Below are 60,948 nucleotides of genomic sequence, written 5' to 3' on the forward strand. Positions count from 1 at the left end.
GTGGAACAGACGTATGTGTGGGGAAGAGGTGGGTTGGCAGGTGAATTGGCTAATGGAGCCTCCTCCTTCATGGTTCCCGCCTGGAGGATTAAGCATCATGCCCATGTCTGTGGGCCTGGCTGAGCCAGTGTCAAAACAGGAAAAGGGAGAGGCCTCAGCAGAGCCAAAGGCTGGGACACAAGGGGCAGGAAGCTCACCCTGTAAGACTCCAGTCTCTAGAAGTCCCACCTGAGGACCATAAGACCTCAGCTTTGTCCTGGTGTCCCCAGCATCAGAGCGAGAGAGGAGGTTGACTCCCACTGGGTCTTGGAGGCGGTTGCAAGTCACAGTGACTTCCACACTCAGCCCCTTCAGCCACTGGGAAGTGACTCTGCCCTTCATCTATGAAAGGAGACCAATCAAAGTCCCTCCCACATGGGGTTCTGAGGACAGTCAGTGTTCAACATGGTACCTGGCGCTGAGGAGCCTGGGAGAGCTTTGGGGGCAAAGGGAAGTCAAATAGCTTTTGCATGTCTGAAGAGGTGTTCGACCTCAGTGAGACTGAGTTCAAACTCAAGTGAGACTTGGCACCCAAGACTGGTAAAAATCCAAGATTTGCTTCCACGTGGCTGGGGTGCATGTGTGACACAGGCACACCCCCATGCACTGGGTGGGGTGTAAGTTGGTAGCAGTTGGGCATTTGCTACTCAAACTGCACATCCTATCCCTTAAAAAAAACCAAAATTGCTTCAGGAACTTGTCCTCCACAGGTGAGCAAAGACACAAGCGCAGGGCTATTCACTGCTGGTTGCTTGCATCAGCAAAAGACCAGAAGTGACTGGAAGTCCACATACAGGGATTGCTTCAATAATTCGGTGTGGTGGTTCTAACTGTAGTCCTTGAGACTACATTCAGAAGGAAAAGAAGTCACTTGTCCAAGGCCACCAAGAATTAAACACAGGCAGGATTTGAACCTAGGTCCCAATGAACCAAAGGCCCTGCTTCTAAGCACTGAGGCACATGTCCTGGCCTAATGAGGAGGCCCCAGACCAGTCTACATGGCCGCAAATGCAGGGGCGAAATTGCCAGGTCAAGGGGTGAAGGCTTCCTTCCTGTTGCCCAAAAAAAGCCTGGTGGAAGTAAGGGAGTGGGAGGTCAGACAGACCTGGGACATTCCTAGGAATTAGCCTTACATCTCAGGCATTCCTGTTTGACAGCCAAAGTCCTGTGGAACTGGGTGGGGAAGAGTTTTCCACCTGCAGTTTCCAGCCAAGGGCAAGATGGAAACCCAGACGCTCAGGATGGGTGTTCAAAAGTAGCACCTGCTGCCAATTTCACTTCCAGCAGCATTCTTGTCCGTGCACAATCCTCCCACTACATAACACCCACCAAAGCTGGAAAAAATAAACGCATAACCACCGTGTAACTGAAGACCCAGAAACATCACTGGAGAGAGAGCCCAAAACCCGGCCCAGATGCCAACGTCAACAATAAAAGGGGTTTCGGTTTTCGCTGCCCTGGAGGGATAGAGCCCGTGGGCTGAGAGTCCTAAGTGGGCGCAAGCTGGGACTCCTGGGACACCTGGTATGAGCAAAGGCAAAAACCATCTAGAAGGGCTAGACTGCAAAGTAGACCACCCAGGAGTCCCACAGACCGAGCCCCCAGCTGGCCTCCAGTTCCCGCATCTGAGATTGCAAAAACAATTGATTAAAGAGTCGCCAGAAGATAGAACAGGATGCCAGTGAGCTTCAGGTGCTAGTGTGTATAATGGAAACTGTAAGACAAGATGCTGAAAATGAAAATGTGAAAGAAAGGATGAAAAACATTAAGGGCAAAACACTCAACACAAACCAGCTGATCTAAAAAAGAAACCAAGTACTTAGTGTGTTGGTGGCGGATAAACTGCACCCCACAAAGTGCAAGGCAGAACTGAAGGACTCACCTCAGAAAGTAAGTTCTACCAGACACCTAAAGATTCCAGAGGGGGGAGGGGAGAATGAGAGAAGTAAATTGAGGAGAACGCTATTTCGGGTTTCCCATACTTTTTAATGCTGCTCCTGGGAGTCAGGGAGCAGGAAGACAGACGGGCAGTTGGACCCATGGCAGTGAGTGTGAATTCAAGGATCCAGGAACTTCTGGTGACTAGAGCTCATGTACTGTGCAGACGGGTGGAGCCAGCCCCTCACTCCTTGAGGGAGAAGTGCATCTTGTCGTTGATCATCTTGCGCTCAGGGTTGAGGCGCTTGAGGATCTGGGCGAGCACATTCACTGTCTGCTCGCTGCTCAGCCCTGTCTTCTTGGTCTGGAATTTCTTCAGCAGGTCCTTGGTAGTCATGGGCTTCCGTGTCAGGTAGCGGCGCACGGCGTCCTCAGTCACCTGCACATCCCTGAGGAGCCCAGTGGGGATCGGGGAGGTGAGTGGGAGGCCCTCCCTGCTGGAAACCCACATCCTGCCCCTGCTGTCTGTGCCAACTTACCCGCTGCTGGGGGTGGATTTCCCAGACTGGGGCTGAGGGGTGGACTTCCCAGACAGGCTCTGGGGCCCGGTGTCCAGCCGCAACCGCTTGGCTGCCGTTATCTCATTTGTCCGCTTTCCTATGGGAGCAGAAGCAGGGCTCAGTATTAGCACTGGGAGGCTGAACCTGTCGGGAGGACCCCAGGCTGGGTGGTGCCTGGATTATGGGTACGAGGGGCTCAGATCCCGACAGAGCAACAGAACAAGGAGTTAAGAGGTCATGCTGGGGCAGGAAGGCCGCTCACCCTGCTCCAGCTTGCTGGCAGCAGCCCGAAGGGTGGAGGAGGTGTTGCCACTCTCTGTGCTGGGTGTGCCGGGCCGGCTGTTGCCCCTCGAACTGCTCCCTGACGGCTTCCGCTCCCTCTTGGGGGGCGTCTTCTTTTTCTGCAAATTTTAAAGGATTGGGGATGTTGGTCTGGAAACAGACACCAAGGCCGACACCACTTCCCCCGACCCTGCGGGCAGAGCCTTACAGCCATGAAGAGGGCTGAGGAGGCCTCACTGTCGATGTCACTCTCTTCTGAGCTGTCAGACTCGTCACTGCTGTCTGTGTGGGACCAAAGAAGGGATGTCAGGATCGGACACCTGTGCTCTAGCTCAGCTCTAGCTCAGATGAGGGGGTCTGGGAGGGAGCAGAGGGGGCCGAAGCCTCAAAAGCCAAGCCCACCTCTCCTCCGCTTCTTCTCTTGTGGCGTGGGTGCCTTCTTCTCCTCTTCCTCCTCCTTGTCCTCCTCAGGTGGCTTCTCTTCCTCGCTCTCCTCGCTGCTTTCACTCTGCTCATCGACACCCTTGGGGCCCTCCTCCTGCTGGGTGACCTTGGGTTTGCCCTCCAGCTCTTCCTCAGAGCTGCTGTAAGATAGAGGGCAAGTGAGCGCTTCCTCTGGGCTGGCCCAGGGCCTCACACCAGTCTCCTGCCTGCCTCACCTGGAGCCGTCAGACATGTAGTCCACCTCCTGGCCCTCGAAGTCCCCATCGTCGCTGTCTTCAAAGGCCTCATCATCCGACCCCTTCTTCTTCTTCTTCTTCCGGCCTACCTTAGTTGTTGGCGCCTTCTTCTTGGCCTTGGGGGCTTTGCCACCTAGGGAAGTGGAGCACTCATCATGCTTTGTATATTCGATGACACTGGGACATCTCAGGGGTCCTTGACAACGGGGGGGGGGGGGGGGCGGAGAGGGAGATGTCTAGGGCTAGACAATCTTCAGAGAAGGCAAAGGGCTTACCTAGGAGTGCACTTCCCCCCGTGCAAACCAACCAATCCGGGATCTATACCCCTGGCCACACCCTTTCTCTGATCTCACACTCAGGGCCACTGTCCCCTGCCCTAATCACCCTTGGACCCCAGAGCCCACTAGGATTGCTCAAACTGGCAAACCCTAAGTGATCTCCCTGCCTTGCCTTGTCTTTCCCTTGGAAACTCCAATAAACAGTGAGGCCAGGTCTTCCCATCACTCATTTCTGCCTCTTCCCCACTCAGGTGCTGCCCCAAGTGGCCCTGCATGACATACTGTGCCTGCCTCTCATCTCCCAGTAAAAACTGCACCGAAATTCTTTTTTCAATGGCATTAACCATTCTGTGTTGCCTCTCAGCCAGCTTTATAAAGACCAAGGCACAACTCAGGCAGTAGTGCCGACCACCCCAGCCACCAGGGCGGGGTGTTGCCCAAGCTCACCCTCCTCGCCACTGGCCTCGCTGTCATCAGACGACATCTCCAGGTCATCCTCTAGGTCATGGATACGCAGCTCGCTGGCCTTCTTGCGGCCACGCTTGTCCTTCTCCTCATCTTCCTCATCATGGTCCTGGTCCTTGAGCCGCCGCTGCTGCATGATGCTGAAGTGGTTCAGGACTTTGTTCCTCCTGTGGGCAGGGTGGGGGCGCAGTGGGGTCTGACAACGGGCCTGGCTCCAGGCCCCTCCCCAGGAGCCTGGCGTCCTTCCTGCACCTCCCTGGGTGTTCACCAGAGAGGAACCCCAGACATGACTGGGGTGAGAGGAGGGACAATTAGACCCCAGGGGACGCACACACAGCATGAAACACCATGAAACTGCACAGGGAGAGCTGACCCCGAGGCCTTCAAGAAGGTGTTAGTATGGGGTTGGCATCCCAGCACCTCTCTCAGCTCAAGAACAATCTCAGACCCACACCAAGACACATTGTAATTAAAATGGCAAAGGTTAAAGACAAAGAGAGAATCTTAAAAGCATCTAGAGAGAGTTAGTTACCTACAAGGGAGCTCCCATAGACTGTCAGCTGATTTCCCAACAGAAACATTTCAGGCTAGAAGGGACTGGCAAGAAATGTTCAGCGATGAAAAGCAAGGACCTACAACCAAAACTTCTTTACCCAGCAAAGGCTATCATTTAAAATGAAAGGTGAAATAAAGAGCTTCCCAGACAAGAAAAATCTAAAGGAGTTTATTACCACTAAACCACTATTAAAAGAAATGTTAAAGGGTCCTGAAAAAGAAAGGAGGAGGAAGGAAGGGAGGGAAGAAACAACAGAGGAACAGTTATAAAGAATAAAAATAAATGTGTACCTATCAATAATCACTTTAGAAGTAAATGTTGTAAATGCTCTAGTCAAAAGGCAGAGGGTAGCAGAAGGGTGAGAAAACAAGGCCCATGTATGTATATGTTGTCTACAACAGACTCACCTCAAAACAAAAGATACACACAAACTAAAAGCAAATGGAAATGAAAAAAAAAGCTGGAGTAGTAATACTTATATCAGACAAAACAGCCTTCAAAGCGAAGGCCATAACAAGACCAGTATCAGGCAACAGACACCCGCAGTTGATCCAGCCCTGGGCCTCCTGCCTGGGGGAACCCAAGGCATCCAGGGACACTGTGCCTGCTCTGCCAGTTTGTGCTTGGTCACCGCCTCCTGAACTCTCACAGGACCCTGTGCATTCCTGATGGCTCTGGCTTGGTCACCATGAGTCCCCAGCACCCAGTCAGGCACAAAGTTATGGTGACCTACTTCACTTCCAATTACCCTGGCTCCCTGCTGGGGAAGCCGGGAGACGACAGGTCTGCATCCACCCTCCCTCCCGGCCCTGCCCAGGCTCACTCACCTTTCCCATTCCTCCTCAGCTTCCTCAGCAGTGAGGGTACGGTGCCGAGCCAGCGGCGTGAAGTTGTACCAGTTGTGCACCGGGAAAGCCTCGAAGGCCCCATCAGGGCACTGGGTGAAGATGTAGTAGGACGTGTTCTCTGTCACACCTCCCTTCTTTATACCTCTGAACCTGCAAAGAGCCATGGTGTCAGCCTGCCCTGAGGGACCAGCCCTGGCCCACCTATGCCCCCAGCTTGGACCCTATACAGAGCTACCTGGTTTCTCCGAGCAAAATCAGTCTGGGAGACCCTGGGCTAGCCCTTGACCTGTTTGAGCCTTGATTTGAAAACCTGGAAAGCAGGGCCAGTGCTCCCCACCCTGCAGAGCAGGCTCAGGGCTGCCGACATTATACACATCATGATCCTTTCTGGAAGGAATATGTTAGATTAGCCGTGAAGAGCTCAGGCTCTGCAGTCAGACCCCTCTGATGTGCCCCCAGACTACTCCTTGGGCATGAACCACTGCCAGCCTCCTCCTGGCTTCCGCCCTCACATTCTTTCCCCACAAAAGTCCAGGCAATCTTACAGAGTGCCTGCTCCCTGCCTATCACCTTCAAGATGGCCCCTTGCTGTACATGAACCAGGCAGGTGCCTAGGCTTTCTGCATGCTGGCCCTTAGATCTCCTATGCAAGCACCAGCTCAGTTCATCTTTAAACATAAAACCGCATGCCCTGGCCGGTGTGGCTCAGTTGGGTGAAGTGTTGTCCCGTAAACCAAAAGCTCTGGGGTTTGGTTCCCGGTCAGGGCATGTACCAGAGGCAACTGATCAAAGTTTCTCTCTCTCTAAAATCAGTAAGTATGCCCTTGGGTGAGAATTAAAAAATAATAATATAGCTCTGACCAGTGTGGCTCAGTGGGTAGGACATTGTCCTGCAAACTGAAAAGTCCCTGGTTGATTCCAGGTCAGGGTACATGCCTGGTCTCCAGCTGGGGGCAACTGAGAGGCAACTGATCAATGTTTCTCTCCCTTCCCCTCTCTCTAAAAATAAATAATTCTTTAAAAATAATAAAAATAAAAAACCCTACGAGGGAGGACATGGTGTCACCCACACTGTGGGCATATGGGGCATACAAATTCAAAGAGAGTACCTTGCAGAATAAGGGCATGCGGGAAGATGAGGGTAGGCACCTGCTGCCATCACTACCTACCTCCTGCCCGATTTGCCATTGACTCGGAGCAGCCAGGGCTGGTCCTCAGGACGGAACTCCTTGAGGACAATGCCGTATTTCTTCCTCCGAGCCTCCTCCCGAAGCTTTCGGTTGAACTCGCTGCCTGCACCTGACTCGGGCATCTCTTCTTCTTGGTAAATCTTCTTGTTGCTCAGGTCTCTCTCTAGTCGAGCCTGGGGGGACAGAGTGAGGGACACAGGAAACAAAATCCCTCATCAGGATGCCTGTCTTTTGCTCAGGCTGTGCCCCTACACCAAGACCACCCTGCACTCTCCCCAAGCTGAGTTACAGACACTCCAAGCCAACGTCCTACGTTGCAAAAAAAAGCTAGAAAGTTGACACTCGGCGAATGAAGGGATGTGAAAAGCTTTGTACTATGTCTATTTGTGCAGCTTTTTGAAAGTTTGAAATTGTTTCCAAATGAAAATTTTAAAACAAAAACCGTAAAAAACAAACACACAAACAGCCCTGGCTGGTGTGGCTCAGTGGACTGAGTGCCTGCCTGCAAATCAAAGGGTCACTGGTTGGATTCCCAGTCAGGACACATGCCTGAGTTGCAAGCCAGGTCACCAGTACAGGGCGTTTGATAGACAACCACACAGCGATGTTTCCCTCTCTTTTCCCCTTTCCCTCTCTCTAAAAATAAATAAATAAAACCTTAAAAAAAACACCAAAAATATAAGATCATAGTGGTGGTGACACAAAAACAACACTGAAAACAACCTGCTTGGAACTGGCCTTCTTCTCTCTCTCTGCACTCAACTCTGGACTGCCCATAGTCCAATCGTTTCTTATCAGCTGTCTGCTCCAAGCCCATCTTCGCTCACTGGGACCAGAGCTGTTGCCTCCCCACTCCCTGCTTCACCTGCCCTTGGCACCCCACAGCAGTGAGATCACTTTACAACATCCCTGTTTAACACCCGTAATGGCTTCTACTATAGACTGAATCTTTGTGTCTCCATCTCAAAATGCCTATGTTGAAACCTAACCCCCAGCAAGATAGTATCTGGGGGCGGGGCCTTTGGGAAATGATTAGGTCATGAGGGTGGAGCCCTTACAAAAAAGGACCCCAGAAAAATTCCCTTGCCTGTAGGACACATCAAGAAGACTGCTGTCTATGAACCAGACTGCTGTTTTGAACCAGAAAGTGGGTCTCACCAGACACCGGATCTGCTGGTGATCTTGGACGTCTAGCCTCCTGAACTAAGTGCAGTAAATGTCTGTGGTTTATCTGGTGTTCTCTTACAGCAGCCCTGCTGGCCTGAGACAGCCTCCAAAGCCCTTTCCAGAGCCTCTAATGATGGGGACTCTGAAACCATTTGTAGGGTGCAGCCTCGTCCCTTGCCTAGATAAATCTAGGCCAACAATGCCTGTCAATGGGCACAATTTCTAAATATTCTCCTTTCAAGAGAAGGCCTCCTGCAGGGCCTGACAAATTTTACTCAGAGACCAGCAGCACAGCCTGGACCTTAGTCACCATTTACCTCTTAACTCTAAGGAAACCAAGTCTTAGTGATCACTATTACAGCCACAAGGTCCACAGCCAGGTTCTCATCCTCCTCAGAAACGGGGCTTACCTGATTCCAAGTTGCAAAGTTGACTTTATCAGCCGCATTGAAGGCCATGATGTTATATTTTTTTGTTGTATTTCTGGAATGGTCAGGAAAAGGCAGTGCTTAATCTATCATTCAACAACCCCTACCCTGGGTTCAGCCCTTTGTAGCAGGCAATGCTGAGCTGAAGACGCTTGAAACACCCCAGAAGCTCCCACTCTGTCAGGAAAGCCAGATGCATATTCCGAACCCCCCCCCCCCCCCCGCAGAAACAAGGACCAAGACTGAGGGGAATCGGGAACTCAGCCCTAGGCAGGAGGCGGGGCAAGCAGGGAATGCTTCTCAGAGGAGGGAAATAATGGAACTAGATTTGGGGATTAACAAGAATCCACCCGCAGAGTGACAGCTGGGGAAAAGGCATTCCTGGCAGGGGGAATGCTAGGCCACGGGCTGCATCGAACTGCGTATAAGGTACTCAGTCATTCATTCCGTTCGAAAAACAGTGACGCCCCACAGAGGCCTCGGCTCAGCTCCAGACCTGCCTTCAGGTCGCTGCCCATCTGGAGGGCGAATCGCGGGCACGATGGGCTCGTCTAAAGGCCCTTAAAGGTTTTAGTCCCTTTTGGGTGGAGGGGGCAGTGGGAGGTGGGGTTAGAGACTTACTTGGGAACTCGAACGACATACTCAGTGACATTCTGGCTGCCGGGGCCCTGCGGGAAGAGAAAGCAGTATAGTAAGGGCTGCAGAAGCCGTCGTGGGCCCCTGAACAGCGCCTCATACTTACGAAGGCCGCCATAGGCAAGGGTCGGTGGTTCGGGTCTGGTTCAATCCGAGTCCTTTTTAGTCTCTCCTGAGGTCCGCAACCCTCAGACCGGGTAAGCTGCCCTCGCGTTGAAGGGTCTTTGGCCCTGATCCAGAGGTCGAAAGTCCGAAATGCCACTGATCCTGACTAGAGCTACTCGGAAGCGCCTCTGAGTTCTCCTGCTTTCTAATGGGCCCCTCTTTACACGTCTGCGCCTGCGCCTAACCTGGAAGCGAAGCTCTCCGGCGGGCCGGGTCACGATGGCGGCCTCCTTCTCCTCCTCCGGCCCCTCACTGAACCTTTCACGAGACTGAGCCAGTCCGAGTCTCAGCTAAATTCTAGCGCTCGTGCGTCCGACAACTGCTTTAGGCAGCGCGGCTAAACTAAACTGATGCGCGGACACGCCCTCGGTGACGGCAACGTGCAAAGGCCGCAGAGCACCCTGGGAGGGGAGGGAGGAAACCTTTACTTACGCCGGAGCTCTGGGCGTGTACCGCCCCACTCCGGAAGTGAGTTCCTGGAGGCTGTGTCACCATAGCAACCGAGGCCTCACTGGCGCTGCTACACTGCGGCTCCACCGGATTCTCTTCGGAGTTCATTTCGTCTACCTGCCGCGGGCGTTCTCCATCCTCTTGCTAAAGGCTTGGGCCAGGGACCCACGTGACACTGAGCCGAGCCGGGAGGGATCGGAACCTGAGCGGACGTGGCGCGACAGCCCCATAGGCCGTGGCTGGATGTGCCTGTGCAAGTCCAAGCTGCTGCACATGGGCAGGCCCCTGAGGCCTCAGGAGAAGGGTAACAGCTCAGGGGTGGCAGGTTTACTGAGGGGAAGGAAAGGAGGCTGTGAAGGGCAGGAGGGAGACACAGATATCCCACCTCACTTGACCAGGTGTGCACACGCTCCTTGCCCACACCTTAGTAATGAGCGTGCTCCCAGGGTAGCCATTCAGTTTTCCAGTTGAGCGCCTGCTGTGCTGATCAGGGTGCTCCACGATGACTGTGTCAAACCAGCTTCCTGTTCTCTTGGAGATTACAGTGTAGTGGAGGAGACAGTCTCAGGAAATGGTGCCTACAGCTCTGGACATGTCACAGGAAAAGCACAGTGGCTCTGAGGGCTCAGGGAAGAGAGGTTTAAACTGGACCGTGCATAGGAGTTGGCTAAGCAAAGGCAGAGGAAAGCAAGACACTAAAGTTGCACCATAAACTACAATACCCCATAGATGTGTCCAGTAGCTGTAGATACTAACTTGCTCTTCACTCACTACTGTATGTTAGGAACTCTAAACTGGAAATGCAAGGACAAGTGAGACAGAAATAGTCCTTGCCCTCCATGTAGTACAGTGGCTGGGAGGCAAAAAAAAAAAAAAAAGGTAAACAGGCAAAGTCATCACTGAACATGGCCATTGCTATAGAGGGATCAGGTTCCCACACAGGGAATGATGGGTGAACTTTGGCCAAACGGCAGTGAGGCAGGGGTTTCCCAGACAGAGGGAACAGCAGCAGAGGGAGTGAGCTGGCAAGCTCAAGGGGTAGAAAGGAGGCCAGGAGGCTGTTGGGGCTGCACCAGAGTGAGGGAAGGGGAAGGTGGTATGGATGAGTCTGCGGGATGGGCAAGTCCCTGCCCCTATCTGAGCTTCAGTTCCCTCAACTGTAAAATGGGATGACAATTATTGTGACACTTGAAGGAGATGCCACATGCAAGGGACCTAGTCTAATCAGGTGCACATTCGCTTTCATGGAACCCACAGCAACACTAATGTTTGCCATGCCTGGATACACCCCTGGGCCTCAGTACACACCCTCAGGTACCATCCTAGGCCAAGTGGGTATGCCAGCAGACCTGTGCCCAGTGTTCCCAAAGACGTGCACTGCAGACACAATCACATCAGTGCCATTGACCTACAGGCACCAACCTGTCCTTCCCTGGACACCCAAGACATCTTTTCCCCCATATCATCTTTGGGATGGGCAGCCCAGGCTGCGGCAAAGGGAAGCGTGCCAGAATATGGTGACTAAGTGTGGGTTCTGCCTTGTGGGGCTGGCCAGCTGCTGCTGCAGGATGCCCAGCGCAGTACCCAGCAGGACCTGAAAATCCATGACAGCATGCTCCAGGGGTGCCCACAGTAGAATTCATTGGGTGCAGGGGCAAAGGGAAGAAGGGGGCACAGTAGGACAAACTTCCTGGATAGGCCCTGTGGAAGCTGAGGAGCCTAGAAGGCTGTAGCTCCCCACCTGGCCACTGTTTTTGTTTCCCTGTGCCTCTGTGTCCTCATCTGTGAAATGGGAGAGCAACTGGACCCACAGCAGGAGTCTGTGGTGAAGGTCAGATGACATTCTTCAGGGCTTGGTGGATTGCCTGGCTCTTAAGAAGGGCTCAATAAAATTAGCTAGTACTTCTTATTCCCTTTGTGACCCTAGGCACATATATCATTGTCCTCTTGTCTGTACCTGTTTCCTCCCTGGTAAAATGAAGGCCACCCCAGTATGAACCTATAATGTGCTAGTGATGAGTAAATGAGACCCAGCCAACCTGGCACATGGCAGACACGCACCCCGCATGCAGTCGCTGTGCCCACTCCTCAGAAGTGCTTCTGGAGGCCTCTGGGCATCACAGCAGACTCAGACTCTTAGGTATTGGGTGGGGCAGCTGCTCCCTAAATTCACCTGAGGTCCAGACTGAGAAAGAGAACTTGCCAAGGTGGCTGAGTAGGTGAGGGCCCCTGGGCACTGATCTACCCACCCCTTTTCTTCCCAGGATATCATCCTAGCTCTGGTCAAAGAACGTGCTGTCCTGCCCGGAGAGCCAGGCTGTCCTCATCAAGGGCTTCCCCCCGGGGAGCTGAAGCAAGCCAAGGAGTGTGAGTTCACTGTGAGTGACCCAAATGTGTAGGAGGGTTCGAGGCATGACACCATTCTTCCCTCCCCACTGTGGATGGAGATCTGCGTGGGTGAGATTCAGGGAAGAGGAGATGACCAGAGGGAAATGGAGTTTTATATTATCACAGGACAGTCTGGTTGTTGGAAGCATCTAGAACCTGGGTGAATAGCTAAAGAGCTCTATGAGGTCAGGGACAATGTCTTTAATATGTCCCTGCACAGTTCCTGCCCACTGAGTAGCAGGGGGTTCAGCAGCATCTCTGGGCCATAAAGATGAAATACAGCTCTTCATCTGTTTATTCTACCACTTCTGTTTGCCCACCTCTATTCGTTCATCTGTTTATTCCCCAGATAGTCTTTGAGAACAGGCCCTGTCCAGGGGAGTCCATGAGATAGGATCTGCTCTGTGCCTGCTCTCAAGATGGCAGCAGCCAGAGCAGTAAGTGATGAAACAAAAAATTACTGGTCACGGTCATTGCAGTGAGGAACATAAGGAACATTGCAGTGAGGAATGATGTCCTGGGGGGATGCTATTTCAGTTTGGGTGGTCCAGGTGGCCCCCATGAAGCAGGGACATTGGAGAGCTGAACGATGAAGGAGGAGCTAACCAGTGCTGGGCAAGTTGGAGTGAATTTCTTCAGGTTATTTTTACACTTTATAGAAAGGCCCACCTGGGCACCTGAACATCGAGGACTGGAGCATTTGGAAACGGCAGAGCAGAAAAAGAGAACCTGAGGCAGGCTGTAGGCCCCAGCCTTTTGCTGGATTCCAGTTGAAATGAAGTCCACGCTGAAATCAAACAAAGGTTGTTGGGCCTGGACAGCTGCCCCCAGGACGAGTGGGGCCCTGTCCTTGGTTCGCGCCTCCACTGGAGCAGTTCCGGGCTTCTCCGCCCTCGCCAGCCCCAGCCAGCGGCTGCCCCAAAGTCGACTCTCAGCCACAAATGCCAGATGAATAGGCTCCACAAGTGGCCGCAAAGTCTTGGAACGAAGGCTAGAAATTCCCAGCCTTTGGGCCTCGCTTGAACCAATGATGTGTTCAGTTTGGACTCTAGAGCTTTGGGCCATTTTTAAAATTTAAATTAGCAGCCCACTTTCAGAAACTAGATGCCACATCAAAACTCCCAGCTTCCCCTGAAAATCTCCTGACTTGGCAACGTGGGGCCTGCGCGTCCCAATGGTGACAGCAGTGTGAACCGGTTCCGAGCATTTTTACCGAGCCCAGCACAACGAGTCTCTCACTGCTGGCATCCCGCTCCCTCGTGGAGATCAGCGTTCTTTTGCCCAGGGTCGCACACTTTAGGCAGTGGACGCAGTGGGACCTGGCCCTTGGTGGGCATGGTATGTTGAACGAATACAGAGGACGCTCCCCAGGAAACTCTGCTCAGAGGCAGCGACGAGGGCCAGCCGGGCCAGCGGGAGCTCTGTGCGCAGGTTGGACCGAGGTGCCCAGCGCTGGGAGGCTCATTTGTCTGGGTGGATATTTCTCTCAAATTGTCACCTGCACTGGGGGACAAAAGATGATTTTAGAGGGTTCACACAAGAACATTTAAAAATAATCATGTATTTGAAAAAACTTTTGCCCTGGCCAGGTAGCTCAGTTGGTTAGAGCGACATCCTGATACAGCAAGGTTGTGGGTTCGATCCCCGGTCAGGGCACATACGAGAAGCAATATATGAATATGTAAATAAATAGGTGGAACAACACGTCGATGTTTCTTTTTCTCCCTTTCTTTCTCTAAAATCAATAAGTAAAAAATTCTAAAAGAGAGAGGATGGCTCCCTAGTTTCTGGGCCAACTTTAAAGTAAAATAAAATGAAATAAAATAATAAAGTAAAATAAAAATAATTTGATCAATTATAGCCTCACAGGACATTGACAAGACATTAGAAAGTTTTTGTTGTACCTGATCCCCAAGAGCAACGTCTGACTCGACCTCCATTTAGTATCAAAAGCAGGGTATTAGCATCCCTGGCTGGTGTAGCTTAGTGGATTGAGTGCGGGCCTGTGAACCAAAGGATCGCAGTTCAATTCCCAGTCAGGGCACACGCCTGGGTTGCAGGCCAGTTCCCAGCAGAGGATGCAGAAGAGGCAACCATACGTTGATATTTCTCTCCTTCTCTCCTTCCCTTCCCCTCTAAAGATAAATAAAATAAATAAAGTCGTTTTAAAAAAGCAGGGTATTAGCATTGTTACGTATTTGCTTTAACGTTACCTCCAAGGCAATGACATTCACTTTCCACTTACCTACATGATATCATTGCTTTAAAAAAAATTAAATAGAAAGCGGACGTTCATGGACTTAAAAGTCTAAAGTAACAGTGCTGGTAGTGAAATGCCAGTGAACATTTACCTGCAAGCCTGGGGCAGCTCAGAAGCACAAGAGACCTTGAGATCCTTGAAGGCGCTCACTGCCGGGAGAGAGAAGAGCTCTTTGTGGCAAGTGTGTGTGCTGTGCTCCCTCAAACAGAAAAGCCAGCGAGGACATCTTTGGTATTTTTGTGATGCCATATTTTTAAACAGAACTTACCAGTCTAAGGGCTCCACGTACCCAGATCAAACCATTATGGAGGTTTGGCCACACTTGCTTTCTCTGTGCCAGAATGTCTTGTTGTGCCTGCTGATTATGTTCTGAAGCACATCCCAGATCCCGTTACGGGCGCTCCCTCACCCAGTCGCTGCCAAGATAATTGACATTAATTCCTTGAGACCATTAGATACCCAGTCTTTACTTGCATTTTCCCAGAGTCTGAAAAATGTCGCTTTGATTCCTAGCTGGTTAGATTTGGGAGTAAAACCAGGTCCATGAGTTGCTGGGTCTTTCCTAATCCAAGGCAGGCTATTCTCCCTGTTTGCTGCCCTTGCTCTGCTGAAAATCTGGGGCACTTACCTGTACCATGCGTCACGTCTGGGATTTGTTCCTGTACGTCCTTCCTTTGAGTGTTGTTCTGTCTCCTTCCAGCCCTTGTCTGACCTGTATGCTGAGAGTTAACTACAAGTGCACTTAGATTTAGGTTCAATACATTTTGCACTTTTTAGATCCACAGATATTTCGGTATACATTTCCTTTTTAAAAAAGATTTTATGTGCCCTGGCTGGTGTAGCTCAGTGGATTGAGCACGGGCCTGCAAACCAGACGATCGTGGTTTGATTCCCAGTCAGGGCACGTACCGGGGTTGCAGGCTGGTTCCCTGCAGGCCAGTTCCCAGCAGGGGAGGCACGAAAGGCAACCATACATTGATGTTTCTCTCCTCTCTCCTTCCCTTCCCCTCAAAGATAAATAAATAAAATCTTAAAAAAAAGATTTTATGTAATTAATTTCAGAGAGCGGGGCAGGGAGGGAGAAAGGGAGAGAAACATCAGTTGGTTGCCTCTCACACGCTCCCAACCTGGGACCTGGCCTGCGACCCAGGCATGTGTCCAGACTGGGAATGGAAAGGGCAATCTTTCGGTTCCCAGGCCGGCGTTCAACCCACTGAGTCACACCAGCCGGGCCAGTATATATTTTCTACAAGATGACTTTTATAAAACTGAAGCACTTACATTACCACACCTTAATGTCATCAGATAGCCAATCGACATTCAAATTTCCTGAACATCTCAAAACCTTTTTCTTTTCACATCTCGTTTTAATCGGGAATTAAGTAATGTCGACCCACTGCAATTCGTTGCTGTCTCCGACCTTCCTTTTCACCTGGAGGCATTCTTTCCACCTCTGTTGCTTCTGTTTCCTCGCAATTTCATTTATTGAAGAAGCCAACTCTCTGATTCTCCTTATTTTGCATAGTGTGGATTTTGTTGATGGCCAAGCTAGTTTTTTCTACCATGTTCTTCTCTCCTCTGTCTTTCCTGTAAGTTGGTAGTGTGCCTGGCATTCGGTCCAGGACTCAGATTGGTTTTTTTTCCAGCACACTTCACAGGTGTTGATGCGAACTTCCAGCAGGTGGCACACATGCTTAATTGTCTCCTTGCCATAGCTGTTTTGGTGTTTGGATGTGTTCGGATGTGTTAAGAGGAGTCAGGTCCCCGAATGTTTACCGGGACCCAGGAGGACTTGAGAAAGTGAGGGAAATGATGTTGCATTTGCAGTTTCCTTCCTTCCTTCCTTCCTTCCTTTTTTCTTCCTCTCTCTCTCTTTCTTTCTAGCAATGAACACCTTAGTTACATGAGCTGGAATGGGAAGGAGAAGAGTTCGTTTGCCTTTCCAGGCCTCGCTTTTCCTCAGCGAGGGCACCAGCTCCCTGCCCTCCGGCACGTGGCCGTCTGCATGGCCACACTGGCCTGCTCTTGGACCCGTGCCTGCCGGGACTGCTCCTCTAGAAGACGGCTGAGTGTGGCATTCTTTTTTCCTTCCCTCATATTTCTTCTGAATCTTCTTTGATCGTTTTTGTTTAAAAATCTCTTCCACCTCAGGAACCAGCTTGGCCCTCTCCTTGTGGCCCAGGGGCAGTGCATGGCGGGATTCAAACCGCTGTGGTTTCGGTGTGCTGGCAGTGAGCACCATGCAATTCTCTCTCAGGGTCTTGGTGTGGACCACTTGGTCGTTGGATGCATTGCAGACAACATCAACGATCCTTGTTTTGCACGTATGACACTTGGCGCCCCAAGAGCAGCTGCCCGTGTGCAGCCTCGAAGCATGTTGGCTCTCTGCACGCAGACAGTGTGCATGTGGTGGGAGGCGACTTTAGTGCTGGCAGCAGGGCGTCCCAGGTCACATGTTTCCCCTTCCCGTGGCGGGGCCTTTATCTCCCTCCCGGCCTTGCGGCGCTCGTGCCAGTTATGCTGAGAGAAGCCTGTGGCTCAGTGCTGTGAAGGGCCAGAGTCGTTCTTCTGTCTGGTTCTGGCGCTGCAGGGCTATGGTGCTCTCTGCTCCTCAGTGGTCTGCTTCCCCCTCTGCCTGCCAGTGCCTGGGTCCGTGTGAGTTTGGTGCGGAGCACTACGATTATTTTCAGGAGGCTCCTTCATGCCTGTTGTAACTTGGATTTCACACCCCCCAAATTGTATGTGGAGGTCCTAGCCCCCAAAACCTCAGAATGTGACTCTGTTTTAAGACAGGGTTTTTAAGGAGAAGTCATTTAAGTGGTCACTGATCCTATCTGACTGGTGTCCTTAAAAGAAGAGATTGGGACACAGACCTGCATGGAGGGAAAACCACTGTGGACCCAGGGAGGAGACGGCCATCGACAGCCAAGGACAGAGTCTGCCAATTGACCCTGTGGACAGCTTGACTTTGGACAGCTTGACTTCCAGCCTCCAGAACTTTGAGAAAATAGAATTTCTGTGTTTGAGTCACCCCGCCTGTGATACTCAGCTGTGGCAGCCCAAAGTGATGTACAGGGTCAGATAGTGACCACTGTGAAAGGCCCACCAGCCTCTTATCTTCTGGTTTTATACCTTTTTTTTCTAGTTGCTATTTCTATAATTGACTAGCTGGAATTCTTCCCTAAAGAAGAAATTTCCATCCACAACAAGGACTATTTGGTTAGCTTGAAATACGGGTCCTACCAAACGGGTGGCGTAAAGGTTTCTTTTCCCTTTAATGGCTGATTTTCAGACCCAGGTATTGGGGTCCCAGTTCCCTCCGGTGGTGACAACGCATTTCGTTATTCCATTTTCCTTTGCTTTGTCTTCTCTCATCATCGTGAGCTCCTGGGTCTTTGTGTATTTAATGTGTGTCAATCAACCGCAGTCCTTTCTTGGTGGTGGTGCTCAAGCTGTCACATCTTCGACCAAGAGGAGCCCCTTCACACTGTCACTGTGTCCTTTTCAACAAAAAAGACAAAAGCTGTTTTAAAATCGCTTTCGGACGCAGACCTCCCACCCCCTCCTTTCCCGTCTCCCTCCCGGTCCTGGAACGGGCCTTTTCTCCAAGGAGCACTTTCTCACTGGTGTCCCATCTGGGTGCAGAAGTGGTCACTGCTGCCAGGCTGACATTGTTTTCAGGCTTTTCCAGGGGACAGAGCCAGGAAACACACACTTTTGAAAGGGGGGAAAAAAACAACCCACAAGTTCATGCTGTTATTTCCAGCTCACACTTAACATCACAGTCTTTTTACTTCTTTTCTCTTTCCCTAAAAATTGTTTCCTAATACCACGAACATACTCATTTGTATAATCCCAGTAGATGCAAAGTAGTTTCCAAATAATATGTCAATATTAACAACTAAGAATAAAACTGTGGTGTGGAGCGCTGTGATTATTTTCAGGAGGCTCCTTTAAGTGGAACAACAAATTGATGTTTCTCTTTCCCCTTCACTCTCTCCGTCTCTGTCTCCCTTCCTCTCTTTGTCTACAATCAATAAATTAAAAAATTAAATAAAAAAAGAAAAACTACAGAAGGAAGATCTTTTTATGTGCAGCGCTGGTTTTCCTACTATCTTATTATGGGTGTACCATAAAATACTAGGTCTCTTGGAAAAATTCTTTTCTCTGTGTAGTTATGGCATGGCATTGATACACAGTTGGGTACATTTGTTTCAGTTTGGTTTTTGATATTTAAGGATCGCTTTTTATAATTTGTAAATTATTTAATTATTTCAGAGTCAAAGCCACATAAAAAGTTATATCCAGAGAGAGCTCATTTTGGTTCATTCCTGTCCACCACCCGCCCGAAACTGTGCCCTCTTTCCGCATCAGCAACCGCTTGCCTCAGTTTTGGGTTTGTCCTCTGATGTTTTCTTTTGCAAATATAAAGGTGTGTGAGGGCCCCTCCTCACACAAAATTAACACTCTATAAATACTAGTTTTTATTTTTATTTCTTAAAAAAATTTAATATATTTTATTGATTATGCTATTACAGTTGTCCCATTTCCCCCCTTCATTCCCCTCCCCCCTGCACACCCCCTCCCACCCACATTCCCCCCTTTAGTTCATGTCCATGTGTCATAAGTTCTTTAGCTTCCACATTTCCCATACTGTTCTTACCCTCCCCCTGTCTATTTTCTACCTACCGTCTATGCTACTTATTCTCTGTACCTTTTCCCTGTCTCTCCTCCTCCCACTCCCCTGTTGCTACCCCTCCATGTGATCTCCATTTCTGTGGTTCTGTTCCTGTTCTAGTTGTTTGCTTAGTTTGCTTTTGTTTTAGGTATGGTTGTTAATAACTGTGAGTTTGCTATCATTTTACTGTTCATACTTTTTATCTTCTTTTTCTTAGATAAGTCCCTTTAACATTTCATAAAATAAGGGCTTGGTGATGATGAACTCCTTCAACTTGACCTTATCTGAGAAGCACTTTATTTGCCCTTCCATTCTAAATGAAAGCTTTGCTGGATAGAGCAATCTTGGGTGCAGGTCCTTGCCCTTCATGACTTGGAATTCTTCTTTCCAGCCCCTTCTTGTCTGTAAGGTCCCTTTTGAGAACTCAGCTGTCTGATGAGAACTCCTTTGTAGGTAACTGTCCCCTTATCTCTTGCTGCTTCTAGGATTCTCTCCTTCATTTTAATTTTGGGTAATGTAATTATGATGTGCCTTGGTGTGTTCCTCTTTTTGGGTCCATCTTCTTTGGGACTCTCTGAGCTCCCTGGACTTCCTGAAAGTCTATTTCCTTTGCCAGATTGGGGAAGTTCTCATTTATTATTTGTTCAAATATCTTTTCCACTTGTTGCTCTTCCTCTTCTCCTTCTGGTACCCCTATAATTCGGATGTTGGAACATTTTAAAGATGTCCTGGAGGTTTCTAAGCCTCTCCTCATTTTTTTTGAATTTTTGTTTCTTCATTCTGTTCTGGTTGGATGTTTCCTTCTTCCTTCTGGTCCATTCCATTGATTTGAGTCCCAGTTTCCTTCCCATCACTATTGGTTCCCTGTACATTTTCCTTTATTTCACTTAGCATAGTCTTCATTTTTTTCATCTTATTTGTGACCAAATTCAGCCAATTCTGTGAGCATCCTGATCACCAGTGCTTTGAACTGTGCATCTGATAGGTCGGCTATCTCTTCGTTGTTTAGTTGTATTTTTTCTAGAGTTTTTTCTTTTGTTTGGGCCATTTTTTTTTTGTCTTGACACATGTGTTATGTATGAGGGGCAGAACCTTAGGTGTTCACCAGGGCTTGGCAACGTATGTCGCTGTGTTGTGATGCTGTATGTGGGGCAGGGGTTGAGAGGGAACAATGGTGCTTGCTCTGCTCTTTGCCAGATTTCAGTCACTTCCCCCTCTTCCCACAAGCAAACTGGGACCTTCTGGTGCTGATTCCACGTGGGCGGGTTTGTGTGCGTTCTAGGTTACTGTGGGTCTCTCTAACAAACTGTCCTGTGAGGCTGGGAGTCTCTCCCAGCACCTCAACCCCCACAGGTGTTTTCGATTGGTGCTTTTAGGCTTTATTTCCCTGCAGTCAGACCCTGGGTTGTGTGATGTGTCTCGTTCCCCAGTTTTGCCTGGTTTATCTGCATGCAAATGTGGGACTGCCCGGTTCCGCAAGCCCCCTTGCGCCCCGAGCCCCTCTAGAATCCACTGCCTCGCTGGGTCCACCTACTACTGTCCTGTTCACCAGGGTCCACCAGCCGCTGCTCTTTTTGCCACAACCAGCCGCCAGACCTTTGCCCCTCCTACCGGTCTGGATGAAGGTGTCTACTTTAACTTCTTGGTTGTCGGACTTCCACAGCATTCAATTTTCTATCAGAACTGGTTGTTTTTTGTTTCTAAACCATTGCTGTCTCTATTTTGGTTGTGCGAGGAGGCACAGTGTGTCTACCTACACCTCCATCTTGGCCGGAATTCTTCGAAACATTTTTAATTGATTTGAGAGAGAGAGATTGATTTGTTGTTACATTTATTTATTTGTGTATTAATTGGTTGCTTCCTGTGTGTGACCTGACCAGGGATCAAACCCTCAATCTTGGCTGTGTCAGGATGACACTCTAACCAAATGAGCTACCTGGCCAAGGCTAGTCTTTATTTTATTTAACCCTTACAGTGTACTCCAAAAATCTTATATCAGCATCAAGAGGTCTTCCATGTTCCCTTTTACAACTAGTGTTCTACTGTGTGGCTGTTCCATTGTTCATTCAGGTGATCTCCCAAGGGCACGAAATTGTTGGACAACTTAATGATGACAATAAGCTATTTGCAGTCTTCTGCTGCTACAAACAATGTCATACCTTTGGGTGTCGCTTGCTATTTTTGCTAGTACCTCTAGGAAAGGCTCTTAGGAGTGGGGTTGCTGGTTTAAAAAGAAATGCATAGGTCATTTTACTACTTGTCACCTCATTCTTCATTGCCACCAGCAATAAACAATAGTAACCATTTCCTCACAGCCAACAATACAGAATACTGCTAAAATTTTGGATGTTTGTCAGTCTGCTTAGGTGTGAAATGGTATTTTGACGTAGTTTTAAATGGGCATTTTTCACTCTTACTGTGAGGTTGAGCATCTTTCAAAATATGCTCATTTCTATTGTGCACTCTTATTATCTTGCTTTTTTCCCTAACAGAGTGCTGGTCTTCTTGATTTCCAGGAACTCTATATATATTAGGGTTATTAACTCTTTTTAATGTTTGCAAAAACTTCCCCCTGCCAGTTTGTCAATTATCTTTTGTGTTGGCTTTATGCTTTTGCCATGTAAAAACTGTCTTAAATTTTGTCAGCTTTACCAATATTTTGTGTTTCTTTTGGATTTTGAGACATATTGTTTATTTTCTCCCAATCCTAGATTTATAAGGAAATTCCTTTATGGTTTATTTAGTACTTGTGTGATATTATTTCTTACATTTATCTCTGATCCATTTTGGAACTTATCCTAGTTTTTGGAATGAGGTGAGGATTCAATTTGATCTTTTTTCAAATTGTGATCCAGCTGCCCCATCTTTTAATGAAGGGTCTGTCTGTCCTCCACTGATTGGCATGCCTGTCTAGCCATATACCACCTTTCACATTCACTCAGGTCTGTCTCTGAATTTTTCATTGTGTCCCAGGAAGGGGTTTGTTTTTCTCTTGTGCACTGCTGTTTTAATGATGGTGGCTTTATTAGCTTTTAATATTAGCTAGGGTTGAATGTTCCTCTCCCTCCCTAGGTCCTTCTGGTCACTCCTGCTTGTTTTTGCATATGAAATGTTAGAAGCAACTCAACTAAAAAATATCACATTTGGATGACATCACAATTATAAACCAATTTAAGAACTCTCGGCTCCTTATGCAATTGAGTCTTCCCATCCAGGAACATTTCTACATCCCTTCTGTGCAGGGTCTCCTGTGTCACTTAGGAATGTTTTATTCAAGGTTCTCTCGATTATCATGAAGACTTTTCATGCTTTTGGGAAAGTTTGGCCTATTTTGTATTTTATTTTTGTTGCTGTTATAGATGGGGCCCTCTTTCCCAACTGGGGATTTCTGTGTACATGTTGGTTGCTGACTTCTGTGTGTCAGGGCTACATCCTGTTACTTGACCAAACTCTTTTTCCGTATTAGTTTATGTTGATTTTGCATTTTCCAGAAATATATAATCGCATCATCTGCAAACATGCTTTTACCTGCTTATTTCAAATTTATATTTGTCAAATTGCTTTTTTTAAATCTTGTTTTAGTTAATCCTCTCATACCTTACCAAGTCACAGTGGCAACTGGGCAATTTTGCCTTGTTCTCAACATTAGTGGGGAAGCAAGTTTCCATTAAGTAAGGTGCTGGCTGAGGATATATGTATCAATTCCTACCATTTATTTATTTCAAATGATAAGACAAAGTTTATTTAGAAAGTTACAGAGGTAGTAGAAGGGAGCCATCTGAACTGTTGTAAGCTGAGGAAACAAGTTACAGAAGCAAAAGGGCTGTTGGCGCTCAGGAGAAAGAAAGGCAAAGGTAACGGTCCTGCGGGAAGAAGAGGGGGAGGGAGAGCAAGTGCAGCGCTCAGGAGCGGGAGGAGGCTCCCGGACCGTGTTACTTGTTTTTAATCCGAATGCATGCTGGATTTTGCCAACTGTCCTTTCTGAGTTTATGAGGATAGTGACAACTTTTTCCTAAGATATTACAATAAATTGAATGAAACCATCCTTGATTTCCTGGAATGAATCCCACTTGGTTTTATTTTTTAATATGCTTTTGGATTCCGTTTTGTAAGCAAATTCTGGAGAACTAGGAGGAGGTGGAGCTTCCTTCCAGTGGGTGGCTATTGTGATTCAGGAAAGTCTCCCTGCAGTGGGGCCGTCAAGGAGGACAGGCCAGTGGTGTGGGCAGTAGTGGGCTGGGGACTCTTGCACCTTCCCCAGTGAGTGTGTGGGTAAGAAGGTGCCAAGTGAAGACTGCTGAAGTTGTATCTTAAAAGGAGTATTTCAACCTAAACTCCCATCAACGAGGACTAGGTAATTATTGAACATCCATTAAAAAATACTATCTAGTGGTTAGAAAGAATTAGAAATCTCCTTATGAGTCAATGTGGAATCATCCCTAGTTATATGGAGTGAACAAAAGTCAAGGGCAACTGGCTGGTGTAGTTCAGTGGATTGAGCACAGGCCTGTGAAGCAAGGGATTGCTGGTTCGATTCCCAGTCAGGGCACATGCCTGGGTTGCAAGGCCAGGTCCCTAGTGGGGAACACATGAGAGGCAGCCACACATTGATATTTCTCTCCTACTCTTTCTTCTTCTCGTCCCCTCTAAAAATAAATAAGTAAAATATTTTAAAAAACCGTCAAGAGCAAATCAGTCTTCACCTTTTATATCAAAAAGAAAAAAAGGGGGAAAGAATACCACAGCTGGATTTGCTTGCACGTTTTATCCCAAAATAGCTACAGAAGGAGACATGAGAAACAGAACACTCGGTCACCCCCAGGAAGGATAATACTGGGTAGATGGGGACAGTGAGGAACACTTCACTTTTTCCTGTTTGTGTTGTTTGGCTTATGAGCTCTACCAAGTATCCCACTTATCCAAAAAAATAAATAAGACAAAAACTTGAAACTATAAAAAGGACCCAGGGGACCTGGTTTTTCATTCCTTATTGACCTGCACGGGAGCCTTTTTCTGGGTGCCTGGGTGGGCCAGGCCAACAGTCATGGTGTTCGACTGCTCCATGGAGACAATGGTCCAGAGAGCGCCGGGCCAGGGCCAGGTGGAAGCACATCAGGTGGCTGATGGCGCTGGCTGTCCGCCTAGAGATGCATGACACCCTGTGTGAGCCCCTCTTGACCTTCTACCAGCAGAACCTCCTCCTAAATGCAGGTACTACAGGTTTGCCGCTCACCACCCTGGCCTCCAGAGGGCAGATCCAGCTTAAAACAGCACAGGAGCCACGCTGTGGCCCAGAGTCTCTCCAGGCCTCAGTCCATCTGTGTACATCTGGGAATTTCATTTCCTCCATTAAGCAGTACAGGTGCAGGCTACAGCCTTCCAGCTATGATGTTTAAGGTCTGAGTGATTAGCTCCAAAACTGTCTCCAAAACTGTAAAAATAAATACATTTTAGAACATATTGTCAAAACATGAGATTGACAACTGGTCCACCCACAGCTCAAGTCAAAGCCATACAGATTCTCCAGGTGTAAAGAAGGGATCAGTTAATTCACAAAGCAACCCATGCAATTCCTATACTTTTCATTGTTATGAAGATGGTGAACTTTAGTGATGTTCCCATCACTGAGGGTAGGAACATGACATTCATTAGGCTAAAGGGGGGACAGCAATGCTGGCGGAACTGGCTGTGCCCAAGAATGGGATGGGAGGCCTGGTGGGTGGGTGATTCTCCACACCCCCTTCATGGTAGCCTGTTTGGAGGGACAGCATCTCTGCACAGCTGTGTGGCTGATTGGCCAGCCGTAACATGAAATCTTGTCTTATCCCAGCCTTCCTGACCCATCCCCCTTATCCCTCTCTAGTACAGATAGCTACAGGACTGTACCTCCTGATTCTTTTCACTGGCAGGAATAGAGGCCCGCAAACTTGTTTGCTCCTTTTCATTGGGGTGGAGGGCAGTAACACAGCTGTGACAAAGAAATGACCCCTCTCAATCTTTATAGCAGTTCCAGAAACATTTTTTGCTAAGTTCTGCTCTGTCATTGAAAGTCTGCAGTGAGAGCGCAGAGGGCTGACTCTTCACCCAAGCACCAGCAGAGGGCTCAGAGGGGTGCAGTGCCTGGGAGATACAGCGTGTATGCATGGAGCCTATGCTTCCAAGCTGTCCATGTGACCCCAGAGCAACAGTATCCCCCTTCCTGGCCCACTGTGCGTGCCACATTGTGGGCCCCTGGGGGCCATCAATGAACACTCCCACAGGGACAAGTTCCTAAGAAACGTGGAAGGTCACAGGGCTGTGAACAGCCCCACCTAGAGGCAACACTATTACTGTCACCTACTGGGTACTGCCATTTAAGCCTCTGGACCCAGGCATCCATATTTTCTGATGGTGAAACCAGATTTTTTTAAAAAAATATTTTATTTATTTATTTTTCGAGAGAGGGGAAGGGAAGGAGAAAGAGTGGGAGAGGAATACCAATGTATGGTTGCCTCTCGTGTGTTCCCTGCCGGGAACTGGCCTGCAACCCAGGCATGTGCCCTGACGGGGAATCGAACTGTGATGCTCTGGTTCGCAGGCCTGCGCTCAATCCACTGAGCTACGCCAGCCAGGGCTAAAACCAGATTTTTAAGTGTTAGTATTCAACTATAAATCCAAACGGAACACTCCTGCTACACAGTATGCCTCAGGATGACTGCCCCTATGCTGGGCAGTTCAAGTGGCTCCTTAGTTTACTCTCCCATTTCCTGTCCTCACCCTTGGGAGGCCATGGACTGCCACCAAGCACTTAGCTGGTACCATCACTTTGGCCAGGATAGGTTTCCAACTCAGAGCTCTCTAATGAGAACAAGTAGCAAGGCCAGGATGACTCCTGTGAGGCAGGGCTGAGTTTGCTGTGGTGGTAGGGTGCATCCATGGGAACGCCTGTCCCTGGGGATCATCCTGGGTGCTTTGCTCCCCAAGTTGCCAGAGGGAAGAACAGGGTGGGGGGAGAACTGCACCACAGGCATGTAGTTTGCTTCTCCCTCCCCAAACAAAATCAGAGGGCAGTCTTTGGGGGAGGGGGGCAGCTGGTACTGCGGTCTCATAGGCCAAGCCTGTTCCTCTACAAACACAATTGCATCCAGCACACAGTTTTAGACAAAAAAGCTCTTTATTTAACAAAAAAAAAAAGGGGGGGGGGAACGGGAAGAAAAGTCATAGGAAAGTACAACGTGCCTGCAGAAAACTATTTTCTCTTATAATTTTGTTCTCTTAAAAAAAAAAAAAAAAAGAAAAACACAACACAAAGCTTGTAATTTCCAATCACCATTATCAGGCTCTTACAACATCTATAAAGAACATACATCTGCTTCAAAACTCTACAAGGGCAGGTGGGGAACAGAGAGACGGCACCCAGCAGACATGGGGAGGTTTTGTTATCATTTATTTGTGAAGTTAAAAACGAGCGATAAAAAGTAAAAACTGCCATACAATTTTTTTGTTCTCAATTTGTTTGCAGTTTCAATGTCCTCTTGAACAGATGAAACATGACAGACCAGTCCTGGGAGAGAGGACGCGGGAAGGAGGGGCTGCGGGAAGCCGAGCTCGGGCAGAGGGAGGAGCGAGAGGAGCAGAGAGGCAGAGGGGCTCAACTGATGCAAGGGGGTGGGGTGGGGGGTGGTTTCCTGCAATATCAACACCTGGTCCAAGGAATGTTCCAACTCTAACTAAAAAAAAAGAAATAGCAAGATTGACTTTTTTTCCTTTTTAGAAGTTTATTTTAAAAACATGAAGAGGGCCAAGAGTGGTAGAGAGAAAATGAATTACTTTCCCTTGAAAGAAGCAGTTTCAGGAAGGGTGGGTATAGAGATTTATATATATATATATATAATCTTATAGGTCTTGTTTCACTTCGTGTTTATTTAAAAAAAATTTTTTTTGGCAGAGACTTAGTTCTCACTATCTTCTATGTCTGGCTCAACATTAAGGACCCCAAATTTAAAAGAAAAAAAAAAAAAGCATGTGAGACACAAAAAGCGAGAGAGCGAGAGCCAGCACTGCCCTCCAAGCCGCCACTCAGAGAGGGCTCCCCACACCCTTACGGCAGCCGTCGCTCTCTCACCTAACAAATGGAGGAAAGAAAAAGAAAAAAAAAAGAAAAAGAAAAGCCAAAACCAAAGAAGAAAACCCCCAAACAAAACAAATAATATTAAAAGAATTTTCACAGATGAAGAAGTTCACATTCATTCGATTCATTGAGCCTGCGGAGAGGGAAGAGATAGGAATTGGTCACTATGGGGAGGGGGAGGCAGGGGCGGGAAACTGAGGGGACTGTAAGGAGGGGGCCAGGAAGCCCCTCTTCCAAAAACGATGGCTAACAGGTATGTCTGTAACTGTCTAGTGAAGTGCTCCAGGGACTCGGCTGATGACTGGCTGATGACTGGCTCCTTGATGGAGGAGGAGGAGAAAGAGTGACACAAAGGGAAGAAGGAGAAAGCAGGGACCGCGGGAGAGAGAGAAGCGAAGTGAGGGTCAGCAGGGGAGAAAGCGGTGGCTCCCGGCGCATCACAACATGAACAATCTCAGAGATCACGGTGTCCCCACAACACCCCTGTGAGGTAGGTTGGAAGGTGGCAGCGATCATCATGCCCACTTCACAGACAAGACCGGGACACAGACACGGGCGTGAGAGCAGAGGCCAAACCCAGGTGGAGCAGAGGGGCTCCAGGGCTGGTCCCCTTGGCAGGCTCCCCACGTCCCTGCTGGAGCCAGGGCCACCCCACGCTGGGGCTGCCTGCAAACACAGTCACTTGGACACAGTCGGGGAGAAGATCGTGGGTTTAAAAACAAAACAAACAAAAGCCAAAAAAAGTAATGCAGAGGGGGAAAAATATCCATTTTCTTCCCAAGTGGCCAGATTTTGAGTTAGCAGCCAGGTTGGTGACCGTTTCAGTGGCTGGTCTGCCCCCCACCCCCAGGACTATCCACCAGTTCAACAGTTCCACCTTTTATCTGTCTCGCACTCGCCCCCAGCATCACGACAGCATTACACAGGAACAAGCGAGCCGGCGGAGGGAGGCCTCTTCTTTAACCTCTGGACCCAGCGCACACTTCCCCTGGCTCATGGGGACTCTTGGAGACCTCCGGCCACACGGCCCCCGCTGCAGGCATCAAGGACACACCCCGCAGGGGAAGGGATTTCCGGCGCTACCCACTAAGGCAGGATGAACGGTGGCTGGGGGTTGGAAGGAAAAAGGAGGAGGAGGAGGGTGGCAATTCCCACTTGCCTGCTGCTGTCCCTGCTGTGTGGGTGGAGGCTGGGGGCCGCCAGGACCTGGGGTCTGTCCGTAGTAAGCGGCTTGCTGTCGGTAGTATTCAGCCCAGGCAGCACTGTAGTCTGGCTGGGAGCCTGGGGGTGCTCCTGGACCCCCTCCAGTGGCCACTTGAGCTGTTGGGAGGAGAGGGTAAGTGGGGCTGGCAAGAGTGGGCCTGGCCCTGCCTCACCTCAAGGTCCACTAGCTCAAGCTGGTTTTTAAAAAAATTATATAGTTGACATACAATATTGTATTAGTTTCAGGTGTCCCACAGTGATTTTCCATTTAAATTCCTTACAATATAATCACTATACTAATACCCATGCAACCACACAAGTCATCATAATGATGACGACATTCCCTGTGCTGCACTTTCATCCCTGTTACTATTTTTTTCTTTTTCTTTTTGTATAACTCACCCTGCTTCTTGTAGTACTCCTCCCAGGCCTTTGTGTAGTCCTGCTGTGGGGGAGCTCCAGGTTGCTGGGGCTGCTGACCTGCAGAAGGCAGGCACCAAGGTAAGAGGACACAGCTGGCCTCCTCTGCTCCTCTGGCTCACTTGAGCCCATGCAGTGGCCCACTCACTCACCAATCTTTTTGTAATACTCTTCCCAGGCCTTTGTGTAGTCTGACTGGCCAGCAGGCGGGGGCTGAGGCGGCTCACCCTGGGCAGGTGGAGCTGCGGGGGCAGGGGCAGGACCAGGCACAGGGCCTGGGGGCTGCTGGTAGTAGTGTGAGTAGTAGGCGGCCCAGGCTGCGTTGGGGTCTGCGGCGGCTGCAGCAGCTTTATCTGCAAGAAGAAAGCAATGCAGGCTTAGAGCTGACACGGAAAACCAGTCCCATTCCCAGACCCTGTGCTGCCCCATCAAATGGGTAGCCTTACTTACTCGGGTCATGAGGAGCAGGTGGTTGCCACTGGGGGTAGGTATTGCCCCATCCCTGGGGTGGGTACTGGTGAGGAGGGGGGCCCCCGGCACTGCAGGAGAAAGAGGGGGAACACGTAAGTCCAGGCTGCTCTGCTGCAGGGATAAAGATGGCTAGTAGAAAGGGGACCCAGGGAAGGGTGTGAGAAAACTAACAATGCATAGGACCCAGGCCGTGATACAAAGTCCCCCAAATTCAACACCTATAGCATCTTGTAAAAGACGGTGTCTGTGAAACAGAGGGCTGGGCTGGATCATGTTTGGGTCCCGAACCATTGCTTCTGAAAGATGACGCAGGACCCCTTGGTGGTGAATGGAAATGGAAACAGGGCCTGTCACTCTTCTTGCCAGCATACAAAACCCAATGTCCCAAATCCCAGGCAGCTGAAATACTCACTGAGGGGGAGCCCCTGGTGGCCCCTGGTTGAAGGGCCCAGGATTGAAGGGCCCCATGGGGCCAGCAGGGCCTGGTCCCCCTGGGCCGGGTCCAACTGGGCAGAGGGGACCCTGGAGGAAGAAATGGCACAAGGTTAGCAGGTAAGAGACAGAAGCTGGAGCCATGCCCAGGCCCCCAGAGCCCTCCATGATCCCTCCAGGAGCCCACCTCAATCTTCTCCTCAATGAGCTGCTTGGCATGGTCAATTTGCTGGGGTGAGCCACGGATAATGAACAGTTTGAAGTTGGGGTCCCCGTTTGGTGGCAGCTGCCGGGATATCTCTACAAAGGCGCCTGTCTGCTGGTTTATGGCTTTCACATTCTCGCCACCTGAGGGGGACACAGGCAGTGAGGGGAGGGTGGGAGGAGAGAGTGAGTGAGGGATGAAGGGTAGGGAGAGGCCTACTCACCTCGGCCTATGACTAGCCCACACTTGTGAGTGGGGATGGAGAAGGTCATCTCCCCACCAGGTGGGCCCCAGTTGCCTTGGCCCCTTCCTCGGCCACGGCCTCCTGGGGGCATGCCAGGACCTCCTGGAGGGCCTGGGGGACCGCTCTGCAAGACAGAGAGGATGGAGAATGAATAGAGGAAGCCAGACCTGTCCCCTCTGCCCCCACCAGCTCTTCTCACCTACCCCATGCCACCTACCCTAAGGCTCTGGAGGAGGTCATTGATAATCCGAGCTGCGTGCTCACACCGGTCTGGGGGCCCCATTATGTGAGCTATCTTCTCAGGACCCGTCCCATCATCTGAGGCCAGCACCCAGAGAACAGAGACACAGATTTAAAAGAGAAGCACAACTCCAAAACACTGCCTCCTCAGGACAGCACCATGCCAAGCTGGGTGCCTGAAACAACTCAGACTTAGGGCCACTCGCCACACTCCACGTACTCAGGAGTGAGAAATGAGGCAAGCAGGCCCCATGTCCCCAGAGAAGAAAACCAACCAACTTAGAAGGAAGGCGGCTGAGGCTTCTTTCTGCAATTGGAACCCCTAGAACTGATGCATGCAATTTATAGAACTGAAAACAACAAATCTCTGAAAAGCAAGAGGTCCATCCTCCCCACAGACGTGCCCTCAAGAGACTCCCACAAGCTCTGCAGGTGCCCAGAGTTGGGATAGTAGTCTGATCAGCCCAGGGTGCCCAAGTTATCTAGGCTGCCCTGTCGGGATGGGCCACTGGCTGCAGAGAGGGAAGACATAAATTCAACAGGAGAGGAAAACACGGAAAGTCTCCCCGTCACCAAGTGTCTCACAGGGCTGTCCCACAAAAGAGAGAGAAAAGATCTAGGAGTAACAAGGCACCACGAAGAGGCTCAGCATGCTAACCATGGTGCCAAGCTGTCTGCAGTAGACCCTCAGGGTGATCTTAAGAGGACACGACTTGGCCTGACCTTGTTTAAACTGGATCCGCACACCGGCATCATTCTGGATCTTTTTGATCATCTCTCCACTCCGGCCGATGACCACGCCAACAGAATGCCTAGGCACTGGCACCTGAGGGAGGAAGGAAGAGCCAGCTTTTGCTGTCTACTGGATATAAACAGCCCCTCACACAAACAGCCCTCCATCTTCTCGGGGAGGCCTGCACTCACATCAATGCCTCCACCAATCCGGGATCCATACTCATTCCGGTCCCCAAAGCCACCCTGGTCACGCTCCCGGAGGATGTCCATCACCATCTCACAGGCTTGCTGCAAAAACACAGAGCATGGTGCACACGGTAAGTTCTGCTGCCCTACTGCGACCCCAGCCTCCCACAAACCAAGGGGTCACAGGTCTAAGCTAAGGACCAACACACAGGTGCTGAGCTCTGTTACCTGCCACCCTAAGAGGCAGGCATGGCCAGCACCTCTATTTTCCAGATGAGAAAACAAAGTATCAGACTTAGGCTACTTGCTCACGTACAAACAACCGGGAGGGAGAGTTCAACACAAGAACACAAACCCTGGGCCAACTTCAAAGCCAGAGCTCTGGGAAACCTCTCCGCTTCCATCCAAACCTCCAGCCAGCCTACCAGATTTCTCTTACATCTCTAGAAACCACCACCACCTGCAAGGTGTGCTCACCTGCACTTTGTAAGGATCCCCAATGATCCGAAGGGGCTTGTCCACATTTGTATTCTGGGAACCATCTTGAATTAAAATCATCTTTACTCCAGCTCGTTCCTTTAAAACCAACATTGACTGTCAGTGCAGAACTTTCTGGAAACTAGTGCACTTGGGGGCAGGGTCCATGATCAAGAAGGGTAAAAGGCTGGCAAAGCAGCTGGTGTGTGTGTGTATACATCAGACACAGAAAGGACACTGTCTTGGGATGAAAGGAAATTTCTGTCCTCTGCTCCACCCTCTCACCTGTAGCTGCTTAATGGTCTCCCCGCCTTTGCCGATGACCAGGCCAGCCTTCCCTGCAGGGATCATAATCTCCTGCACCGTGCCATTCTGGCCCCCGTTGGCATTGTCATGGAACTGCCCTGGGGGGCCCCCACGACCACGAGAGACGATGTCATCCAACATCATCTTTGCTTTCCTGGGAAGGGAAGGAATGGGGTGCTGTCACCTGAAAAAGTACTGGCCTGGAGACCCCCCCCAACTCAAAGCAAAGATATCTTCAACATATGGGTCTGACAGATGATGAGGAAGATGAGTATTACAGTTCCTGGGACTGGGGTGCAGGGACATGGTGTGTCACCCACAACTTTCAAAGGGATCTAGAGGACTTCTGCACACTCCCATCACAATGACAGGCCCAGTGAGCACTTACTGGACAGATTCTGGGGCTCCTGTCAAGGACACACTGCGCTCAGGGAGGCCACCACTGTCTGGAGAGAAGAGGAGATAGGGTCAGTGCCTTTCTAGGCCTGCAGACCCTGGAAAGGCCTTTACTGGAGATGAGGAAACTTCCAGAACAACAAATGGACACTTCTGCCACCATTCAGCAGCTTGAGAAATCAATTTACCTCCCCAAAGACCTGGGAGGCTGCATTAGGCAAGGCCGAGGTCAGGAAGCTTAAAGTCCAATATGGGAAGCAGAACTTTTAGAGAATAACATGAAAACTTTCAGAGAATAAGAGCAAGGAGAAACAGATTACGGAAGGTCGAAACCCTGGGCCATTCTCACCACCACTGACAACCACGTGCGCACCCTTTAGTTAACAGTCTCCACTCTGCTAGAGCAAGGCCTCAGAAACTCCCGAAAAGCAGACTCCTACAGAGGAGCAGGCAGACATGCAATTCAAATCCAGGCCTGTTCTCAACACTTTTCTTTCTAATGTACCTTCCTGCTTCCCATATTCCTGTCCGGTTTTTATTAGGCATTTAGTTCAGGGGGCAACCTAACATAATGGTTCAAAGCAGACCTGGAATAAGGGTCCTTGTTTTCAATTCTAGATCTTCCCTCTCAGCCTTCCCCCCACCTATAAAATGAAAGAAAATCACAGCTACATCTTAAGGTGCTGTTTAGTGGAGACACTGCACTGAGCCTGGTACACAGAAGGCACTCAATAAACAAACACTAGCACATTTCATATTCCATGTCTACCGGTCAAGTTAAAAGTGAGATCACTAAAGTGCAGAGAGCCAAGCCCCAGCCCAGCATTCATTCTGGCATGAATATGGCTCACTCATACCTGGAGAGATCTGGACTTTGCAGCCTGAATCCTGTTGGATTTTGTTAATCTGTTCTCCTCCTCTGCCAATGACTAGGTGGAAAAGAAGAAAAGCAGAGTTGATGGAAGGAAGGATCCAGCAATGAGTACACAAAGAAGTAGGGGTTTCAGGCCATATGAATATTCAAAGAGGGCAGGAGCCATTCCAAGAGCTCCACCATTCTTTCCGCCCAGAAAGAACAGGTAAGAGCAGAATAGGGGAGGCCCTTTCAGACCAAAGGCTTCTGGGCTGGCATGGGCTCCCAGGACACTGTCCCAGGGGGTGGGGTAGGTATAATGGGCACCCCAGACCACAGTGACCCACACTCACTTAGCCCCACCATGCCATCTGGAACCCTGTACTCTTCTGTCATTGAAGTCCTGCAAAGAGAGACAATGAAGGTCTCAAATAGGAAAGAAGCAGAGGGTCTCCCTGGAGAAAAGGAGCCTTGCCCCAATGCTTCTAGCCTCTGACCCTACTTCCTATGATGGGATCAAAGCCCCACAGGCCCAAACGGAATCTAACAGCATGAGGCTGGGGCTCCCTCACCCTATAGTAGGTCACTCCACCTCTGGAGGTTCATTTCCCCTCCTGGGCTACAAGAGGCTGGCTCTAGGCAGAGTGGCCCTTGGACCAGCGCTGTCTCTGACTTAGGGAGAGACTGTGCACTTAAATACTTTCACAGCAATGTAATTAAGTCACATCTTACATGTGTTGACTTAAAAATTTGTTTTTACCTTTTTCATTTAAATTTCCTAGCTCCCCCACAACAGGCCTAAATTTATACCCCCCCCCCCAACAATATGGTCGGTCCTTCACAAAACATTCTGTCAAGTTCACTAAAGTCATTTGCGGTGGGGGCAGCAAAAAGGAAAGGCCTCCCTACCCCAGGCTCCACTAGCTCTCAGGGAACAAACACGTCCAGAGGACGCATAAGAAAACCACACTTTTCTAGAAAGAAAGATGCCTGTGCTTTTGGAGTGTCCCCACCTCAACAAAGGAAGCTCCAGGGCGCAGAGACCACCCTTTTGTCATTACCAAAAAAGTGTTACAACCCTCTCCCTCCAGCTCTGAAGACAGGTAAGTACAGAGACGAAGTCAGTGCCCTCTATCTCTCTGTTTGCTCTCTGATGGAAGAACCCTAAATGGTGTGGAAACCCCGGACAGGGCTCTTCTCCCTCAGTCAGTAAGAAGCACCAGAGAGAGCTGACAGACAGAAAAATGACATATTCTCCAAATCACAACTTACCTGGGGGGAGGATGAATAGGTCCAAGTTGAGAACTGATGGCTGCAGAGAGAAAATCCACAGGAAAGATTGGCCTGGCTTCTCTCTGGAACTCTGAACACCAGTGGCCCCAGGTGCTCCTGCCTCCATGGTGGCAACTAGCACCATTACAGTCTAAGCCCTACTGAGCACTGGTGCACAGTGGGCCCTCTCACAATAGCACAGGCAGCACGTATTTCTACCTCAATTTCCAGGGGCTATGGGAACCCCACAGGTCATAAACACCTGCAGCCTCCATAAAGGACAGGTGCTCAGTGCTCCTAGCTCCCAAATCCTAACAACATTCCAAGATCCTAAAGCTGCCCTCTACCTGTGTCACCCAATGGACTTACAGTCTCCTTGAGAAGCCAGTTTCTTGCTCTCTGGTTGGTCTGTGAAAGAGACAGGATGTCAGATGCAGCACCCGCCCACAGCTGCCTCAAATCTGATGCCAGTGCCACACATCCTGGCAAAAAATCCCCCTTCTACTACCCCCCAACATCAGAGCCAATACAGGAAAGTAGCAGAGACCAACTCTTAAATGAGGCCAGACCTCACCAATCCTGCTGCCACCACCAAGAGTGAAAAAGCCCTTTATAACGGGGGAACAATGATGGTGGTTTCTGAATCCTTCCAGCTCAAGACTGGACCTGCCTTGGGCAGCAGGGTCCTGGTTGAAAGATCAATCAGATGACCCCCCACAAAGTGAGAGACCACCCAACTGATCATTTTAAAGATTTTATTTATTTATTTTTAGAGAGAGGGGAAGGAGAAAGAGAGGGTGAGAAACATCAATGTGTGGTTGCCTCTTCCATGCCTCCTACTAGGGACCTGGTCCACAACCCAGGCATGCACCCTGACTGGGAATCGAACCCGCAACCTTCTGATTTGCAGGCCCTTTCTCAATCCAGTGAGCTACACCAGCCAGGGCCCAACTGATCATTTTAGCTACTGTGGGTAATGCCGCATGCTGCAGGCCCAGCCAAACTTTACTTTCAGGGGGCCTCAATAAAGGTACCAGCATTTCCCCAGACTACCAGAAGGGGAGGAACAATCTTGAGAACTTACAACTTGGATCTAGCCACAGTCAATCTGCTCTCCTCTCAGCCACCTGATACCTCAGGACGGTGGCTCAACAAAAAGAATGAACAAAGCTGGGATTGCTGAGGTTTTAAAAGACCGAATGGCAGCAGGCTCCCCCCCACTCTGAACCACATTCAAACAAAGGCACCTCACTCTCTACCCCTGGCCCTTCCTCCCAGCAGGTAGTTACCTCCATCTTCCAACTGCCTCTTTTGGCCCCCAAAACCAAAATCAGGAGTGCTGTTATTCACTGTTGTAGCAGCGTCGCCTCCAATTTTGGCTGCGATCTAGAGATGAAGTTGTAAACAGAATAGAATTAGCATCAAAAACCACCTTCCATGGGGCTCAGATAACTTGTTTTCTGGTCTTGCTGTTTGGCCTGGGGGTCAGCATTTCCAATTTAGGAAATAGCTATTAGTTAAGATATTCTAAAAAGAATTTTCACCTAAAAATTTAAAGTTCAAGAATTATCCAGGAATTTCAAAACTTCTTTTCTCGACTAGATTTGGGCTTAAATTGTTTGTGGCAGACCGTAACCCACACTAACTTGTCCTAGGGATAAAAGGAACAGAAGAAACTCAGTGCCACAGAGGGTCCACAGGTCATCTCCACAAGGAAGGGCTGCAGAGAATCAGAAAGTGTGACTGTAGCCTAGTTCTACTAGGATGCTGAGGGGTATTACCTCCCTCACCCTCAGAATCTTTGTATTTGTGAAACAAATTCAGGATAGTTTTTGCTTCAAGGCATCTGAAACCTTCATTTGAGAAAAACAAAAGACCCTTTTGGAACATATGTTACAATTTAGCCACACGAAGAGCAACTTCAAATAAACCCCAATCCAACAAACTTATTAACACCAGAGGCTGTTTGTGGAATTATTACAAATTCTCCAAAGAAACAAAAACCAAGAACTATGGATGTATCTTTCCACCTCTCTCATTTTAAGACTTGGAGCCAAAGCTCTTGGTCTGCCCAGATGGGGCCTAATCCCACCCCAACAGATAGCACCAACTCCACCAACGATAGCTGCTTGTCAGTCAAGACAATTTGGTGGGCAAGCAGATGAAGTGCACATAAGAACACAATTCCACTCGAGGTGAGAAAGCACAAATCATAAATGGGCGGAGGAGGATGTTCAACCTAACGGGACCTCCCACCCTGCCCTGAGGCATTGGAACTACCCAGATCAGGCTGGGGGCTGCTTCCGGAAAAGGGGCCAAAGTCACCCCATTCTAAGGACCTCCTCTCCTCCAGGTTCTGGGGAGGTCAATCCCATCAGCATGTGACACCTCCAAGCAGTTATCAAGACTCAAGAAACTGTGGTGGTACCCTCCCCTCTTTCCCAGAAAAATAGAGACCACGCTTTCAAGCTGCTAGTAGCATCAAACAGAATCCACACCTACGCCCACCGTCTCCATTTCGTTTAAGTGCTTGGCTACTTTGGCAGCAAAAGGATTCCCTTTCTATACTCAAGAGGAAGGACTTGTTTCCCCCCAAGTCCATTCTTTCTGGGGAGTGGGTTGAAACGGGACTGGGTTGGGGGCAAACAGAGCTCTGTGCCCTGATGGAGAGATGAGAGCAAAGTAAGGCACATCCCGGGAAAGTGGACCCTTTCCTTCCAGGACACTGGAGCACGCCTGCGCTGTACTAAAGCGGGGCGTCCCCCAGAGTAAGAGGTCGCACTCCGGAGCCCCTGCACACCCAGGGACCGCTCCAGGGAATTCCCCGGACGCCCCCTCCCCGTGCAGGAAGTCACCCATGGGGCAACCGCATTCGAAGCACCTGGGGCGGCCCAGGCCCCAGTCTACTGCCCCACGTGAACCCACGGCGGCCCCGGCAACCCCTCACCCGCGACCCCGCGCGCGCGCGCACGTGACCCCGCCCCCTCCCCCGCCCGCCCCTCAGGCCCGCGGCCTCCTCACCTGGCGGGCCCGCTGCACAGCGTCGGCGAAGGCGTCCTTGCGAATTCCTGGGCCGCCCCCGCCGGGGGTCTGCGAAGAGGCCCCGGCAGACCCCCCGCCCGGGCCCCCGCCGCCCCGGTCCCCCGCGCCTGGCGGGCCCGGTGGAGGGCCTCCCCCGGCGCCCCCAGAACCCCCGCCCCCGCCGGCGGTCGGCGGCGGCCCGGGCGGGGGTCCTCCCGTGCTGTAGTCCGACATGGCGCGGCGGGGCCGGACCTGGCGCGGAAGCTGAAGCTGAGAAGGAGGAGGCGGCGGCGGCGGCGGCGGCTCAACGCGGGAACAAGGCCTCGCTCCACACGGCCGCGGAGCACTCTGGGAACCCAGCGGCAGGGAAGACGACGAGGGGAATGAGGGACGCCCCCTCCCGCCGCCGTGACGGACAGCACAGCCGGGCCAATGGGAAATGACCGCCGCTCCTGGGCCACCAATCGCAGGCTTTGTAGAGGAGCGACCAATCGAAGTGCCGTGAGACGCAATGGGCGGGAGACACCATGTGACTGACAGCTCTTGGAGGCAACGAGCTGCGGGCTGCCGGCCTTGGTTGGCAAATCGAGGCGATCTGAGAAAGCGGGAGGCCCAATGAAGCGGGAGTTCCAGAGTTGCGGGGCGGCTTCAGAACCGATTGACCGCTCCGAAGAGTCAAGCAGACAGGAAGGAGGAGCCTAGCAAATAGCTTTTGGAATGCAAGCCAATGAGTACACGTGGAAGGCGGTTCTTGTAAAGATTGGCAGTCAGTTTAATCCAATTCCTGACGAGTTGTGGGTGATGCACTTGGGTTTGGACTGGCTTTCCATGTTAACCAGAATCCTTTTCTAGCCTCGACTACTAAGCCAATAACTGAGCGACGAGGGTAGATGTTAGGTGACTGACACTGCTCCTGACAAATGACAATGAAGTAAAGGTGCCCAGTTTTGGTAGAAGCCAGTGGAAGCGCAGCTGCATTGGGGCGGAGCCGGCCACTAGACGGCGAGTTGGGGTTAGCGGGAGGGAAATTGAGTGGCAGGTTACGTAGGAAGTGGCGACCGCTGCCGGAATTCGGGCCTGACGTCAGGGTTAGCGCCCCTAGAGCCTGGCTGTGTAGGCCAGGCACGTGGCCTGTTTGAGGCCTTGGAGGCTTTTGGAGTTCAGGTGGCCTGAGAACAGGAGAAAACCCAGGGATCCCCTGGTACACCTCTCTCCTTTCTCCACCCATGAATCTAGAACCCCTTTTTCTTTTCCAGGACACATGGAACCAGCACCCCTCCTGAACTAAAGGGTCTTGTGCCATTGGTCCCTGAGGGATCCTATGCCCTATTCACACACCCCTCACCTGCTTCACATGAGGTCCCGGGATCCAAGCTTCAAGCTCCAATCCTAGGTCCTCAAGTTATTACCTGGATCCAGGCATCATCCAGGCTTTCTATTCAGGCCCAAGGGGCTCAAGATACCCAGTCCCCCTCGAGGACCTACGGAGCACAGATATTTAGCTCCTCTCTTTGACCCAAGTATCCAGGTCCACAGCTTTTCTCCTGGACCCTGGTGTCCCAGACATGTATAACAGAAACCATCACTTTATTCCTGGTTTGACTTTATGTTCACCATTTGTCCCTGGAGCCAGGACAGACTACTATGAGCCAAAATGGAGTCTATAATAATTTCAGGCACCACCCTGGAGAGCATCTTCTGACCCAGACACACAACCCCCCGGCCTGCTTTTCCTGGAAAAAAAAAACAAACCCAAACAAAATAAAAAACGGAGAGACTTCCCTGGGGCCTGAGCCAGGAGGGCTCTTTGGGGCCAGAGGACACTAGATCCTCCTGTCCATTTCTGCCCAGGGTGTGCTGCTCAGCTCACTGCCTATACACCCAGAGTCTTCTTCATGGCTTCATACACCACGTAGCTGATGCCACCTGCCGGCAACACCTTCAGTAAGGTGGGGGTCATACCTCGGTATAGCCCTGGCCAGCCCTGCTGGGCCAGGATCCGCTGGAAGACTCCACACATGGTAGGGTTCAAACCCTCCACAGTGTCTGCAAGGACAAGAACAAGCTCAGTGCCTCTGAGATGAGCTGGGGGGAGGGGGGCAGGGCAGGGAGGGGCTGGAATGTTGGGGGGAGTGAAGCCAGGGAAAGGAGCCTGGGGGGTCAGTTGGAAAGGAGTTTGGAAGACTTAGAGGAAATTGGTCAGTTTGGGGAAAATGAAGAGATCAATTTGGGCAGGAATTTTCAGGTTTCCTTTTTGGGAACATCTTAGAAAACATACAAGCTTATTTGAAAGGGAATTTCTAAGATCTGCTAGAGATTTTTGGGAAGTGGGCTAAGGAATAGTTTGGGGACATTTTCAAGGTGAAAGTGGTTGGCTAAGGACCACCTTCCTTAGGACCACCTAATAGTTTGGATATTTGAGAATTAGTTTAGATGCTGAGAGTTCATTTGAGAGTCACATTTGAGGAGTTTCCTGGGTAGAGGAGGAAATAGTTATGAATTTGGGGACATCTAAGAGTTAGATTTGGTGAATTTAGGAACCATTTTGACTTTCGGAGCCAAGTGAGGGCTGGGTCTGATTTGGAGAAGTTTGGAGGTAATTTTGGAGTTATATTTCTTGAGGTCAGTATGGGGAACTTGGTCACATTTGGGGGGAGTTTGTGGGAATCATTTGTAATATGGCTGTTCATTTTAGTAATATGTGGTATTAATTTGAGGGCTTGGATCAGATTTGGGAGTAAGTGTATGTCTTGGTGGGTTTGGGGGTCAGTGAAGGTGGCCAGGATCAGATGTGGAGAGTTTGAGAATATGAGGAAGTTCAGAGGGTTGGTAGAGGGGTTGGGGGAGCATACACGGTGGCCACTAGGGCCAGGCTGACCTTGAGCCTGCATCCTGGTGCGTACCAAAGTTAGTGGGTAACTGGCCATCTGACCACAGGTCGTGGACAATGTCACTGACGACAGACTCACCAGGCCACTAGGGTCTGCCATGTCCCTGCCTGACTTCAGCCAGAAGTACCTGAGTATCTGCAAGAAAAAGAGGGACAGGAGAAAGCTTGCTAGGGGCTGGGTTCATCCCTGCCACCCCCTCTAAGGGGTTCACACCTCATAGACGGCCAGGTCAGTACAGGCATAAGGGATGATGCCAAGCATGTTGGGCAGGTAGCCACGGTAAAGGGCGCGGGTGCCCTCCTGCTCCAGAATCTGCCTGGCACAGTCCAGCAGCCCCTTGTATTGACCCGTCCGGCGCAGGGTTAGCCGTGTCTTTAGCACCTAGGGAGCATGAGGAGTGAGGCAGCTTACTTGATCTGATCTTCTCAATGACCCTCAGCAGTGGCCATTGTCTCCATCTACAAATGAGGAAACTTCCCAGGAATATACAAAGCTTGGTGTCAAACCCAGAGCTCCCTGTCCCATCCCTTGGCCTGTGTGTGCTCTCAACACAGGATTCAGAAGTTCTGGGCCTGACAGAGGCCCAGAAGAGAAGGGAAGTAACTTGAGCCAAGTGAGGTCTGTGGCACCTTTCACTTAGCACCAGCCAAGTGTAGTGCCAGGTGGCCAGATATGCTAATTTTCCAAAAGAGTCAGAGATCATAATTTTAATGAAATACCCCAATTCCAAAATATTGGCAATTCTATAATTGTGCAAAAGGCAGAACACCAAGTGCGGCAGGCAAAATTGTAAGGTGGTTCCCAAGACTTGGGCCCCCTGATATGCATGCTCTGTTATAATGGCCCCCCTCCCTTGAATGTAAGCTAGACCCAGGAACATAATGGGATGCCACTCCCATAATCAGGCTACGTGATAATGGCAAAGTTGGCGGGATTTTGTAATAGATGTAACAAATGTCCCTAAACAGTTGACTTTAAGAATCAGGAGAAATTGTCCTGGGTGGGCCTGATCTAACCAGGCAAGCCCTTTATAAGAGGTCTGTTGCCAGAGGTAGAGGTAGAAAGACTGGAAGCATCAGAGACACCCTCCATTTGGTCTTAAACAAGGAAACTGTTGTAGAAAGGACCACATGGCAGGAACAAGTGGTTGGCCTCTGGGAGCTGAGGATGTCAGTCCTGCACCCATAAGCAGCTGATCCTGCCAATAACCAGGCGGCTTGGGAGAGGAGCCTCAGGTGGATTTGTTGGTAGCCCAGCTGACACCTTGACTTCCACCTGTGCAGATGACCTGATCAGTCAGTGCCCAGATGTGACCCACAGAAACAATGAGATAAAAAAATCTGTCATTTTAAGCTAATTGAGTCTGTGGTAATTTGTTATGCAGCAATGAAAACAAATACACTTTGGAAGAAACTTAAACAGATGAGAACAAGAATTATACAAAGAAAACTTTTAAAAGACCATTGAAAAACATAAGAGAGGCTTGAACAAATGAATATATTCCTGGATGTGTAGATTCAACATAAAAATGGCAGCAATCTCTAACTTGTTTACGAATTGAACACCAATGAAAAACAAAAACCAGTAGATGTTCGGAGATAAAGGAGAGAAGGATGGGGAATAATGAAACATAACACCAAGCCTCAAGGCAGAACTTGGTGGACACTAAAATAATCAGTGCTTACCTGGAATTCAGGGGGAAGGAGGTAGGATGACCAGGTTGAAGAGCTTTTCAGGGCAGTGGGTCTATTCTGTACGATGCTGTAATGCTGGGCACACACATCATACATTTGTCATTTGTCAAAACCCATAGAATGTACAACGCAAAGAGTGAACCCTAATGTCAACTATGGATTTCAGTTAAAAATAGCCTAACCATACAGGCTCATGGATTGTAACAAATGTCGCCCAAATGCAAGATGTGAATAATGGTGGAAACTTTGTAAATGTGGGGAGAGGTATATGAGAACTCTCTGTACTTTCTGCTCAAATCTTCTGCCAACCTAAAACTGCTCTGCAAAATAAAGCCTATTCACTGAAAACATTTAAAAGGTAGTGGCACATGAACAGACAACAGAGCAACCAGAGGATAAAGGTCAGAAATAAACTCAAACATATATAAGAATTCTGTAAATTACAAAGGTGGCATCTCTGATCACTGGAGAAGAAAGATGGGACCCATTCATTAAATAGTGTTGGGGCGACCAAGTAGCCATATGGAATAAAAGTCTGATACATATTGTACATGAAGGAGAAGAAGGGAAAGAGGAGAGGGAAGGTGGAGGAGGAAGCAGTAGCAGCTGGTAACTCCTTTTCATCTTGTTTCCTCTTCTGTGGGGCAGGTATTCTCTTACCTCCATGGGGTTGATGAGTGTCTGGGAGGTGGCCACAGCCAGGGAGCCAGCAAGGAGACGTTCCTGAAAGGGTGGGGACCCATGCACTCCACAGAAGTAATTCTTACACTGGGACAGGAGAGAGGAGCAAGAGCAGATAAGCGACCATCTTCCTGCCTGAAATGCATCCAGAGGGAGAGCTCTGGGACTTGGAGGGTGAATGTTAAGTGTCTTGGATGATGCTCTGAGCTTTGGGGGCAGGGTATAGGAGAGGTGAGGACTTGAGGGTGGGACTGGGGAAAGCAGACCATCCCCCACCTGCTCAAAGACGGAGAACTTGATGGCGTACTCAGGGGCGATCTTGAGTATGTTGATACCATTGCCCCGCCACAGGGAACGGAAGCCCCCCTCTTGGACCATGCTCCGTAGCCCCCCCAGCAGATTCATGAAGTTCGTCTTGGAGGAGTAGACCTGGGGGTAGGGAGGCCCCCTGGCCCTGTAAGAAGTCCTCCACCCTATCTTTATTCCCATTCCGTCTTGGATCTCAAGCCCCTCCTGTCCCCAGCCATACAGCCCCCTCATCCCAATTCCTTCTCCAACCCCTTCCCTGGCTACTTCTGGAATTCTCTAACCCCAGCAGACCCAAACCCAACACCAAGCCACCATCTCATCCATCTTCCTCTCCTTTTCAGTCCTACTTTGTCTTGAAAGCCATCCAAAGACCCCCTCCCCCAATTCCCTGATCCCCAGCCCCAGTCTTGTCCTTGGTACCATTCTTGCAACTCCTTCACTGATTGAACTCCATGCTCCATCCACATCAGCTCCGTTGTCACCCCCAATTCAACCCCCGCTCCATCTCTATTCAGCCTCCTAACTCCAGCCCATGTCCCACCCTCCTACCTGCTTCCAGTTGCACCCTCCACCCACATCCTGAGCTCCATCCTCTCCACTCTGCCCATACCCACCCCAATGGTGTCAGTGCAGTGGCTCCCACCCACATGAACCTGCATGTACACTTTGGCCCGATCCAGAGGGGCTGTGCCAGTGCGAGACACTGCTCCAGCTATGGCTCCCGAGAGCAGAAACTTCCACAAGGCTCCCTCATTATCCACTTCCAGGACATCCACAGGGACCATCAGCTGCTCTCCCGTGTCAAGCACCTGCAGGGCAGACCAAGCTCCTGCCCATGCTCGACCAGGCTGGAACTGCCTCCCCACGCACATCTCCAGAACCTGCTCCCGGTGAAAGGCCCACCCTGGTCCTCACTGCTCTAAGATGAAATTCTAGGTTTGCTTGGAGGAAAGTGAACCATGCAGAGAGGGTGGGCAGTGTGGCTTTCTCCCCCTGTTTTGGCTAGAGATAGTGGATAACCTGTAGTCCCCGAACTCACCTGCTGTGATGGGAGGTGCTCCGGGTTTTTTTTGCCCACATGCCCAAACACATACCCATACACGTGTGTACAGCCTGGGTTCCAGCAGATGGGTGGAAGCAGGGGTGGGGGTGGGGGCAGGGGTGTGGGCGGGGGCGGGGGCAAAGCTTTGGTGAGTAAGGCCCTGACCCTCTTAAACACGGTCCAGCCCCTTGAGCAAGGCTTCTGGGCTTCCTCAGGTTTGGCTCCCATTACAGTTAGAGAGTCATTGAGGTTCAAGAGCCTGGCAAGAGGTTTGCCTGCCAGCAATCATGTGGGAGGGGTGCCTTGTGAATTTGGGCCCTAGGGGATAATGAGGTCACAGAGGCTTTTATGACTTAACTGGATACAGTGGACAGAGTGAGGGGCTCCCCCAAAAAGGTTCATGTTCTAATCTCTCCAACTCTCCAAACCTGTGAATGTGTTGTGTTGCATGAGAAAGGGGGAATAGTTGTGTAGATGGAATTTAGGTTACTAACGAGCTGATGGGGAGATAGACAGATTATTCTGGATTGAGCAAAGGGCCCAAAATAATCTCATTTCCTTAAACAGGGAAGAGGGAGCCAGGTTGGTGTTCAAGTGACAGGATGTGAGAAAAACTTCAAGGCCATTGCTAGCTTTGAGGATGGAGGAGGGAGCCACCAGCCATGAAATGCGGGTGACCTCTAGAAGCTGGAAAATGCCAGGAAGCAGGTTCTCCCCTGGAGGCTCCAGAAGGAGCCAGCCCTGCCGACTGCTTGGTTTTAGCCCAGAAAGGTCCATATCGGGCTTCTGCTCTCCAGAATAATACATTTGTGTTGCTTTAAGCCACCAAGTTTGGGGTCATTTGTTTCAACAGCAGCCATAGGAAGCTGGTGTACTGTGTTTCATTGTCATGGCAACAGGAGATGAAAGTGAGAGAGAATGGGACAGCGCTGGAGCTTGTGTGGGGGAGACACAGTTCGTCCCCAAAGAAGGCAGGAATAGGCTTGAAGTCGGAAAGGTCTGGGCATGATCTCATCTCACACACTCCTTGCTTTGCAACTCTGGAGCTCCTGCCTGCCTCCTCTGAGCCTCAGTTCCCCACCCACCCCCTCCCCCCACCGGAAACCGGAAGTCATGATAAACACCAGATAGTGTTGTCAATAGCATTCAACAAGAGTCTTCATTGAGGGCTCCTCCATCCTCCCAAGTTCTTTGGGTCAAAAATTTGATGTCACCGATTCCTCCCTTTCTCTCATGCTCCCACTGTCACCAAATCCTGTGGGCTTAAACCTTCAGAATATATCTAGAATCTGGCTGCTTCTCACCATGTTTGGGGCCACCGCCCTGGTCCAGCCCCATCACTGCTCACCTGGGCCAGTGCAGTTGCCTCCACCATAGTCACCCCTCCCCCAGCCCCCTTCCTAGACTTGCCCCCACAGTCTGTTCTTCCTGCACCAGAGACCAGAGGGCAGCAGTGACCACCCAAGTCAGGTTCTGTCCTTTCTCTGCCCACAGCCCTCCATGACTCCCACTTCCCTTGGGGTAAAGGTTCAAGTCCTCCCCAGAGCCCACAAGGCCCTGCACGACCTGCCCACCTCCTCTCCCTCTCTCCCCCTCTCACTCTGCTCCAGTCTCCCTGTTCTCCAACATGCCAGGTAAAGTCCTGCCCCAGGACCTTGCACTGGCTGTTTCTTCTGCTGGGCATGCTGTTTCCCTAGACAACCCCATGGCTCCCTCCCTCACCGTCTTTAAATCTGTATTCAAATTTCACCTCCTTGAGGTCTTCTCTGACCACCCTATTTAACATGTGAAGTTTCCCCTGCAGTATATCTTATCCCCCATTTCACCATTTCCCTGCATAGCACCCTTGTTTTCTGCACTGCTGTGTGTTCACTCATTTATGTCACTTATTGTTCTTTTCTCCCCTCTGGAATGTAGGATCAATGAGAACAGACATGTTTGTCTTTCATTCACTTCTGTATCCCAGGTCTAGCCTAAAGTAAATGAATGGGATGATACATTAAAGGCCTTAGCCAGAGCCAGGGTATTTAGTGCTTGCTCAATAAATAGAAACTGTTTTCCTTTGAAAGATGTCAGTGGAAACATCCTTTATTTTGTACACGGGGAAACCGAGGCTTAGAAAGAGAACCTGTCTGGTGTCACACTACATGTCATTTGCAGAGCCTCCTGAAGGCCAGCCACACCTTCATAGGCTATAAGAACACACACAAGATCCCTGGCTGGTGTGGCTTAGTGGACTGAGTACCAGCCTGCAAACTCAAAGGTTGCGGGTTCGATTCCCAGTCAGGGCACATGCCTGGGTTGCAGGCCAGGTTCCCAGTAGGGGGCATGGGAGAGGCAACCGATCAATGCATTTCTTGCACATTGATGTTTCTCTCCTTCCCTTCCCTCCTCTCTAAAGGTAAATAAATGAAATCTAAAAAAAAGAAAAAAGGAAAAAAAAGAATGCAGACAAGAAAGTGGATGTTAACTGCTCCAATTAAATAGACTTAAAGTGGTAATACTCGATGCCAGCATGGCAGCTCTAAAATTGGTAATGTTAATTCCTTGTTGGTCGCTGTGTATATTACACAACAATTTTTGTGGCGGCATGACGCTGAGGTAGCAGCGTGCTTTGATCCACTCCTGGGAATTGATGCTTAAGGACTTAATTCAAAGGAAGTAAAAATACAAAATAGCAAGGCTTGATCCCTTATTTGAATGTGTGAAAAAATCACACAGATGGACGTGCAAGTATATCAGTGAGCTACTGCTGCATAACAAATTGTCCCCCCATACCACAGCAATTTAACATGCAAACAAGGTGGAAGCTACAGTGTCTCTTGTCATCTAATCTTGGAGTGATATACTGTCACTTCTGCTGTATTATCTTCTGGGCCATAGACTCACCTTGGTACAATGAGAGAAGGGATTACACAAGAATGTTAATACTAGAGGCAGAGATCATTGGAGGACGTCTTGGAGGGTGACTCTCAAGGTCCACAGAGAAAAAAAGTTTGGCCGTGTAAAGACAGGCAGAAAATGGGACTGCAAGGACTGCTGGCAAGCACCAGGAGCGGGGAGAGGCAATGAAGGATCCTCTCCTAGAGTCTTCAGAGGAAGCATGAGCATGCCAGCACCTTGGTTTTGGACTTCTACCCTCTAGAACTCTGAGAGGATAAATTTCTGCTGTTTTTTTAACCCATGATAGCCAAGAGGTGAGAACAAACCAAGCATATACTGATGGATGAATGGATAAACAAAATGTGGACCACCCAGACAATGGAATACCACTCATGAAGCTTTCCGTATGTTTTTTAAAATGATTAAAATGGTAAATTTTTGTTATGTGTACTTTACCACAGTAAAAATATACCAATCTCAGATTTGTTGTTTTCAGCCCCGTCTGTGGCCATTGTGACGACAGCCCTGGGAAGTGAATACACTTGTGTCATTAGAAAGGACACAGGAACAGTCAGAAGGGCTCCTGAACATGGACTTCTCCTCACTCCGTTTTGCAGGTGTGGAAGCTGAGGCTCCACGGGCGGTCATTTCCCGGCCTCCTCCAACTGTGAGTGCTGGAAGACGGTCCACGTCCCTTCTCTGGGGGTGTTTTGAGGGTGTCCCACATCCACCCACCCCTTTCAGTAAAAACCACAATGAGAAGAGCTTAGAAAAATGTATTCCTTTTGTTCTTTTTCTTTGAAATAACACACACAGGCAGGGTGATGGGGAGAGGTTAAAGCCTTGAGGAGGTCCTCGACCCCCCCAAACATCCCAGCTCCTCTTCCGTAGTCCTTTAACGGGGTTCTCCAAGAACTTGGGAGGAGTGGAGGGAGGGGTCCCTCAGTTATCCTAAGCTCAGAATCCAACTCTAAAGTGCAGAATGTATAGGGGGTGTTGGGGCTTGGGTTAGTCATAAGGGTGGGGGGAGCGGGGTGATGGAATGTCTGCTCTTCTCCGTAGAAAAATAGACCTGGAATGAGTTCTGGGGATTTGGTTTGTTTTGCATAACTGGATGCTTGGGTTTGGGGAAGGGTGGTCTGTGTAGACTTGCTCCTGGCTTCCATCTCTGAAGCCTGAGGAGAGGCTGCTAGTAGCTGGGGCTACGGGGAGGTCCCCTTAGTGTGCCCCCACCTCAGATTGCCTCATTGCCAGCCCCCAAGAAAGAGCAGCTGGATCTTCTGGAGGGACCCAGGCTCTGGGGGTTATCAGCTTATAAGGTGGGGAGTGGAAGACTGCAGAAGGTTGAGGAAGGTTTGGAGAGAGCAGTGTCCCCACAGAGCCCCACAGAGGTATGGCCATGCTGGGGAGGTGGGGGATCCAGGGTCAGTGAGGCATGAGAGGGGAAGCTGGCCATTTCACGAGCCAAGAGGCAGGGACCTGGGGGTCCTACTGGCTCCCAGGTTTGGGTTGTGGTGAGGAGGTCTCTGGGCTCTCATGTGTGCCTGAGACAGGGGATTTGTGCAGTCCAGAATGCCGTGGTCAGCCTACTGGGACCTAAACGTGGGACCTGAACATTTGGGAGCCAGTGTCTGGGAGGATCCAGGTCAAAATCCAGGGGCTCAGGGGCTAGGACCCGGCGCCCGGAGGTGCCGGGGTCTGTTTCCTGCGAGTGAGGTTCCGGAGTCCCACTGCAGCTGCCGGGACCCACTTGCTCTGCCACTGCTCTCTCACAGTTGTGGTTTTCAGAGCCAGTATTGAGTGTCTCAGGCCTTGGGGGTCTGGAATTCAGTGGGTTGGGGGCTGAGAGTATGGTGGCTGAAAGGTAGGGATCTGGCAGTTGAAGCAGAGGGATCTAGGGGATCAGGGATCCAGTGGTGCGGGTCCCACGATCTGGGCATTGCACTGTCAGGAGCTGGTGGCTGGGGTTTCCAGAATTCAGTGGCCAAGCTTGGAAATCCAGGGCTTGAAGCATTAGGTCTGGGGTCTGCTAGCGGGGTTGGGGGTCTGGGTTCTGCTGTATGAGGACTCCAGGATGTGGTGCCCGAGGGAGCTGGGTCTGGTGCTTAGCTCTGGGGATATGTGTTCCTGTGGTTGGGGTTTCAGAATGCATTAGCTGAGTAGTGGGGGAATCCAACAGCTAAGACATGGAGGTCCAGGACCCTGTGTGTGCGTGTGTGTGTGTGTGTGTGTTGGGGCAGGGGAATCAGGGAAACATGGGGTCCAGTATCTGGAACATGGGACGCAGGACCCAGTGGATGAAGTATGGGGATCCTGTGGTTTGAGTGAGGGGCACCTGGGATCCTCCGGCTGGGCTATCAGTCTCCAGTGGCTAAGGTGTACGGGATGTCATGATTGAGGAGGGGTGTTAGTGAGGGAAGCTCTGGGTCCCTCACCTGGATGTGACCCCCAGGGCCTGCTTCATGTTTTCGTAGACCACATAGGAGATGCTCACAGCTGGGATAACCTTCATGAAGTTGGGGGCAATGCCCCGGTAGAGGCCCGGGATGCCCTCCTGGGACAGGATGTGACGGAGCAGACCCATCATAGAGAACTGGGGGGCACCCTCGATGGAGGCTGGGAGAGAATGAGAGGCCAGGTCAGGCCAAAGATCCCCCTCTCCCTTCCCCCACCCACCCCCACAGGGCTGGGCCAGGTGGCTGTTGCAGCAGGAGGGAAAGGGGTTAGACTAACAGCAGGACCTACCACTCAAGAGTCAGGACTTCTACTGGCCTTGGAATGGACTGTTCACCTTTTCACTTCAATCTGGAGGGCCCAAGTTTGGGGACTATTCAAAACAGAGCAGGTATGAGTGTGTGTAGTGGGAGAGGGCACGGAAGTGACCTCTTCCTGGAACTGTATCCCCACCCTCTTCTCCCAGCTAACTCTTACTCATCCCTGCAACCGGCTCTTCAGGGAAGCCATCCTGGGCACCCCAGTCTAAGTCAGGCTCCTTTCCCCTTTATTTAACCCTAAAGCCTTCCTCAACTGTAGAATGACTTACTTAGCATCTCTCTTCCTCTCCAGCCTGTGAGCTCTTTGAAGGTAGGCAACCACATCTGTCTTATATACTTATAATCCCCCAGTGAAAATCATAGAACACAAACACTAAAATTCCCTAGGAAATTCTCAAAGTAGATTCGGGTATAATAGGGCAGAGGCAGGGAAAGAACCCCTGAAAGGAAAATACAGAGAAACACAATGAAACGATAACCAGCCTGGCTCCTCACCTTCCACTCACTGACCCAGCCTTGCAGATTGGATCTCAAGTTACCAGCCCGGACATGGTAGCTGAAGTCTACCAAGCGGCCTCCCAGCTATGATTGCTAGGGCCCTTCCAGCACTCGTCGCATCTGTTCTCCTGGTTAGGGCAAAGGCTCCCATTCTAATGCCACAAATGGGTGCACTGAGCCACAGAGAGAGGGTGGGACTTGGTCAAGGCCATCCAGGTCCAGGAGGATTCCAGCCTGGGATTCCACCTACCCAGGAGGAGCTGGGGGGTGGGGGTGGGACCCAAACTGTGCGACCTTCACTGCCCCATCCTCCTGCCCAGGCCTCACCTTGGGCCTGCATACGGGTCCGGACCAGGGCCAGGGGGTAACTGGCTATCTGGCCACAGGTGCTGGAGATGGTGCCACAGGCCAGGAGCACGAGGATGCCCGGGTCAGCCGAGTCGTGGCTATACTGCTGGAGCCAACGGTTCTTCAGGGTCTGGCAGGGGTGAAGAGGGGAATAGGGTGGGCTGGAGGTGGGGGACACCAGGAGCCTGCCTTCAGATACCTTGCTGGCCAGCTTCGGTATCCCAAGACAGCTGGCATGAGCTCAGCACTTGTACCCCGAGGGGCAACACTGGCATTTTCATCTCACTCAGCCCCCACCTCTACCCTTTATAGTATTTGGAATAATGGCCCCCACTATCCATGCCCTAGTCCCTGGAATATGTGAACAGGGAAAGTTATGTGGCAAAAGAGACTTTGCAGATGGGATTAACTCAAGGACCTTGAGATAGAAGATGATCCTAGAGCATCCAGGTTGGTTCAATGTCATCACAAGGTCCTTATAAGGGGCAGCGAAGATGTTATGATGAAAGGAGTTGGGGGAGAGAGAGAGAGGGGTTGGAAGGTATTATGCTGCTGACTTTAAAGATGGAGAAAGGGCCCACAGGCCAAGGAGTGCAGGTGGTCGCTAGAAAGTGGACAAGGTAAGGACACAGACTCTCCCCTGGAGGCTTCAGAAGGACCACAGTGCTCCCGACAGCTTGATTTTAACCCAGTGAGACCCATTTCGGCTTCAGCGCCGTGGCGGATTAGTGACGTCTAGTCTGGTATGGATGGGCGCGTGAGAAGTGTTTTACCATTCTTGCCTTCACACTGCAGTTAGCCTTCTCTTGCATCTGGGGCAGTATTTGCCAAATACGTGTTTAATTAATTTTTAAGAGATGTTCTGTTGAAAAGAAGTTCTGATGACTAGATAAGTGTGGCCAACACTGGGCTAAACAAAATGTTGTTACTTTTTAGTGGGACTTCTCAGAGCCTTTACAGGACTAACAGATTTTGAAATGTCAAGAAGCACAGGGTCTTTCAAACTACTTAGAACTTCACCCAAAGTCCCCTTTTTTTAGTGAAGAATGGATGAAAAAAGGTTGCACCTTACTTCTGCTCATGACTGTCAATGGCTTATTACTGCACTAGGGATAAACCCAAACTCTTCCTCGTTGGGTCCTGCTGCCTCTTCATTTGTTCCCAGCCACTCACGACTCAACTCTGCCAGAAGGATCCATTCATTCCTGCTTCTGGGCCTCGGCATTTTCCGTGCCTTCTGCCTTGTTCACACATATATCCCTCCCGTGTATGTTCAACTCACAAATGCTTCAAGGTCACCTCTCAGAGACGTTCCTAGACCTGCCCTCTTATCCACTGTTACTTTCGATTATATATCCTGTTAAATTATCTTCTGAGAGTGTATCAGGATCCCAAAGCACTTATTTGCTGGTGGCCGGGCTCCCTAGTTCACTGAAGTAGTCTCCAGGAGGGCGAGGGCTGTTTTGTTCTCACTTCATGTAGCAGCCAGCCCAGTGCCCAGCGCATACGGGTAAGCAAATGAACGAATGAATGAGTAATGGCTGCGTCTTATTTGGTTGCATGGATGCTGGCAGGGCAGATATAGAGGAACTTAGATCAGGAAGGACCAGCTATGTAATTTGTGGGGCCCAGTACAAAATAAAAATATGTGAGGCTCCTCCTTCAATAATTATCAGGAATTCCAAGATGGCAACAGCAGCGTTCCAAGTGAGGAACACTTGGTCGGAGCCCTTGGCCGTCTACCCATGAAGCTGACCCTGCCCTGGATACAGAGATTTGGGGGGATGCCTGGGGACATCTGGGACTGTGCTATGCGGAGAAAACCTGGTGATCCCATCGTAAGGTAAAAGCAATGGACGAGGCCCCTGAAAGAGAAATAGCAAAACTCCCTATTTTTGCGTTTCCTGATGAAAGCCCCAAGAGGCTGGTCACAGGGTGCAGATTTTACGGTGACACAGATGCAAAAATGAGCGGGCCCTGAAGACAATGGCCTGGAAACACAGGCCCGGTGTAATACAAGCTTTGGGGCAAAACGGGAATCTCTAAAACTCACCTTTGCCTGCTCTCATGATTCTGTGAGCTGAAAAAGGCCCCGACTATCACGTATCCTGAGACCCTGGAAGGCCGAACTGCGGTGGTAGGTAAGGAGTGAGGATTCCTACTGCCTGAAGGGTCCCCGGGGTCTGTGTTGCTTCCCCATCCCAGGATTGGTTCCTCTACTCTGGAGGTCAGCTGAGGCAGCCCCAGAGGAAGAGGGTGGCCCACGGGCAGATCCCAGAGGGAAAAAGAAAGGAGGGGCGGGCTGCCACAGACCTCGTAGACGGCCAGGTCGATGCCCGCGTAGGGAATGATGCCCAGCACATTGGGCAGGTAGCCTCGGTAGAAGGCGCGGGGCCCTTCTCGCTCCATGATCTGCCACGCGCAGTCCAACAGCCCCTTGTACTGGCCCGTCCGGCGAAGGGTCAACCGCGTCTTTAGTACCTGGGGAGAACCTGATTATCCCGGGAAAGCTGCTTCTGAAATCACTACATCCAGGAATGAAGACACCTAGAAATAGCTATTCCTGGAAGGAGATACCCTGTGAATAAGTGAATTTAAAAGACCCACTTTCTCTAGAATCTTCTGTTATTGCCAATCTCCATACCTAGAAATGGTCACATCTCTCAGAGTTGCATGTGGCAGCCACAGCTAACAGCCTTCCAATAACTTGACCCCTTCTCCTTTATTAATAGAAACCACTGCTTTCAGGAAATAATGGCTGACAGCTTTTAGAAATAAAGACTGCATTTCTCAGCTTTCCTAGGTGTGGGGCCATGTGATTAAGTCTAGCCAGTAAAACAGAAACAGAAGCGGAAGGAGAGACTTCTGGCCAAGATGGAGGCATAGTAGACACACTGTGCCCCCTCGAACAACCGAAATAAGGACAACAATTCAGAAACAAAGTAACAACCAAAACTTAAAGAAAATTGAACTGTATGGAAGTCTGACAACAAAGGAGTTAAAATAGACACATTCATCCAGACCAGTAGGCGGGGTGGAGTCCAACGGACAAGTGGAGAGGGATTGCGGCACAGGAAGTGGTGACATGGGGCACGCAAGACACCCCAAGAGAGCATGGCAGCACCGGGCAGACCCTGGGCACCCAGGTAGCGGCTGGCAGACCCTGGGCAAGGCGTGGCAATGGGCAGACCCAGCGAGGCGGTGATTGAGAAGCAGGGCACCATGTGCAAGGTGGCTGGCTGACTGGGTAGCGGTCCCACACTCGCATGCAGATAACTGGGGAGTGAGACAAATCACACAACCCAGGGTCCTAGCATCGGGAAATAAAGCCTCAAAACATCGACTGAAAACACTTGTGGGAGTTGAGGCGCAGGTAGAGACTCCCACCCTCACAGGAAAGTTCATTGCAGAGACCCACAGGGTCTTAGAACACATACAAGCCCACCCACATGGGAATCAGCACCAGAAGGGCCCAGTTTGCTTGGGGGAAGTGGCGGAAGGGACTGAGGTGCAACAGAGAGTGGAGCAAAGGGCCATTTTTTTCCCTCTCAGTCCCCACCCCCGTATACAGCGTCACAACCCAGCAACTTGGGTTGCCCTGCCCTGGTGAACACCTAAGGCTCCGCCCCTCATACTTAACAGGTGCAAACAGACCAAAACATTATGGCTCAAGCAGAAAAACAGCTCAAAGCCCCAGAGCCAATACTTCTAAGCAACCAAGAGATAGCCAACCTATCAGATGCACAGTTCAAAACACTGGTGATCAGAATGCTCACAGAACTGGTTGATTTTAGTCACAAATTAGAGGAACAAATGAAGGCTACACTAAGTGAAATGAAGGGAAATGCACAGGAAACCAATAGTGATGGGAAGGAAACTGGGACTCAAATCAACGGAGTGGACCAGAAGGAAGAAACATTCAATCAGAACAGAATGAAGAAACGAGAATTCAAAAAGGTGAGGAGAGGCTTAGGAACATCCAGGACATCTTTAAATGTTCCAACATCCGAATTATAGGGGTACCAGAAGGGGAAGAGAAAGAGCAATAAGTGAACCTTATTTGAACAAATAATAAAGGAGAACTTCCCCAAGCTGGCAAAGGCAATAGACTTCCAGGAAGTCCAGGAGCTCAGAGAGTCCCAAAGAAGTTGGACCCAAAAAGAGGAACACACCAAGGCACATCATAATCACATTACCCAAGATAAAAATGAAGGAGAGAATCCTAGAAGCAGCAAGAGATAAGGGGACAGTCACCTACAAAGAGTTCTCATCAGACTGTCAGCTGATTTCTCAAAAGAGACCTTGCAGGCAAAAAGGGGCTGGAAAGAAGTATTCCAAGTCATGAAAGGGAAGGACCTACATCCAAGATTGCTCTATCCAGCAAAGTTTTCATTTAGAATGGAAGGGCAGATAAAGTGCTTCTCAGATAAGGTCAAATTCAAGGAGCTCATCATTACCAAGCCCTTATTATATGAAAAGTTAAAGGGACTTATCTAAGAAAAAGATAAAAAATATGAACAGTAAAAGGACAGCAAACTCACAGTTATTAACAACCACACCTAAAACAAAAGCAAACTAAAAGGACAGCTAGATCAGTAGAGGAACCATAGAAATGGAGATCTCATGGAGAGTTAGCAACAGGGGAGTGGGAGAAGGAGAGGGGGGGAAGAGTAAGTAGCATAGATGCAGGCAGAAAATAGACAGGGGGAGGGCAAGAATAGTATGGGAAATGTAAAAGCTAAAGAACTTAAGACACATGGACATGAACTAAAGGGGGGGGAATGTGGGAGGGAGGGGGTGTGCAGGGTGGAGGGGAATGAAGGGGGGAAATGGGACAACTGTAATGGCATAATCAATAAAATATAAAAAAGAAAAAAGAAACAGAAGTAGAAGGAAAAAAGTTATGCGTGACTTTCCAAAAAGCATCCTTAAAGGCAGGGATACGTTTCTCCTTTGCCTATTCTTCCTTCCTGGGTGGAATATAGATATGATGACCGGAGCACAAGACGCCATTTGTGCCCATAAGGTGGAAGCTACATGCTGAGGTGTAACAAGATGGAGGCAAGGAAGGTGGATGTCTAGCACTTGGAAACCACATACCAGCACTAATCTGCTCTCCCTAGACTTCACTAATATGATTTGAGTTTTCCATTACTCAAAATCTGACCTGAAGCACTATACAACCTGAAACCTGAAATGATTCCTCTGAGGACAGTTTTACCTAGAAATGGATTCCCTGGAAATCAGCATCCTTAGAAGAGGTATATCCATAAATGGCCGCCCCCCCCCCCAGTGTGGCTATCTAAACAGTTATAACCAACACCACCGTTCTCAGAAGTAACATCTCAAAGTGTAGTGCCCAGAAAGGCAATGCATGAAGCACTGCTGTAACGAGCTGCAGTCTGAATCAAGGAGAGGCCAAATTATAATTCCAGGGCTTATCACACCATGAAGTCAAACGGGGCCTCCATCAGGGTCCCTCCTTCTCACCTCCATGGGGTAAATGATGGTTTGGGCTGTGGCGCCAGCCAAGGATCCAGCTACAAAGCGCTCCTGCACATGTAGTGTCTCTTGCTGCCCCCGAATGGCCCGCTTGATCTGAGGGTAGGAGACACAGCGGTGGGCAGGACCTCAGGGGTTGAGCTTTCCATGCACTTGCACCTCCCCTCTAACGTGCTCCTGCCATGGGCATCATGCAGAACAGAGGCCCGCCCCTGGGGACCTGCAGATGTTCCCCACACTCAAGCCAATCCTGCACATCCTAGCTCATGCCCTCCCTACAACTGCCCCCACCTGCTCATAGGCCATGAACTTGATGGCTGACTCAGGCGCAATCTTGAGTACATTGATCCCGTTGCCACGCCACAGGGAGCGCATGCCCCCCTCTTGGATCATGTTCCGTAGGCCCCCCAGGATGTTCAGCCGGTTGGTCTTGGAGGCATGGACCTGGGCGGGAAGACAATGTGATGTTGCGGTCCTCTCCAGGGGCCCAGGCCTGGAAGAGGGGGTGGGTCTCTCTAGCACCTTCACCTGCATGAAGACCTTGAGGCGGTCCAGAGGGGCTGTGCCTGTCCTCGACACGGCGCCTGCCACTGCACCAGCCACCAGCTGCTTCCACCACATGCCAGTCAGCTTCTCCTGCTCTGAGAACTCATCAGGGACAGTCAGGCACTCACCAATATCCAGGACCTGAGGGTGCAGGGGTGGAGAGATGTAACTCAGCTCTAAACGAAGGTATCTCCAAGAACCCCTGGACGCCCAGGCAGTTTATCAATGAATCTTGCTTGGAGAGCCCAGAAGATCCCTACCAGATCCCACCAAAACATCTAAGTCAGTCACCTTCCATGTAAGATCCTAATATCCCTCCTTGGGGACCTTGACCAAATTCTACTGAAGGATTTGCCACATAAAGATCCCTCCAGAGCCAACCAGATCCCTCTGAAGGTTCCCACTCACGGGTCTCCCACATAAGGATCTCAGAAGATCCTTCCAGGGCCATACGAGATCCTACAGGGGGCCTCCCACATAAGGAGCCCAGCAGATCCCTCCCAGGGCCTCACCAACTCCCATGGGGATTTCCTTCACAGGGCTCACTCCTCCTTTAAAGTCCTCCTATAGACTCCTCAACTAAGCCCCTCCATGAATCTCCTCGTGAATCTCTGGATCTCCCTTCATATCCCACTAATGGATCTCCCCCACATCCCGTCAGTTTCTACCAGAAGCATTGCTCAGGAAATCCCACCCAGGAAACAGTGATCTAGAGCACCCCTCCCAAATTCCAGTGGATCCCACTAGACTCTCAAAGACAGTGGCTTCTTATCTTTCAGCAAGAGAATCCTTAACTGAGGCATTTAGAAAGGAGAAGGGAAGCTGCGTGGGTTGAGGGTGGGTGGCTAGGTGCCCTACCAGGTGAGCTCTTTCTTCCCCGCGTGCCTAGCCCCCCTGCAGCCTGCCTGCTCAGAGGCCCTACAGCAAGTTTGAAGGGTTCCCATCAGATTGCAGAAACCTCCCCAAATGGGTCCTCAGTCCCTCAAGTTGCAAATGAAGAAAAATGGGGAGCAGAGCCTCATCCCTCAGCTGCTCCCAGTGGCTCCTCCTTCTAGAGCATCCTGACCCAGCTCCTCCTTGCCCCAGGAAGACTGAAGCGAGGCCCCCAGGGAGGAGGAAGAGGGCCCAGTCACTAGGCTGGGAAAGCCACCCCCACCTCACCGTGGAATGCTTCCAGAAATAGAGCACGTCTTCCACATTCTCCAGTGAATGCAACAGGAAGTGGTCCCGCCATTCCTGCCAGTCGATGGTCATAGTGCCGTCACGGTCCATGCTGGGGGGTGGAACAGAATCAGTACCTGAGGCTGGGGGTGGGTTGGAGTGAGGTTCTTGTTGGATTTAAGGATAAAACCAAGCTTATCTGCACTGAGGCTCAGGGAGGTGAAGCAATTGGCTCAAGATGGACCTGACTCCAAAGCTCAACTTCTCAGATCCACCTGCCTGCTTTGGTACTGGCTCTGGGACCCAGAGGCTGGAGGAGGCCAAGGGGACAAGGGGACCAGGGGACCAGGTTATGATGGATTCTGGACCTCAGCTACTCACCTGTGTAGAATTTTCTCTGCCTGCTCCAGGGAGATAGAAATGCCCAGAGCTCGGAAACTCTGCTGGATCTCAGAGACATCGATGTGACCTGGGAACCGAGGTGGGGAAGGGTGTGTGTGAGGGGGAGGCCCTGGGACTGAGGAGCAGGACAGTTTGAAATGCGAGTGGTCTAGCAAGGCCAGGGCATCAAGAAACCCAGGGTGAGGTTTGTGGTAGGGTTGGGGAATCTCCGACCCAGTGGAATCTGTGAAGCAGGACTGGGCAATGTTAGGGGCCCTCTGTCCAATGAATGAATGAGTGAATGAATGAAGGTGTGAATGTAGGGGTACTTGCGATATCCCCTGCAATATCACAGGGGATCTGGACGTGATATTGGAGATCTGGAATACATTAAGGTGAGGGGGGTCTCTGTGCCATAGGAAATCCAGGAGCAACAGGGTTATCTTTGTCCCTTTGAAAAATCTAAGGGCAAATAACAGGGGTCTCACTCCAGGAAGAAAATGAGGTGGGATGGGCTGGCTGGGCCATGAACCACCTAGCTGGAAGTGAGGAGGGTTCCCAAAATAGCCTGTGAGTCATCAGGGAGAAGCAGCCTTACCCCTCCTCCTGGCATCACCAGTTCTACCCCATTGGCATCCCCAGGGCCCCAACAGCCCCATCTCTGGGCCTTACCATCCTGATTCTGGTCCAGACTGTGGAACAGAAGCAGCAGGCGCTGTTCCCGCTCCTGCAGGTATTGGGTAAACTCTTCCAGGTCTAGCCCGCCATCTGGGTCAGTACCAGACTGTGGGGAGAGGCCCTGGCAGGGGAAAAGGGACAGAGGGAGTTCCAGAAGGCTGTTCCCCCATGTGGAGTGGGCACAACAAGCTTATACCCCAGGAACCCAGCGACTAGAGGACAGAGACAGGCTAAGTCACCCCTTCCCTCCATCGGCCTATTTCTCAGTATTACATCCAAGACCAAGACCACAGTAGGGCTGTGAGGTGGGTATCAGTTGTCCAGTTCTCCTGACCAGCAAACTGAGGCTCTCCAAGGTCAAGTAACTCATTCAAGGTTATACAGTTGGGAAGTGGGAGGTAGCCTTGGGCTCTTGTCTCTGAAAGCCTGTCCTCCCAGCTGTCCCTTACAAAAACCTGTCCCTGTGGCAGTTTCAGGAACTCCCCACAGAGACAGCTCTGCGTAATGTGGGGCAATGACAGATCCAAGCTGAGCAGCTGTAGGGTCTTCACTCTCCCACCTGGAAAGTGGGAGGTTGCACTGGAGGTGTCAGGATGCCATGGAGCCATTCCAGTGGCACCTGGGGCTACAGGTGTGGGGAACACCTGTATGGGCCCAGGGGTGAGTTTGCTTTGATAGGTGCATCCCCCACTGAAGGTGGCCTGACTGGACTGGGTCCTTGGCTGTGGCAGCCTGGGGCATTGAGCCAGGCCTGGGAAAGGGCAGGAATGTAAACATAGAGGCTGGGGCAGCTGGCTGGGAGGGCAGTTGGTGCCCAGAGGAGGGGGAGGGGGACAGTGTGGATCCTGGAGGTGGGAGCGGCTATGTCTTGGGCTGTGCAGAGTTCACAGAAGGTGTCTCCGGGCAGTGGGCAGGAAAGTGGGTCAAATTCTATTCTCAGGCAGTCATTCCCTACCTCTTTGGGGTTGAAGGTGGGGACCCTAGCCAAACCTCATGCCCGGGGCCTCTGTAGCCCTGTTTTGAGTGAACTTGTTAGGCCCAGGTACAGGTAGGCAAGGGAAAAGGAATAGAGACACCCAGGCTGGGCACAGGTGCTGGAGACCGGCCACAGAGAGTGCCTGGCGGATCCCGTCGCTCCATTCAGGGGCTCGGATTACCCGGCGCCACTAAGGCGCGAGTGCGGCTCACCAGGCCGGGGTCCCTGTAGGGGGTACCTGTTGGGCGTCGCGGCCCGGGTCGCCTCCACTTAGCCGGGCCAGTCCCTGGCGCAACTCTTGCACGTCCACGCGGCCGTCCTTGTTACTGTCCAGCTCCTCGAAGAGGCGACCCCAGCGCTGCCGCCGCTCCGCGTCGCCCGGACCCCCCCGCATGGCGTCCTCCGGGGGGGAGGGGAGGTCCGGCAGCAGCGGCCTCAGCCGGGGCTTCGCCGCTCCCCCTCCCCCCCGGGGCCCCGCAGGGCCAGCTCCGCGGCCACCTCGACCGCAGCCTCCGCGCAGGCAGCCAGGCTCTGGCACTTGCTGGAGGTGGTGACTGCTACCCGTTGCCGCCCGCGTCAGAACTTGCGGCACCTCCTCCGACCCTCTTGCCGGGAGGGGGCTGGGGGCGGAGCTGGGGGTGTGGTGAGGGACGTCAGGGATGCTCGGGTATTGCACTGCCTAGGGAGCATCGGGGCTCATTCTGGGAGAGGGGCTGGCTAGAGAGATCAATGGTCTCAGTTCCGTTTTCAGTGTTCCGCCTCTGTATGCCTCAGTTTACCCTCTGCCCAAATAAGGAGATGTCGGGGACTGGGTTTCGTAATCTTTCCACGGATCTTCCTTCCCTACTAATCCTCTTCAGAAACTAAAGTTCTCGTTTTTCCCAGACATACTCAATTACCAGTCCAACGCAACCTAGCCCTGCATTTGCTCGTTCTCTCATTTCACATTCGCCCCTCAGCTGCAGAAACGCAAGAGCTGAAAGTGACGGGGTCTCTCAGTCCCTAAATCTCGCCCGCGCGCCTTCTTTCTTGGTCCTACTTAGACTGGAAAACAAAAGATCAACA

General features: G+C 50.6%; 4 protein-coding genes across 10 annotated transcripts; all 4 read right to left on the minus strand.

Annotated features, from left to right (window-relative positions):
* Nucleotides 1–2,004: 2,004 nt before the first annotated feature.
* GTF2F1 (general transcription factor IIF subunit 1) lies at nt 2,005–9,571 on the minus strand. 2 transcript variants are annotated; one of them, XM_037165322.2, is made up of 12 exons: nt 9,114–9,571; nt 8,993–9,039; nt 8,354–8,426; nt 6,756–6,949; nt 5,566–5,736; nt 4,165–4,349; nt 3,419–3,572; nt 3,162–3,340; nt 2,968–3,041; nt 2,740–2,878; nt 2,457–2,574; nt 2,005–2,366 (listed from the first exon to the last, which is right to left on the minus strand). In XM_037165322.2, the coding sequence occupies exons 1-12, from the start codon at nt 9,123–9,125 to the stop codon at nt 2,162–2,164; spliced, it is 1,551 nt and encodes a 516-aa protein (XP_037021217.1). In that variant the 5' UTR covers nt 9,126–9,571; the 3' UTR covers nt 2,005–2,161. The 2 variants fall into 2 exon arrangements, with proteins under 2 accessions (XP_037021217.1, XP_037021216.1); XM_037165321.2 differs by having other exon boundaries at nt 3,162–3,343; nt 9,114–9,570.
* A 16,786-nt stretch (nt 9,572–26,357) lies between these two features.
* KHSRP (KH-type splicing regulatory protein) lies at nt 26,358–37,890 on the minus strand. 4 transcript variants are annotated; one of them, XM_037165271.2, is made up of 21 exons: nt 37,520–37,890; nt 35,788–35,884; nt 34,868–34,906; nt 34,499–34,538; nt 33,580–33,629; nt 33,231–33,302; nt 32,366–32,423; nt 31,957–32,131; nt 31,672–31,770; nt 31,198–31,296; nt 30,997–31,099; nt 30,251–30,351; nt 30,013–30,157; nt 29,772–29,932; nt 29,565–29,674; nt 29,371–29,469; nt 29,132–29,220; nt 28,834–29,034; nt 28,664–28,741; nt 28,218–28,378; nt 26,358–27,191 (listed from the first exon to the last, which is right to left on the minus strand). In XM_037165271.2, the coding sequence occupies exons 1-21, from the start codon at nt 37,751–37,753 to the stop codon at nt 27,183–27,185; spliced, it is 2,220 nt and encodes a 739-aa protein (XP_037021166.1). In that variant the 5' UTR covers nt 37,754–37,890; the 3' UTR covers nt 26,358–27,182. The 4 variants fall into 4 exon arrangements, with proteins under 4 accessions (XP_037021166.1, XP_053514514.1, XP_037021164.1 ...); XM_053658539.1 differs by having other exon boundaries at nt 26,358–28,378; nt 37,520–37,612; nt 37,734–37,800; XM_037165269.2 differs by having other exon boundaries at nt 26,358–28,378.
* A 1,502-nt stretch (nt 37,891–39,392) lies between these two features.
* On the minus strand, nt 39,393–44,364 carry SLC25A41 (solute carrier family 25 member 41). The gene is made up of 7 exons (XM_037165329.2): nt 44,134–44,364; nt 43,748–43,903; nt 43,062–43,214; nt 42,765–42,872; nt 40,624–40,791; nt 40,398–40,545; nt 39,393–39,565 (listed from the first exon to the last, which is right to left on the minus strand). The coding sequence occupies exons 1-7, from the start codon at nt 44,362–44,364 to the stop codon at nt 39,393–39,395; spliced, it is 1,137 nt and encodes a 378-aa protein (XP_037021224.2).
* A 3,415-nt stretch (nt 44,365–47,779) lies between these two features.
* SLC25A23 (solute carrier family 25 member 23) lies at nt 47,780–60,509 on the minus strand. 3 transcript variants are annotated; one of them, XR_008390267.1, is made up of 11 exons: nt 60,122–60,509; nt 58,902–59,028; nt 58,230–58,317; nt 57,849–57,960; nt 56,664–56,828; nt 56,433–56,585; nt 56,130–56,237; nt 52,953–53,120; nt 50,619–50,769; nt 49,765–49,846; nt 49,548–49,635 (listed from the first exon to the last, which is right to left on the minus strand). XR_008390267.1 is itself a non-coding variant. In XM_037165300.2 (10 exons), the coding sequence occupies exons 1-10, from the start codon at nt 60,275–60,277 to the stop codon at nt 49,451–49,453; spliced, it is 1,413 nt and encodes a 470-aa protein (XP_037021195.2). In that variant the 5' UTR covers nt 60,278–60,506; the 3' UTR covers nt 47,780–49,450. The 3 variants fall into 3 exon arrangements, 2 of the variants coding, with proteins under 2 accessions (XP_037021195.2, XP_037021194.2); XM_037165300.2 differs by lacking the exon at nt 49,765–49,846 and having other exon boundaries at nt 47,780–49,635; nt 60,122–60,506; XM_037165299.2 differs by lacking the exon at nt 49,765–49,846 and having other exon boundaries at nt 47,780–49,635; nt 56,670–56,828; nt 60,122–60,500.
* Nucleotides 60,510–60,948: the final 439 nt, after the last annotated feature.

The sequence above is a fragment of the Artibeus jamaicensis genome, unplaced genomic scaffold (genome assembly GCF_021234435.1).
Source record: "Artibeus jamaicensis isolate MK-2021 breed Jamaican fruit bat unplaced genomic scaffold, CSHL_Jam_final scaffold_537, whole genome shotgun sequence".
Classification (NCBI taxonomy): Eukaryota; Metazoa; Chordata; class Mammalia; order Chiroptera; family Phyllostomidae; genus Artibeus; species Artibeus jamaicensis.

Coding starts and splice junctions, on each gene's coding strand:
- SLC25A41 (XM_037165329.2), bottom strand. CDS start 44,364: ATGGGAGCCAAACCTGAGGAAGCCCAGAAGCCTTGCTCAAGGGGCTGG. Junction 43,215..43,747: donor GGGCCAAAGTGTACATGCAG/GTTCATGTGGGT, acceptor CCCTACCCCCAG/GTCTACTCCTCCAAGACGAA. Junction 40,546..40,623: donor CTGACCTGGCCGTCTATGAG/GTGTGAACCCCT, acceptor TTTTTCTTGCAG/ATACTCAGGTACTTCTGGCT.
- GTF2F1 (XM_037165321.2), bottom strand. Junction 3,344..3,418: donor TACATGTCTGACGGCTCCAG/GTGAGGCAGGCA, acceptor TCTATCTTACAG/CAGCTCTGAGGAAGAGCTGG. Junction 2,879..2,967: donor CCTCAGCCCTCTTCATGGCT/GTAAGGCTCTGC, acceptor TAAAATTTGCAG/AAAAAGAAGACGCCCCCCAA.
- KHSRP (XM_037165269.2), bottom strand. CDS start 37,753: ATGTCGGACTACAGCACGGGAGGACCCCCGCCCGGGCCGCCGCCGACC. Junction 34,907..35,787: donor GAGGCAGTTGGAAGATGGAG/GTAACTACCTGC, acceptor TCTCTTTCACAG/ACCAACCAGAGAGCAAGAAA. Junction 29,035..29,131: donor ACCTGCTCCTCATGACCCGA/GTAAGTAAGGCT, acceptor TTCTTCTTGCAG/ATAAAGCTGCTGCAGCCGCC.
- SLC25A23 (XM_037165300.2), bottom strand. CDS start 60,277: ATGCGGGGGGGTCCGGGCGACGCGGAGCGGCGGCAGCGCTGGGGTCGC. Junction 56,829..57,848: donor ATTTCTGGAAGCATTCCACG/GTGAGGTGGGGG, acceptor CTGCACCCTCAG/GTCCTGGATATTGGTGAGTG. Junction 50,770..52,952: donor TCGACCTGGCCGTCTACGAG/GTCTGTGGCAGC, acceptor CACCCCTGCCAG/ACCCTGAAGAACCGTTGGCT.